Here is a 72089-nt window from a genome sequence, read left to right as displayed (position 1 = left end):
ATAGTTGTCCAATAAGCTCTCAAAAAAATATTGAACTAATTGCCATTTGGGCATGTCATGATGTGGACACTTCCTAAGCAATTCATTGAAGCGTTCCCATGCCTCACGAAACGTTTCTCCATCCCCATGTGAAAATTCTCGAATTGAGGTTCTCATGGCATTGGTCTTAGAAACCGGATAGTACTTCTTCAAAAACTCTTGTTGCATTTCTGCCCAAGAAGTGATTAAAAAAGGCTTAAGATTGTTGAACCAATACCTTGTCTTGTCTTTTAAGGTGAATGTCTTAAAACCTCTTCCGGCATGTCCGTATATTTTACGGTGGAACATACTTCAAGAACTCATCCAAATACTTGTAAGGTTCTTCATTTTGAAGTCCATGATAGTTAAGAAGCATTTGAATGGTTTGTCACTTAATTTCATAATGATATACTCTAAATTGAGGCAATTGGATGCATGTAGGTGCATTATACTCGTTAGGCATATAATGGTCTCTTAAAGCAAGAGGTGGATTAGCTATATGAGGTGCAACATGAACACCTTGGTTTTCAATTCCTTGATTGATGATGGGAGGTTGTGGAGCATACATTGGCCTTGGCATTCCATATGGAACTTGGCCTTGTTGTTGTGGTGGTTGGTGAATGAATGGCCTTGGCATGCCTAATAGTACTTGTATGTTCTCATTGTGCACATTGGGATAAAGGATACCTTATTAGTCTATGTGACCAAGGTCCTCAACATGATTATCATTATGGTCATCCATTGATAGATTGGCTTTATTTGAACTTCCTCTTCCCTCGGATTTCTAACGATAGATTCAAGATGCAAATCAAGAGGGACAAGAGTTGGTCTCAATGAACGGCGTCCATGCATGCACAATGCAAAACACAACAAGCATAACGAATGACAAACACTATGCTTTCACAATAATGTAATTAGACTTCTTCCACAAACACTTAATTCATGCTCCCATGCTTTAACAACAATGATGCAAGAACAATTAAAAGCAAGCCTTCACGCGGGCTGACGATTTAACTAAGGGATTGAGTAAAGAAAGTCTCACAAAGGTCCTTTAGCACTTCAATTCCAAATTTAAAGGTTAGCTTGGCAAATTTTTAGAATTTTTAGCTTTTTACTTTCTTTGCTTGCTTAGCTTGAATGCTCATTTGCTTGCTTCCTCTCCAACAATGCACCTAGTTGAGTAAAAATAACACAATAAGTAACCAAAAAGAAAAATAAAAGTAAAGTAAAGACATGATCAAAAGAGTACTAATCCTAATCAATTCCACAAATCCGACGTTGCCAAATCAAATCAATCAAATCCCCGGCAACGGTGCCAAAAACTAGTGACGAGTGTGCCGCCCCACCACATCAAGCTTGAGAATGTATGGATTTTAAGGCGAGGGCCAAGAGTTTTACATTTATAGAAACCACTACTACCTTTCATTATAAATATAGCTAAGGCGAGTAGGGATCATCCCAAGGGATTGTGAGGATCGAACAAGGTCGTGGAATTGTTATTAGGGCTAGTACGTTGAGTGATCAAACAATTGGTTGGTTGGTTGACTAGAGAACAACTAAATTTAACTAAGTGATAACAAAAGAATGCAATTAAGAGTAAGTAATAGAGAGAGAGGTCTTGGGGTTTAGAGAACACCACCAAGCAATGCACTTCTATACCATTGACAAGTGACTAATGAGGGCAAATGGTGTGTTGCAATATTGGTGTGTGTGTGTGTGGTTTATTCAACAAGCAAGGATGACTAGTTAAGCATGTATTGTCTAAACATCATATGAAAGGCACAATATATATAAGCAATGAAACATATATTGTCTAAACAACATGTGAAAGGCACAATAGATCAAAACAAATCATTAATCATTTCATTAAGCTCACAATCCAAATACAACATAAGGATAGAGATATATATTACTTGTATTCAAAAGCTTGGATCATCAAACAACAAGCATGGATTGTCCTCCCATTTAACACTACACTACAATTACACTACATCTACACTACTAGCATGAAAATAAACTAGGGGAAAGGCACAATCCATTAAAAAATAAGTATGAACCATCAAGAGAATCACAAGAGCATTCCTTTAAGCACTATGTTTTGACAATCTCCAAATCTATAGCATCAATACACATAGACATGCATCAATAACACAAAATCTAGAGACAAGCACATAAACATCTATTCTAGCATACATAGACATATGGATAGAATGAAATGATCAATTGGAAGCATTAAACCACATAAATCATTGAATAAACAAGATCTATATATATCAAAGTGTCAAAACAATGATTACAACAATAATCCCTCAATAACACACAAGATTAAGATATATAAAGCATGCTTGGGGCTAACTCTAGCCCCAAAAGGATGTCTAACCACTCATGGTGAAGTTGCTCTAACCTTCAAGGGCTAACTCCATGGTTGAAATCTGCTCTTTGTTGATGAAGAACTCCAATGGTGTCTCTAGCCTCCTCTTCCTCTAAGCTTGCTCTCCAAGAAATGATATGAAAATGATATTTGCCTCCCTTTAAAAAACAATCCTTATCCTTATATAGGTAGGTCAAAATGACACCCAAAATGAGCTAGGGTCGTGCACACAATATTCCCTAATGATTGGATAAAGGATAACTTTCAATGAGATGGAAATTTAACTTTTTTGCACTGGAGGAAGTCCGATCGATCGAACCTTGGACTTGGATTGATTGAATTGGCTGAGATCCATCGAACTTAGGTTGGATCGATCCAATTGGTTGAGCTTTTTGGGAAAAGACAAATCCGAGATATTTTGGGAGATATTTATGGGAAAAAGACAAAAGTGGTTAGTGGGTGGTACAGCTGTGGATAGGATCAATCATTTGAATAAGAACAAAAGTGTTCGATCGATCGAAGGGTGGTGTTGGATCTATCTTGAAGTGCTGAGAACGATCATTATTCGATTGATCGAACCTTGAACTTGGATCGATCGAACTTTGCTGCTTCCCACCTTTGGCTTCATTTGCTTCTTTCTTTCTCCACTTTGCTCTTTTCTTTATTTAATCCCATAATTGCTGTAATTAAGCTCTTTTTTGGCTGAGTTAGCTTATTTTCGGCATAAGTGCCTGAAAATGGAAATAATACGAAATCAATCTAAAACGGCAAAGTAAGATAGATAAAGGTATTAGAATGCCTAAGCTTAAGGGGTTTAAATACGCACTTTTCAGCGCTCATCAATATGGATAGAATGAAATGATTAATTGGAAGCATTAAACCACACAAACTATTGAATAAAAAAAATCTATGTATATAAATTTGTCAAAACATGTATCATAATACAAATCCCCTCAAAAATACATAAATCAAGATGTAGAAAGCATGCTTAGGGCTAACTCTAGCCCCAAGAGGATGTCTAGCCACTCATGGATGGTGTCCTCTAACCCTCAAGGGCTAACTCCATGGTAGAGATTGCTCTTCTTCTTGGTTGATGGAAGAACTCCAAGCTTGTATCTCTAGCCTCCTTTCTACTTTTCTTCCTCACTAAGAATATGAAAAATTGTGTCTCTAGTGTATCTATCTATCAAGTATATCTCTCAAGAATGGCTCATATTCCTTATATAGGTAGGTTAAAATGTCACCCTAATGAGCTAGGCTGGTACACCAATATTCCTTCCAATGATTGGATATGAGATAACTTTTAATGAGCTGGAAATTGGATTTTCTTGGCTTGAGGAAGTTCGATCGATCGAACTTGTGGTGAGATCGATCGAACATGGCTGAGATCTATCGAATTTAAGTTGGATCGATCCTATATGGCTGCCCCTTTTTGGATAAAGACAAATCTGAGATATTTTGAAGATATTTTTGGGAAAAAGACAAGTGTGGTAGGTAGGGTGGTACAACTGGATAAGATGGAATCTTTTTAATCGATCGGAAAAAAGTTGGATCGATCGAACTTTGTGAGATCTTTGGATAAGGACAAAAGAGCTTGGATCCATCTTGAAATGCTGACATCGATGAACTTTCAATCGATCGAATATTTTCTGAGATGGATCAAACTTGTTGAATTTCCACCACTTGCTTCCTTTTGCTCCCAATTTGCTCCTTTCTTTCATTAATCTCAAGATTGCTTCAATTATGCTCTTATTTAGCTGAGTTAGCTTATTTTGGGGATAAGCACCTGAAAATGGAAATAATACAAAATTAATCTAAAGCGGGAAAATAAGATAGATAAAGGTTCTAGAAAACCTAAGCTTAAGGGGTTTAAATGTGTACTTTCCAGCGCTCATCAATAAGTATAGCATGCATATCATGACTATTGGTTGGGTTTAGTGATGAGCGTTGAATATTGCATATTAAAGCCCCTAAAGGTGCATATTGTAATACCCCTAATTTTAAAAGGATAGTCTCGACATTTTATTTATTTATTTTTATTATTTTTGGGTGATTATTTGGTTTAATTATTTTTTATTTATTAATTTGTTTTAATTGTTTAACTATGTGACATGTGTTTAAATTGAATTAAGTAAGTTATCTTTTATTATTTAATTGGAATTTATTGTTTAAGTGTTTTTAATTGTTTAATTGGGTTATTTAATTGGAATTAATTGGTTAAGTGTATTTAAATTATTTAATTGGATTTTAATTTAATTATGGTTTAAGTTACAGTTAGCTTTGGGTTGCAATTCACGTATAGGTAAGCCACACTATGGTAACAAAGATAGTTTCATGGGCTGACTAGGATTAGAATTAGGGTTCTGTCTCTAATTAAACAAGGATTAGGGTTTATACATAGTTATAATCTGTATTAAGGGTTGGAAAAAAATCCTACTCACGTAACAGAGATACAGAGAGTTGCAGAGTGAGGCTTTGAGAGAGAGCAGAGCAAGTTTGTGAGGTTTCCAACCGAGGCTTCAAGATTAGGCTTAGGAGAAGGGAGGAACAGAAGTCATAGGAGGCTAGATTATATTGTAGTGGTCGTCGAAAAACTTAGAACAACGGCGACAAGGTTTTGTTTACAAAACTGTGCAGGCAAGTTCTTATCTCCCTCCTTCCCTCTGGCTTGTGCTTTGTGCACCTAGATAACCTCTAAGGGATTAATTGGCCATTAATGAAACCATGCATGATTTGTATTTGTTTACTTGAGGGTCTTTTAATTGTAAAAGTTTATCTGTAAAACCATTCTGTCATTTATGTGTTCTAATCTTTATTTTGGCATAACGTCCCACTGTTCTAATTTTTATTTTGAATCTTACTGAAATCAACCAAGGCCTGAATGGATACTAGATGTAATTTAAGACCTTCAAATTTAAATTAGAGGAAGAACAGAGGGGTTGGAATAGAACTGATGTTGTAAATTAGTTTCAATGTTGTTCATCAACAATGCTAGTTTAAATGGGTTTGTTTAAACTCTGTAATTGATTTCAAATTTATTGCAAGCAACCTTGGGGATGCTTCTAGACTCAATTAAGACTCCTAAGATTAGTTTTAGAAACCAACAAAGTGGTAGGAATTGATCAGAGAGGGAGCAGACAAACTGAAACGAAGCAGAACGGGGACAGAGGCTCTCAAAGAAGGTGAGAGCTGGCTCCATGGATGTGGGAGACGGCTCCCACAATAAGTAGAGCCGGCTCCAAGGACTCCTAGAGCTGGCTCTAGGCTGAAAGAGCCTGCTCCCAAAATTTGGAGCAGGCTCCCTTTCTATTTTACATTTTGTTTTAATTTTTTTTTTAGTTTTCTACATACTGTGTTTTACTATTGGAGCATAGGATTTAATCTGTTGGTTCTGGGGTTCCACAGAGAGATTAAAAGGATGAATTTGGGTGTTATTAAGACCTTAAATTGATTAAGGTTTAATTCTAAATTGTCAGGACAAACAGTGTAAAAATTTAAGGCATTCCTATGTTGTTAACAAATGGAAGATAAAATAATTGTTGAATTAAATTTTAGCAATTTGATGGAATGTAATGTATTTATAAAACTTGTTTTAAAATGCATTCAACTGCATGATAAGGTCATTTAATTATTAATTTTGATCTATGCATGCTCAGGAGGCTAGTTGCTGAATTATTAAATCGTTTCCTGCAACTATATGGTTAATGCTTGGATTTAAATTGCTGAAACATAAACAATCTTCTGAAATTGTTTTAGCAATTTATTGGATAATAATAGGATTATTTAACCTATTCACATGCATGATGGAGTCCTTGATATATTAAATTTGGTCTATGCATGCTCTGGATGTTAGTTGTTGATTTATTAAATCGTCTCCTGCAACTATATGGTTAAATGTTTGGATTTAAATTGCTGAAACTTTAAATATTTTTTTGCAATTATTTGGATGGTGGTTTTGGCCTGTAAATTATTGAACTGTTATATATGTTATAATTTACATGGATATGGAGGATTGTATATACCGGTATGGGACAGTGACATACTAGGGACGGTTTAGCTCAAAACGCATAAACCTAACTTAATGGATTAATGGAATGGATTGAAAGATATTGAATCCTAATTGTGACTAAGTCAGATCAGCTGTAACTAAGTTGGATGACTTCCTGGATTAACGGATGGTAGTTAAGTCATATCAACTGAATAAGTTGAGTGACTAACTTGTTAGTTTATTGTAGGTCAGTTTAATAAATAGTTGAACTACATACCCTAGATTTGGACAGACTTTATATATATGTTCATGGTACCATGAGTTGAGCTTGAGTCTCAGACTCATTGGTTAGGGTGCGTATATGCGGTGGATGCGTAGCTGGTTATAATAGGTTAAGGTGTACCATGTTAGGTCTAGGTACTCATGCCCACCTTTGGGTGCGTATTCGCATGTTGCCTTCTATTCAGGTTGAGACCCCTATTATAGACCAGTGAATGTCCCTTAGTGTGGATATATTTATATGTATGGACTAGATAGATATTGTGAGGTGTCTACGGTGTATCTGCGTATTGGGTCACTGTATGGATTGCAGTTAGATTAGAACTTGCTCGTAGGTCTGACCCACTCCTTTATTATTCTTTTCAGGTACAGAAGGGTTCCAGCCTTAGAGCTTGATCGTGCTTGTTGAGGCCAGTCTCACATTCAGCTGATTACGTAGGACTTCTCTCGATGTTTCTAGCATTATCTATTTTCAGTTTTCAGTTTCAGTTGAACTTTTGGTTAGGGGTCCACCAGTGGATTCCCAAGTTGTAACCTTGAAGTTTTGGAGGATTAGAGTTTTATTATTCAGTTATACATGGAGGGTTTTATAATTAGTTTTTCTTTCAGCTTTATTCTATCTTTATTATTTCCTTTTGTCATCTGTGTTCGCTTTAAAATACTTAAATTGTTTGATATTCCCTCGAGTTTGGGCTTGGGCCTGATCAACCCGTGTCTCGGATCCGAGGGGTATCTCACATATGTTGAGACCCTAAGTGATATTTCTATCCAATTTTAGACTAATTTTAGCTTATTTGCTTTTGCAGGTGATTTCCTAAAGAAAATAATTAATTTGTAACGACCTAAACCCGAGGTCGTCTAAGGGCATTAAAGTCCTATACAATGTCAATACAATATATATATATACGTCATCCCAAAGGATATACAAAAAAATGAAATCACAAATACAAGTGATGTCAAAACAGTTCACTAACCCATCCAAAGTTGTGGAGGAACGTCGTCTGCCACTTCCTTTCCTTGACCTAAAAAATGTAATAATATGATGGGGTGAGCCAGCCGCTCAGTAAAAGGTTTCTAAGAGACACCTTTTATGACCCCGTGAATCCACACAAGTAATAGAGTACAAATAAATGAGATCATGCATTGGGAAAACAAGCAAAACAACAATACAACAACAAGAATGTATATAAGTCATCCGACCACCAAGTATACAACATATGCTGATGAAGTGCAATGTTGCTCCCCGTTTCTGAGACAATACCATTTCATCTTTCCAAACCAGTAGTGCAATCCGACCCATGGAGTCACGAGACGAGGATTGGCTAACTATCTCTTCAATAAACGAACCTTAGTTGTGGTTGAATCAATCCATGTTATCTTTGATGAATCTCCTGGACTTCCCACACAGGCTACAAGAGACGATGATGAAGAGATAAATCTTGAGAAAAGTAGTATCAATGAACTCAAAATTAATGAGTCTCCTATTGATGATCCTCAGATAAACACCTCAAGCATATCTCCCAGCTCAAATGACATGACCTTTCCAAAAGAATGGAAGTTTGTTCACAATCATCCAACGGACCAAATCATCGGTGATCCAGTGAAAGGGGTTAGTACAAGATCTCAAACTCAAAATATTTGTGACTATGTAGCATTTGTGTCCTAACTTGAGCCCAAAAACATACTTGAGGCCAAGAATGACGAATCTTGGCTCTTTGCTATGTAAGAGGAATTAAATCAATTTGAACGAAATAAAGTCTAGTCTTTAGTTCCAAGACCAGAACAGAAGACCATCATTGGAACTAAATGGGTTTTCAGAAATAAGAAAGATGAATATGGAACGATTGTCCGAAATAAGGCTAGACTTTTTGCTCAAGGATACAATCAAGAAGAAGGGATTGACTATGATGAGACTTTCGCTCCTGTTGCAAGACTTGAAGCAATTAGGATGTTACTTGCATTTGCCTCGAACAGAAATTTTAAACTATATCAGATGGACGTCAAAAGTACATTCCTAAATGGGTCTATTAATGAAGAGGTATTTGTAAAACATACTCCCAAATTCGAGGACTACGCCAATCCTACACATGTTTACAAGCTATCCAAAACCTTATATGGTCTCAAACAAGCCCCAAGGGCATGGTACGAAAGGCTAAGTGGATTTCTAATCCAAAATGGTTTCTCAATGGGTATGATTGACAACACTCTCTTCACCAAAACCCTTAACCATCAGTTACTAATCGTATAAATATACGTTGGTGACATCATATTTGGTTCAACAAATCAGAATTTGTGCAACAAATTTGCCTCGAGTATTCAAAATGAATTTGAAATGAGCATGATGGGTGAACTAAACTTTTTCTTAGGACTGCAAATCCAACGAACACTTGATGGCATCTTCATATGTCAATCCAAGTATGTCAAAGATTTGCTAAAGAAATTTGGCTTAGAGGAAGCCAAACATACCAACTCTCCTATGAGTCCAGTCTTAAAATTAGATAATGATGAAAAAGGTATAAATGTGGATATCAAGAAATATAGGGGTATGATTAGAAGTCTTCTTTATCTAACAGCAAGTAGACTAGACATCACGTTTAGTGTATGCCTATGTGCTAGATTTTAGTCATGTCCAAAAGAATCGCATCTTAGTGCTGTGAAACGAATATTTAAATATCTTTGTGGTTCAACAAATCTCGAACTATTATACCCTGCACACACCTCCTTTGAACTCACAAGTTATTCAGATGCAGATTTTACAGGTTGTCAAATCGATCGAAAAAGCACAAGTGGAACTTGTCACTTTTTGGGCCACTCCTTTGGTTTCTTGGTCATGTAAGAAACAAAACTCTGTCACCCTATCTACAGCCAAAGCAGAGTATGTTGCTACCGAAAATAGTTGTGCACAAACTCTCTACATCAAGCAACAACTCGAAGATTTTGGGCTAAAATTTGATTACATACCCATCCGGTGTGACAATACAAGTGCTATTAATATTTACAAATATCCCATTTGTATTCTCACACAAAGCATATTGAAATTCGGCATCACTTTTTGCGAGATCATGTCGCTAAAGGGGACATTGAACTACACTTTATTAAAACAGAAAATCAACTAGCTGATATCTTTACCAAACCACTTCCCGAATATCATTTCTGCATAATACGCCAACAACTAGGTATGATTATGCTATAAATATCTATTATTTGTTCATCCTATATGTTCACAATAACTATCTGATCATACATCTCCTGGACGAAATGAAAAATCTGAAAGTTTCTGTCATCTGATCGCACACTTGCACCAACTGTTCGCACAGATCACTTAGAAGTTTATCTGTTCGCAAATTTCCTCTATATATTCGCATAGATCATCTCCAAATCTATCTGTTCGCACATATAATCCCTGACTTTTGATTATCTGATTGCACAGATCATAAATGTGTGCGCACACATGCAGTTTAGATCTTATCCTATCGTTCGGATCATACCATCTGATCGATTAGATGAACTTAATATATAAGCTCTTCTCTCATCTTTTCGATCATTTCCTTCGCTCTATTCTCATTTCTCCCCTCTCATTCTTCATCTCTGGCATCCACTTCCATTCTTAGGCAAGATCTACACTCTCATATCCTTGCTTCACCACCATCAACCTCATCATGGTTCGTACCAACCGTCCTCGCACCAAAAATGGCCTCTCCTCTTCCTCCTTTCAACCATGAACTGTTGAGAACCCTCAATCCCTAAACAATCAGGATCCAAGTTATGATCCTGATTTCGATCTTCCTCCTCGTTAGAGGAGAAAACGCGATGATCCTCCCACTTCACCTCTTATTCTTGAGGTAAATTATCTTTTCCCAGCCATTGAGGAACTGTTCAATACAAAGTTCTGTAACTGTGAAATCGCCTAAGGTAAAGTTTTTGAAAATGTTTTTTGCATTCTTGAAAATCTTTCATCTTTGGATAAATTTAGGACTATGGAATGGGAGTCATTCATCAATATTGATGAATCATATTACCCAACCCTAATTAGGGTGTTCTATACCCAATTGACCTTTGTCAATGGTTACTTAGCTTCACATCTTAAAGGTATTAAAATCAGTTTTGCTTATCATCAACTTAATCAAATTTTGGGTATTAAAGATGAAGGGGAATTCTTTTATGTTCATAAATCCTCTGTTCCAGCCCCTGATTTTGTTGAAACAGAAGCTATTCAGCATCTTTGTGGAAACCCTACTCCATAAATAAAATAAAAAATAAAAAATAAAAAAATTCCAATCACTACATTTAATCTCACTTTTGAAAATAGGCTCATTCACAGTGCATTATATTTTTGCATTATACCTAGGGGCAGTGGTCATACCCATGTCTCTCATCTTAACATCTTTCTAATGTGGTGCATTTCTACTGGTAGGAAACTAAACCTCCAAACCACTAAAAAACAATCCTCCCTCCTTACCTTATGGCATAATGCTTACCCGAATTTCCAAACACTTCAATGTGCCACTTAATTCTGAAATTGACAAATGGGATGTTACTGATGACGATTATCTTAGTGCCACCCTTTTAAAGAAAATGGATGCCAACAAAGATAGTGGGGAATGGGTTCGGAACTCTGCTCACCCTCTTGCATTTTCCTCCACTCAAAATCAACCATCCTCCTCATTTCAGCAGGATGCCAATTTTAGCATGGATAACTATGATGATCTCTTTCCTCCCTCCAACACCTCTCCTCCCATCCCAACAACTGAAACAATTATTGAGCTATTAAAATCTCAATATGCTGAAACAACTGCTTGAATGGACCAAATTCAAACAATTGTTGAGTCTCTATCAAATAGGGTTACTGCTCTTGAGCAAAGAGTTGGTGTAGCACGTACCTCCATCATAGAGAGCAATAATTAACAAGATGTTGACCTCCAAATTGTTAAGGAAAGGGCTAGCAATGTCTATGAACTAATTGATCAGCGTACTGCAGTCAACAACATTCAATTTGAATAAATGAAGGATATGCTCAAAGCAATAGTTGACAAGTTCTAGCTATTCCCTTTAGGAAATCTCTCTAAAATGGGCCAAAAAGGTTGACACTTATATCTTTATCTTATAACTTTTGACATTCTGTAAGGTTCTTAAGTATGCTTCTCCATTACATTGTACTGTATTTCTCTCATACAGTCTATCTTCCTTTTTAATGATGTAAACAAGAGGGAGAAAATACATATATATTTTGTTATAAAGGATATGCGTGAATTAAAAGGGAGCTTTTAAGAAATATTTGTACTCTTAAATCATGCTTATATGCTTAAACTGATTTATCGTTTGTCATCATAAAAAATGGGGAGATTGCTGGCACAAATGGCCTTAAACCACCTCTTACTTTTTTGATGATAACAAACAAAGATAATATGTGCTTTTAACATATCTCCATTTGAGATGCAGTTAAGAAGGAGCACAAGTACAAATAAAGAACAATGGCATGGACTCATCAAAGAAGGGATGACAAGTGGAAAACCTCTCTTCCATCCACAGGGATAGCTTAGAAATGGTGATAGTAGATTAAATGTAAGGCAAATAGATTATAATACTTTGGTTTAAAGCTCAAAATGCATTTCATTCAACATACAAACTATAACTTTTGTCACCTGAACTGACCGAACAAATGCTTAATATGACCAATCAAATAGTCTTATTAAAATCACAAATTTTATATGATGTGACCGATCACTTCAGGCATATAACCAATTAGATGATCTCAAGTGATCGAATAGATCATTTCATATTAACGATAAGATGCATATGACAGTGAGTTTTGAAGGTTTCAAAAATTATCATATAACCGATCACTTTGTTCATATAACCAATCAGATGATCTCAAGTGATCGAACAGATCATTTCATATTAACGATAAGATGGAAAAAACAGTAAGCTTAGAAAAACTGAAAGTCTTCATATGACCGATCAGATCATCTATATAAACGGTCAGATGGGTTCAAATCTGAAAAGTACAGGGAAATAGGATCTCATCCTACCGATCATATTATCAATCTTATCGGTCAGATACTTTAACTGTCTGAACAAATAAAGCATGTGTTTGATCACTTGACTTCAAGTGACCGCACAGATGAACCATATGTTCGATCAGATGGGCAAAAATTCAGGATAATTTTTTGCTGAAATAGAATTTTTGGCAAGCTTTGAAACCTAATCCAATGCTATTAAAACCTCTATATAATATCTTCAAGGTTTTCATATTATATATGCGATACATATCAGAGAGAAAAACCTTGTGATCGGAAAAAGAACTTACATAGATCATTGTTTCATTCATTTCATTTCAGGTTTAACCTTTGTGTTATATTATATATTTGCCATAGGTTTGTGAGCCTTGATCTACGCATCAAATCTGAGAGTTTTCTTTTACCATTATTTCAAACATCTTTGTAAGGGTTGGTGTAACCCTGTAGAAGTCTATGAGAGGATTGTTCTCCTAGCAAGAAGATTTAGAAGCGTTGTGCTTCTTGTACCGGTTTGCTCTCCACCTTTAATGAGAAGCTTTATTAGGTTTTTGGGAAGTCTCAAAAAGGATCTTAAGCCGAGGAGTTGTAGTTTTTGAACTTCGCTAAATCTTGGTGTTCTGAGTTTGTTTTCTCTCTCTGCCCTTTTACTTTGTTATTCAAATATTATTGCATATGCTGCTTATCTATTGACATGCTGTTAATAAATCATTTAGTGTCTATCTTATATAATCTTTGAATCGAATTATTTGGTGTCGTTCTACTTTGACTCTATTCACCCCCCCCTCTAGAGTCATTTACTGGGTAACAAACCTCACTTTTCCAAAACCATGCCCATGCCTAGAATGGAATCATGTATGAACGAAATTGACATACACATGCTTGCATTTTATCAATTTAGCCATACATACTAATCATCATCATCATGTATATACATATAACCTCAAGAAAACATTTCAATGTAAGGCATGTTCTTTAAACACCTCTGCAACAAAGCACACACACATATATATATATATATACATATATACACAATCAATATCATTTAGAGCATGTTTTGCCACATAAACACATAAATAACTTTTAAAATTTCAAATTTATCATTTTAATTATGTTTAACAAGAAATCAAGTAAATGAACTGAACTAAAGTCAAAACTTAATGGTTTAGACATCCCTACCTCAAAAGTAACGAAAATGCATCCCCGGCCGGAAAAGTCAACGTGGTCAATGCCGGTCAATGGAAGTCCATGCCGGTCAACGGCGGTGGAACGGAAAACCGTTCGATGGGAACGTAGTCGACAACGAGGAGATTCTACTGTTCCAAAGGCGTGTCTTTAGAATCCGACTCTAAGCAGCCCAAAACTCCTTCCGAAACCTTAAATCTAAAAACTTCAAAAATTCGTAAAATAATCACTGCTCCTCCGAAAATTAAATTCTTTGACAATGTGATAGAGAACGACGAGAGAATCATTTTTTGTCAGGGAACCAAGACCGGAAATGCGACCGATTGACCGAAAAATAGAGGAGAAATATGAAGCTTAAAAGAAAAAGAAAATGAGAGGAAATTAAAAGAGGAGAGAGAGAGCGCCGCTTAAGGAAGAGAGATTCTGGCTGAAAATGAGCCAAATGACATATATAAAACAAGTTAAAACATGTGGGGCCCACTCTTTAAGAAAATATCTCCCTTTTACCTTTATATATATATATATATACACACACTCACACTAAACACTTCACAACCAAACATTTTCAAACACATAACCACTTAAATATACATCATAAAATAATTTATGAAGAGTAACAACCCCGAAAAATAATTCTCGTACACAACAATACCAGTTAAGAGTCCCGTCAGGGACCTCCCGACCCGAGAAACTGAAAAATGTCAAAATGACCAATAATGCATTTCTAAGAGTCCTAAACTTGAAGAAATATTCAAACTAACTCTCGGGACTCACTCGGCACACCCTACGATGTCTGACACGTAAAACGAGGTACAAAAAATATTAGAAGAAATGAAAAATAGGAAAAATGAGTAACATTACATGTAATTCTTTATATAGAGAATTTTTTTTTTTTTTTTTTTTTTTTTTTTTTTTTTTTTTTAAGGTATGAGTGGTGATGCATGGGTAAGTGAAACTCTTGAGGAAAGCTTTCATCTTTTTATTTTTGTTCTTTGAAAATGTTTTATATATTGATCGAGTTTATGGGCAACAAGATTTATATAAACTTAGACCTAGTCTTCTTACATGTGATCGTGCAAGTAGATGAAACGTAGCTACAAGCTGATTGGATAATATCTTGGAACTGATCGACTAGTTTCTCTAATACCCGCACGAAGAGAAGAACTATATCAATTTAAGGTCAATGTGTTTATACATACCTCTACCATATGGCCAACTTTTTATTACTAATTTTATTATTGTTGTCTTCATTTCTTAATTTCTGTTATTATGTTATTTTTCTATTATTGAGATTATTATATGTTATATTCTATGTCTGCTTTGTTTTTTTTTTCAAATTGATGTATTACGATTCATTGTATAGAAAGAATTGAAAAATGATATTGTTGTTCAATATTACATTATTCATTTTTTTATTTCATCGTGTATGAATAAAATATGATGTACTATTCTTTGTATTTTTAGATTATTTGTGAAATTTCCACAATAGACCATTCTTTCCAAAGTTTTATTTTTATTTTTTTAAGTTAAATTCATACCTTCTAAAGTTTTGTTTGTATCCCTGTATTTTCTTATAACCAAATAGAATTTACAATTGAAAATGATACACTATTGTGGGTATAACAATTGTGGCTAATCCAGTTGCACGGTATGGTATAGGCTGAGCTAGATAATTTTTGTTATTTTTTATATGTTTAAATTTTTTTTTTAACAAATTTTTAAAAACATATTTTATTTAATGAACAATACTTGCCTACTCACCGGTGAGTATGAAGTATATATGCTTACCCCTGATGTGGAGCAAAAGTAACGTGATAAGTGTCCCTAAAAATAAAAAATAAAAAATAAAAATAAAAATAAAAAAATTGAATGCTTACCGGGTCAACCCAAATGGATGCAAATCAAATCTTAATTTAACTCTCCCTCTCTTTCTCTCTCTTTCTCAAACTATTCCGTTCAAACCTTAATATGCTAATAGTGGAAATTTTGACTTTTATCTTTCATGGCTTAATATGTAATCCTTATTATATATACTTCTCAATTATTTTTATCTAAAGTACATCAAATTACATAAGATTTGGTTCACATGGTTTGATAGATGATTTATTGATTGCAGGATAGATTGTTATTGTTTATTTTTTATCTTTTTTTTCTTTTGGCGGAAAAGAAATATTTATGTAACATCACATTTATAGTTATTCTTTCTATTCATCATCCAGAACTTTGTTTGTATCTTGTAGTTTAAAATGTTTTTTGTAATGTTTATCAATATATATATATAGAATTAGCAAACAATTACTTTTTCCACTGTGGGGCCCACCTATGATATAAGGTCATTACAGACCCATTTAGTTTCCAATTTTCTTTCTCTCTCGGCCAGCTTTAGTCTCTCTTTCTCGCTGCTTCTGTGTTTTCTTTTTCTTTTTTTCTTTCACAACTTCAAATCTTGATTTCTCTTTCATCCCTTGGTAATTTTGGGTGCCGTTTACGGCAAAACGGAGAGCACGGTGAGCTCTACATGTGTGTACCAGCAATTTCAGTTTTGAGCAACCTAGGGAGTCCGAAAATCTTGACCCATTTTGAGGGTTTGTGGTGCAAATTGGGGGTTTTGCATGTAATAGAGGTAGGGGTCTCTAATTCACACTATCTTGTGCTTTTGTGAGTCATTCTACCATAATTGTTGTCAAGCATGATCAATTTGATTTATTTGCCTTTTAAATGACTTGATTTTGTATATATAGCATGTGAGTATGTGAAATTGTTGAATTGTATGAAAAATATACTTGATTATGGGATTCTCTATATTATTGCGTTGATAAATTGTTAGAAATTATTCATGAAAGTTTATGGAAATTCCCCTAAAATTATTGTAAAGTATGCTTAATATGTTAATTGTCATGCCTAAGTGTTTATTATATGGATGCATGCTAAATTGTGTAGTAGAAATTTTTCTCTAATTTTTTTTTTGAAATGGTAAAAACATGTGACATACATCCATAGCATTGGGCATGAAAGAAATAGGGTACAATGTTTTGATAAGAATGAAAAAGGAAATTTTTGGGGAGAATTTGATGAAACGGTTTTTCAGAAAAACCCGGTCGACGCGGAGTCACCAAAGGGCCGGTGTGTTAATATAGCCTAGAGGGAACTAGGGAGATTGCCCTAGCGTGGTTGAGCTATCTAGGCCCCAAATGACGCTGCGGAGGTACCAAAGGTCAGGGACAGTAGCCAATCCTTCTCTCGTATCGCTACGGAGTCACCAAAGGGCGGGTTATATTAGCAGTTTGTGAAGTGATGATGTTTTCTAAAAATGGGGAGTGACATGCATAACATTGCATTCATGGCACGAAATTTATTTGTTTTGAACTTAGAATTGATTCCTTGTTTGGATTCACGGGGATACAAGATGTGTGTCTTAGGCACCACCTACTGAGCAATTTTGCTCACCCCTTTTATTTAACATTTTTTTCAGGAAACAGGAAAGAAGTGGCGGATGACATTCTACCACCGACTTAGTATGAATTAGGGAGCTTCTTTTGTTGTTTTTGTACTTGGGTCTCACTATTTTGTAAAACTAAGCATAATGCATTTTGTACGACAACTCATGGACTTTTAATATTTTAATTATGCCTATAGGCTGTAACTTTTGTATGAGCTGTCTAAACGTTATAAAACATGGACATTTGATATAAATCCTGTATTTTGGGACTGTAATTATGATACCTACATGATATAGTGTGTGGTTGTACCACCATGGAATGTATTAGATGTTTATTGTGTTGGGATAGGTTAAAAATGCTTTTAAACAGATTGTTGTAGGATGATTTTTAGCGGAGATCATGCCAAATTTTTTTTAAAATTTTGGCATTAGTTAGGGTCGTTACAAAATTGGTATCAGAGCAGAGGTTCGAAAACCATTAGGACGACGGGTAAAGGCCTACATAGGGGTTGCATGGGAAGTCATTTGTATAGTTTATGTGATTAATTGTTAAAGTGTTTTGCTATGTGCAAAAGCATGCTTAACTGTTTACTTATTTACATGCTTTCGTGCTTATTTGCTTATATACTTATATTAATGTGTTCATTGCCTAGTCTTGTATGTTAAGTGTTAATTTAGCATCCTTTTATGTTGAGTTGTTCACGGTTGGACCTTAGTGTTATCGTTATTGAATCGTTTTATTTGTTTTATAGAACGATGTCACGGCGTGAGAAACCCAGGGAAGTTGGCCCTAGGCTAACAAGGGGTGATGTTGGCGAGAGCTCGAGCTCCAATCCGGCGGAGCTAGTTGATGAGGACACACTTCTTAGAGACTTGATTCCCCCAAGAGTTGTCCCCACAAGGAGGGATAATGTTGAAGCACCCATAGAAGTGGGTGAAGGTTCTGTGGTGCTGGAGTTGAATCGTTTGTTGCAAAGTGCCGTGAGGGCAACGATTGCGGCTCAATCACAGTCGGCGCCACAACCTATAGTTCAAGTTGAGGAGACGCCAGCTCAGAAGTGTCTCAAGATTATTAAAGGGTTTTCTCAGTTGATGCCGGTAATGTTTGAAGGTGGTGCCGATCCTATGGTAGCGGATGACTACATGAAGCAAGTTGAAACTTAATTGACTTCTATGGATGTGACGGAGGATCACTTGAAAATTATCCTAGCCACTTACAAGTTCACAAAAGATGCCAAGTTTTGGTGGAAATCAATCACAAATCAATATAAAATTGAAGAGATAAGTTGGGATAAATTCAAGGAGCTATTCTATGAGAAGTATTTCCCTGCCTCCAATAGGTGGGAGTTAAAGAATTAGTTTATTGGCCTTATCTAAGGCAATATGTCAGTGACAGAATACGAGAACAAGTTCACGTCTCTTTCTCGCTTTGCTCCAGAGATGGTGAGTAATAAAGTTGATAAGGTTCAGAAGTTTATCTCTGGACTTGACTACAAGATGAGACCGTTGTTAATAGCACAGGGCATCAAGGTTTATTCTGAGGTGGTCGAAAGGGCATTAATTGTAACGACCCGGATTTCTTAACCCGGTGCTTTAGTTATGAAACAATGACTTAACATTTTCCAGTATTTTCATAATAAACTTTGAAAACAAAAGTGCATAGAAAATGAGATACATGACATTGGCCTCCGGCCTCATCTCATACATGTTAAATACATTGAAAAGAGTGCACTTACGTACACTTTACATATACGAATTAACGAATACAAGTTTAAACAAATAGGGCTACAAAGAGGCATCTTATGCTAACACTTGCATAAAATAGAAACTTAGAAACTGTAAGCCATCCAAGGAGCAATGGAATCTTCAAATCCTGAGTCCTATACCTGAAATATGCCCCAGTATCGTAGGGGTGAGCAACATAAAGCTACTCGTAGGAGATAAGCATGCATCGACCTAGCATTTTACAATTTTATCACCTTATGGTGAAACCTGTTAAAATGGTTCATGCCACCTAACGTCTATGTTAAGATGAGACCCAGGGAGCATCCTAAGCTACCTAGATCATTTCTATCATAATCACATTATTCATGCAATTCAAACAATATGGAAACATGTTATACAAGGCAACAAGATATAGATTCTCAAAGTCTTTAACTTGAAATCCAAATACGAAAACAAGAAGTGTGGGTCATGCCACCTAACGTCTATGTTCAAAATGAATCTACAAGGTCATTCCTAAACTACATTTGAACATTAAAATACAAATTATGATATCGATGCAATTTAACCAACAATGGAACTTCCAATACAGCGCATGAAGCATGCTTTCATAAAGCTACATCTTAAGCTCAAAATAGGAAATCAAATAAGGAACAACAAGTTACGATATCATCTAGTTATTAACTTGAAATGAAATACGAAATCAAACAAAGTGGATACTCGGACATCACACCGGATCTGACCGACAACATAGTTACTTTAGGGTTACTAGCCCATAGGTAACCTCCCTATATACGCACTAGACTATATAGAGGGACAATCCCCCGTACTAGAACCAAGTCCTAGCCATAGCTAAACAACGACATCCCCAAGTTTCCAAAATCAACAAATTGTGCAACAACGTATATATATCAACATGTATATACAAGATATCAACTATTTACCAAGCACAATCCAAATTTTGGAAACTTATACAATACATGCTCAAAATTCACAACTACTATGGCATGTAAGATGTCAAATACAAAGTGTGCAATTCCTTACACATAGCAACAATATATTCAATAAGGAAAAACATATTCTCATGAATATAAAAGTAACAACTATGTTATCCAATACACAAAAGTAATCAAGTAAACATACATCAAATCCATGGAGTAATAAAGTAAAATTTAATTAAACATAAATAGTTAAATTCTCTAAATTCTAAGTTAATCCAAATAACCTTAATTTAATATATATTGAAAGACATGTCATGGTCATCATATATATAACATCAAATGACAAGTTAAGTGATTAAAACACTTAAAACAAAATTAATCAAGCTAATTAATTAATTTCCTCTAAATTTTTAAACAATTCCAAATGCCCTTAATTTAGTCTATGTTAGAGAACATGCCAAGGCCTATTTAAATGCCACATTACAACTTGATTTAATACTTGATACAACCATGTGAATTAAACTTTCACTAAAGATAATATTAAATAAAAGTTGTAATTCTTAATCAAATGATCCAAATTTAATATATGTTAACCAACATATCTAAGCATAATTTCCTAGCATGTTACAATTCAAATCAAAGTTATACATCATCATAAATTTTAAATCTTATACAAAGAAATAAAAATTACTAACTTTCTAGATTTGATACAAGGCATATATATATGTTGTATAATCATGGCAAACACACAATACAACACACAAATAATCCTAAAACATTCCCTACCTCAATTCAAATGAAAATCCCAATTACCACCGAAATGAAATCGCCCCAAATTTTCGGTCCGCAAAACAGATTTTTCAACTTGCTATCTTCAACTTGTAAAATTCATAAAAAAAATCAATTCTAACCCAAATTGAATGAATCCAAAGCCCAATGAAAGTTTAAATACTGTAATTTGATAATATCAATTTAGTTTAACAAAATATTTTCCCAATTGAAACAGTTTTGACCCACAACTTTGAAACAAATTCTGCCCAGAAAACACATTTTCAGCCTGTAGCTTCCAACTTTGAAAATTCATGAAAAATTCATTTGACATCCAAATTGGGCAAACCTAATTTATTTTGGAATTAAACATATAAGAATGTAAAAATAAAAATTTAAGCCATGATCCAATGTCAAAAGGTTAGTGAAATAAATCATCTAAAAATATATTTTCCAGCTGCAATAAAAACATGGACAGCAGATAGTTTTGGATTTTTAAAAAATTTTAGAAATGCTCTAAAACATTTGAAAAAATTCTGAATAGTGTAAAACCTATGGAGGAAGTTCCAGTAAAAATTTCAAGGCAATTGAAGCATCACAGCTCCATATAAAAATTCATTTCTGAATCAAAAAGGAAAAGCTTCAAATTTTCAGCAACTAGCTTGCAACTTCAAAAATTCATAATTAATTTATTTTAAATCCAAATTACATGAAACCAAAACTAAATGAAAGCTAATTGAGTATATTTTCATATTCTATATTTAATTTGACAAGATTAATTTCAAGTTAAAACAGTTTAAGGGCAAAATACAAGTCCTTCTCTTTCATGCATGTAAAACACTCAATAATGACATAAAAATACTTCAAAATAATAAATCAATATCTCACTAGAGAATTGAATCTCTAGATACCAAAGCAAAACTAGGAGTTAGGCTAAATCCTTCAAGGGTTTTGAAGAGGAGAATGAGGGGAACAAAAAGTATTCCAAGCTTTATGGTTTAAAGTAAGTGGAAGGGCCTCAAAAATTAAGGTCAATGCCTAAGGCTTCAAGCTCCATCCATGGAGGCTAGGGTTTTCTTGTAAGGAAGAGAATGAAATAATGTGGTTAAGTGTGAGTGGAGGAAATAGAAATCCTCCACTCTCTATATGCTCTTATACCATGGTCAACACACACATCTATGGTCAGTTGCACAAAAACCCTCCTTTAAAACCATAATCCCAAAGTAGCCCAAAGATATTTGCAAGACTAAATTGTGAACCTACACTTGTCACCAATCCATGGCTCCTTCCTAGGCTTAATCCCACACCTACACTTGTCAACCATCCAAGTCAACAAGTGCACCAATCCTAGGCCAACAAATGGGTGAATCCTCACCCTCCAAATGTCATCATCCAATGCATTAAAGTGTTTCCACACAAATGTCAACAAGTGGACCAATGAGAGTGGGACACTTGTCACACTTTTTCAAAAATTACAAAAAGGTCCTTTTTGAAAATATCTTCCAAATTTAATTACAAAATAGTCCCCAAGATGAAAAATAATTACTTTATTTAATTACACTAAACCCCACAAGTTAAGAATAATTACACTAAAGTATGCATTAATGCCCCTTTATGAAAGAAGTAAGCAATCAACATGCTTTTCTAGAAAAGTAAAAATGCCACTATTATGGAAATCAAATATCATGAATGCATACAAAACCGGAATCAAATCCGAGCACAAAAAGTGAGGTTTTGCAAAGAAAAAGGATAAACGAGAAAAAGACAAACTGTGAATAGTGTTCGGAAAAATAAAATATGAAAATGACACAATCCCCAAAGGAAGTTGTCAATCCAAGGAAAAGAGTCTCAGAAATCATTCCAGAGCACTCGAGACGACATCAAGTGATGAAAAACCGAACCCAAAAAAGGAAAAGACAACGGAAAAAAAATATCCGTTAAAATCTGAGAAAAAGAAAAGGAAGAAAAATGACCGGGTCATTACATTAATGTTAGAGGTAGAGGCCAAAGATAAAGACGCAACAAGGGAACAGTGGAGACAAAAGAGGAATGTAGAACCATCTGTAGAGGGACCTTCAGGGAAAAGGAATAGGGGTGGTTCATTTCAGTTTCAGGGGCAGCAGTCTACACGACCCGCTCCTACCACTTCTATGCCGGCTGGATCTGATAGGAATGCAGTTATTTGCTTTCAGTGCCAACAGCCTGGACATTACAAGTCCAATTATCCCATGAGATCGTCTTCAGTTTCTTCAGCTCGGAGGGTTTGTTATGGGTGTGGCCAGTAGGGCCACTTGATTCAAGACTGTCCGAGTCAGGGAGTAGGCATCACTAGTGGCAAAGGGTCACAGCAGAGGCCATCATAGTCGGCTACAGTTTAGTCAGGTTTCAGACCACCGCCACCACCACAGCCTACCATGTCTTCTCAGGGTTCACGACCAGCTAGGAGGGATACTCCTACTGTGTCAGCACAGCAGTCTGGTGTTCAAATTAGTAGTCTACAAGCACAGGCACCGCAGGGACGTGTCTTTGCACTTGCACCGACTGATGAATCTCCTGGATCTTCAGTTCTCTGAGGTATATTTCCAGTGTTTGGTTCTTGGGCCCGTGTTTTATTTGATTCTGGTGCATCTCATTCTTTCATTTCATTATCATTTGCACTTGCATCGGGGTTAGAGATCAGTTTCATGGATCGGGCGTTGTGTGTTGATACGCCAGTTGGGGTTTCAGTGTCATTGAGCCGAGTTGTGCGGGATTGTTCTATTGTGATAGCCGGGCAGACTTTTGTGTTTGACCTTATCCTCCTGGAGATGACTAGCTTTGATGTCATTCTCGGGATGGATTGGTTAGCTTCATTTCATGCTATGATTAACTGTTACAGAGGAAGCGTTATAGTTTGCACTGAGGGAGATTGTTTCTTTTTCATGGGAGATCGGAGTGATTCCCGCATTTCATGATTTTATGAAGTTCATGGACGGAGTCATGGTGATTACTTCTTGGCTAGCCTTATAGCCGAAGAAGATGATGTTGGGAAAGAGGATTATCCTATGGTTGTTCGTGATTTTCTAGACGTGTTTCCGGAGGATTTGACAGAGTTGCCTCCACACCGAGAAGTGGAGTTCTCTATTGATTTAATGCCAGGTACCGCGTTGATTTCTATGGCACCGTATCGTATGACACTAGTTAAATTGGAAGAATTAAAGAGGCAGCTTGATGATTTAAGGATGAAAGGTTTCATCCGACCGAATGTGTCACCGTGGGGCACACCAGTCTTGTTTGCTAAGAAGAAAGATGGTTCTTTGAGGTTATGCATCGATTATCAAAAGTTGAATCGTGCCACCATCAAGAATAAGTCTCATTTGCCAAGGATAAATGATTTGTTTGATTAGTTGAGAGGAGCTAGTTGTTTTTCAAAGATTGACTTGTTTGATTTGTTTGATTTGTTTGATCAAAAATGAGGATATCACAAAGACAACGTTCCGTACACGGTATGGACACTATGAGTTCCTTGTTATGAATGCGCCAGCGGCATTCATGGACATGATGAACCTCGTCTTTCATGATTACTTGGACCAGTTTGTGGTACTTTTCATGGATGACATTCTCGTGTTTTCATGATCTCGGGAGGAGTACGAGGTCCATTTGAGTATTGTTTTACAGATTTTACGGGAGCACCGATTGTATGCCAAATATGAGAAATGTGAGTTTTGGCTACAGGAGGTGAAATTTTTGGGGCATGTTGTTTCAGAAGGTGGAGTGTCAGTAGATCCATCAAAGGTTGAAGCAGTTTTGAATTGGGAGCAACCCAAGAATGTTTTTGAGATCCGGAGTTTCCTTGGCCTAGCGGGTTACTATCGGAGATTTGTGAAGGATTTCTCCCGTTTGGCAGCGCCTATGACCCGTTTGACCCGGAAAGGGATCAAGTTTGTCTGGAATGAAGACTGTGAGTCATCTTTTCATGAGTTGAAGACAAGATTGACCACAGCTCCAGTGTTGGTGATACCTAAGCGTTTTTCGGTTGATCAACTATACATCAACCTTCGCAATAGCACGAATCATTGTAAAATAGGGCTATTGGTCGGGTAAGTCAAACCACTGGGACTGCGCTAGTCTAAAGCAACCTAAATGTCTAGAATCATTCTTAGAATGATAATGGGTAATAAGGGTTTGTTTGTTTGTCACTAAACTAGAAATGTAAAGATGCATAAACTAGTAGTTTGCAAGGAATGTAAAGAAGTGAGATACAAGTAGAAAAGACTAGGGAGATGAATCCATTACCTACTCTATTAACATGCTAGTATATGGTTAACTTGGGAAACAAATTAGATATATGGCAATGATATGTAGCAATACAAAATTATTACACTATCTCCAAGAATTTCATAGAATCAAGATTTAAGCATAATCCCTCAAAGTTATACATGCTTGACTACCTAAATGAAATTGTAGCTTCACATATTCATTAAGCTAGGGACTATCAAACCCCTCAATAACTATGGTGATAGCACATGGAGTTAAGAATCAAGAATAAATCCATCAAAGGGGGACCCTAAGCTATGGACTAACAAGATTCTCAAATACATGCCAATAAAAACACTTTCACAATCTTGTTTCCATTGTCACTATGGAAATGAAAGCAATACAACCATGAGAACATACACTCTAAGAGAAGATAATATATTCAACATGATCATTTATAAGAGTTTATGTTCATTACATCAAATACAAGCTCTAGACCATGAAAGTGCCATATATATACATATTTCCTAAGATTAAACCAAAACTAAGACATACTTACAAAGTAGGGCTTCATCACCTCCCTAGATAGGGATTTAGTTACCCATTGCCAAGCTAGAAGAAGGAAGAAGCTCCATCTTCATGGCCATTTTCATGCAACCTTCTTGGAGCTTGAAGAACCCCTTCTTTTCTTGCTTTCTTCCCTTTGCTCTATCTTGCAAAATGTGTCTCCTTGATATGTGTGGCCTTCCTTGCCTTATCTCCTTCAAGAAAGCTCTCTCTCTCCTCCAAAAACATCCCCAACCACCTCATAAAGAAGTAAGTAGAAACCCCAAATTCGAGCACTCTAAGCAAGGCCTCGAGCACTCGAAAATGGAGCAGATTGCTCCATGCTTGCTTTGATTTGCCCGGACCTACTTTGGTAAAACAGCCATAACATTGCGCTCCAATCTCCGAATGACAAAAAGTTTGAAGATTTGGAAAGCTGATTTAGAGCTCTAAAAACTTTATGTTTTGGTGGAGATCCAATTCTTAAGTCTGGTTGGTCGAAATTGAAGAGCAAGGCAGAAATTCATTGCTGCCAGGCAGTTCTGAGCACCTCTAATAAGAAGATCATAACTCTCTACTCCGAACTCCGAATGACAAACCGCTTGAAGATTTGGAAAGCAGATTCAGAGATCTAAATCTTTCATGTTCTGAGGGAAGTCCAGTTCTTGAGTTTTCTAGGTCAAAAATGGCGACAAAAGTCAGGTTCCACTGCTGCCAAGCTTCAGCATTGTGCCTCTCTTATCCAAAATTTCAACAAAACATCATTCTTGCTTCTTTTAAGCCAATGAACCTGAAAATAAAAAAAAATGCACAAATGAAGATAATCTACATAGCAAAATCAAATAATGGACTTAACTAATGCAATTTAGGGCGCTTGAATATATAATATTCGGCGCTTATCACATCCCCAAACTTACATTTTGCTAGTCCCTTAGCAAAACCAAAATAAAAAACTTGATGGAATGAAAAAAATGGGAATGCTAAAACAAAAATATCAACCATGGCAAAAATAAATATATACATAGCTCAAATACAACTTGAAACAGACAAAGAGCTGGAGACGGGGTCATTGGGAAAACTACCATGCATATATGAAACATTGATACAAAAATTGATAAAAACCATTTCAACATGCATGCATCAACATCATCGTCCATATAAATAACTCAATTGTCATCTCTTAAATGGAAATCAACTCTACTTCAGTGAAAGTGAATTGGATTCTCAACATGCGGCTTTTACTTTCTTTTCCAATTCCAAGGCACAAGTTTTCAAATCATTGAATTCCCCTTTAAATGAAGTCCCTAAGGCATGATTTTATTTACAAGACAACTTTTATTGCCTGCTAACAATTTATTAAAGCTCAAAAATGAAACATAGAATGGTTGTGCAGTACTGAAATCCATTAAGCTTTCTAACCAACCTATGTAGCAAGCGTTAGGCCAACAACTCCCAAACCAGATGGCTTTAGGGTGTTAAGTGTAGAGACACTCTATAGGGCTTAATAGCTCAAGTTGGAATGGCTACGAACTCTAATGAACCATGTTTATTACAATTTTTTTTTAAATGACCGTGCAATGTTTAAGTCCTTTAAGCTTTCTAACCAACCCCTGTAGCAAGCGTTAGGCCTACAGCTCCCAAACCAGATGGCTTTAGGGTGTTAAGTGTAGAGACACTCCAAAGGCTTAACAGCTCGAGTTGGAAAGCCTACGGACGTCAACTGGTCATTATTTTCTTTCCTTCTCATTTTTTTTTTTTTTTAGACAACTTAAATCATGCCAAAGATATTCATCTATTAGGTTCATCAAATCAGATTAACTAGGCCAAGGTCAAGGTCGATTAAGTTGCATGCCTCACAGTTAAGTTTCCAATGTGCATCTGTGCATTGTGAAGCTTTAAAGAGTGTAAAGTCCAGCAAGAATCTAATTGAGACATTTATACAGATTACTTTGAATCCACATGATCATTTCAACTTAAATTTTTTTTTTATTTTCAAAAATGTCAATTGCTTCTATACACAAGGTATTAAACATATGCTTCGTCTCCGACAAGTGTCAAGTTATACTATCATTGCTTAGCAAAAATTATGAAACCAAAAATGCATAAATGCACCCCCAAACTTGAATGTCACATTGTCCTCAATGTGAGAAGACAAGTAAATGAAAATAAGAGCAAATAAGGTAAAAGAACAATATTACCAAGTAGAGTGACGAATGCAAAAATATCCATCGATGTGAATGCGCAAACGCATCCCCCAAACTTGGACAGGAAGACCTGTCAAAACATAACTACTATACACAAGTAAAAGCATAGGCTTTTAAGAAAAATCAAAACAGAAATAAAAACAGTCACATGAATGAGATGGCAAGATAAAAATCTAAACAAAACCCAAAAATTTATGTATTTATTTAGTAATATTATTATTAGTATTATATCTATATATATATAAATATATATGTATATATATATATATATATATTTTTTTTTTTAAATTTTAAAATTTAGCTTTTTTTTTTTCTTCTTTTTTTTTTTTTTTTTTTTAGTAGTAGTAGTATCATTGTTAATGGAGGTTGCATGGTGAAGGAAAGTGGGTTGGGGTGAGGGTTGGATGGTGGGTTTGTGGTTGGCCGAGAGGTGGAGTTAAGGAGATGGGTTGAGGATGGATGCCGAGAAGAGAAGAGTGGATGGAGGGGTGTGTGGGATGCCGAGAGAAGGTTGGTTTGAGTTGGTGGGTTGTGGTGAGATGGTGAGTTGATGAGAGAGAGAGAGTTGGTTTGGATGTGGGAGCTTGCATGCATGATGGGTGGTTTGTTTTTGGTTGTGAGTGGGAGAGAGATTGATGAAGGTTACATGGTTGGCATGGTTTGTTGTAGAGGGGTTGAGGGTGGTAGATAGGAGGTTGGAGTTGGCTGCGAGGGCTCGAGATGTTTGGGCTGAAGGTGGAATGCAGTTGCGAGCACTCGAAGCTTGGCTTCGAGTGCTCGAAAAATAAACAGAGAGGTGGGCATGAGTGTGGAATGAGAGAGAGAAAAGGAAGGGTTGTGGTTGCATGGATGTGCATGGGTTTACATGGTTTATGGGTGGATGCCGAGAGTGAGAGGTTTGCATGGGTCGTGGAGTTGGTTGCTGTGAGGATTGGGTTGTGGGTGGAGTGAGGTGGGTTGACGGGTTGTTGAGGCATGCATGGGCATGCATGGTTGTGGGTTTAAGATGAGGTTGGTTTTAAGAAGTGGGAAGCCGAGAGTTGGCATGCATGATGTGTGGATGCATGAGGGTTGCATGGTTGTTTATGGTTGGCATGGTTGGTGGGTTTAGTGTGTATGAGTGTGGTGTGCCGAGAGGGTGTGTGCAGGAGGTTAGAGTTTGGTTGGTTTCAGTGTCGAGCAAGATGGTGATTGGGTTGTGTGTGGGGAGTGAGGATGGTTGGAAGGTGAGGGATAGATGTTGAAGGAGGTGGGGAAGTTGGTTGGTTTGGGCAGAGAGAGAAGCCGAGATGAGGGTGGTGCTTCGAGTGGTGATGGTTTGTGGTTGGTGTGATGGGGTTGATTATTGGAAGTGGAGGTGTTGGGTGGTTATGCATGGGCTGTGTGGTGTATTTGGAAGTGGAGATGCCGAGATGAGATTGAGGTTGGGTTGGTGAGGAGGTGGATTTGCATGGATGGGTTGGTTTATGCTGGGTTTATGGTTGACAAGAGAGTGAGGAAGCAGATTCAAGTGCTCAAACTGAGCCTGTGAGCACTCGAATTGAAAGCAGTGGGCTCGGCATGGTAGTGCAGGAATTTCGAGCACTCTAACAGGAATTGAGAGTGCTCGAAAATGAGGTAGTGGCTGCAAATGAAGGGCTGAAAATTTAGAGCACTCCAAATGGAAGCTAGAGTGCTCTAAATGAAGGCAGTAGGCTCGTGATTTTGGTGTTGAACCTTGATTGCAGCTGCAAGGAATTTCGAGCACTCCACATAGAAATTAGATTGCTCTAAATTGAGGCAGTGAGCTAGGATTGATGCTTTGAAAGCTGCGAGCACTCAAATGGGAAATGGGATTGCTCAAAATGAAGACAATGAGCACAGCAATGAAGTTGCTCATCATGGAAATTGAATGTTGCAATATGAAGGCAATGAGTTTGCATGGATGATTGCAACAAAGAAATGTAACATGGGATGCATGGACTCAAATTGGATGAATGAATGAATGAAGTTATGAGCTCATGGCTGCAATGGAATTCTTATGAATGAATGAAAATTACTTCTCTTTTTTTTTTTTTTTTTTTTTTGAGACAATGTTTCAAGTTCATGAAAATTTATTATTATTATTATTGTTAATAATAATAATAATAATGCAAAATTTTTGCATAAAAATATATATGTTTTTAACTTGAAACATTGCAACAAAATTTAAACTTTGCAACATCATGTCATTCGAATGCAAGGCTGAAAAATTCAACTCTATACCTCATTGCAATGCATGGAAAAATTAGAAAAATTTTCAAACTGTGCAATTTTCCGCCCATGAATATATGAATGAAATTTGGGAAAATTTTGAGACCTTGCAACTACTCTCTACTGCATGAATGAATTTAGGAAACTTTTCAACTTTTTGCAACATCAATATAATGTATGGATGATTTTTAGGAATCATGATCCAACAATGCAGGAAGAGGAGAGGCTATGCATGTGAGGGCCAAGTCGAAAGTCCGAGAAAATTGCCCGATAGAGCCGGAAACTTCCGGGAATGAAAACAAGAGTTGAGAAGGTCTAAGAAGCCGGTCTAAAATTGTGGAACACAACTAAAGAGCATTCCAGAAAAATCAAATTTTTGGCTTTTTGAAACCATTTCCCAGAAAATTTCAAGGCTCAGGCAATGGAAAGGAGGTAGGGAAGCTTGGAACATCGAAAGAATTTATTCCCTTGCTTTGCTAAATTTAATGTCGGTAGCTAGACGAACCAGGATCGGGATCCATTGAAGAGATGGATCCTTAACGCTCCGTATGCAACTTGCCTCCTTCATATGGTCTCAAACTTGGATCAATGAATGGTGAGGGAATTTGATCCTTCTGAAGAGAAACAAGTTTGACCTTAGAGGATTTGAGCATCGCTTTTAATCTTACTTCTTTTATTTTCAGATTTAAGCAAATGTGTTGCTTGTTCGAGATTATGGAGGCTCGTTGAATGTCATTATCTTGACTAACAATGGGAGGATCATGACCTTTCATATTTGCAATCTCCAATTCATATACCTCATTGTACTCAAATGGTTTGTTCATAGGTTGAGTATCATGGACAATGATTCTAGATTGGGCCGGAATGATTGGAAGAATTTCCAGCAACTTGCCAACATTCTCCTTACCCTTGTCCGATGGTTCACCTTCAAAATGTTGAGGTAACTCCGGTGAAGAAATGGAAGGAGATGGACAATCCCAAGATAGAGATGGATTTGGTGCTTCCCATAAAGGAGAGGAAAATGGTGATGGAATATCAAGCAAGGAGTTAACTTCCCGAATGGATTTATCCACACCAAAATCCTCAAAATTAAAAGGGACCAAGCAAGCATGTAGGGGGTCCTCCGTTGAAGGAGGTGGGATTGGATTTTGAATGTGTTCATCAGCAATAGTGATTTCAAAACACTCATTGTCATCTGAAGGAAGTTGCACAGCATTGAAGATATTGAGCTTAACATTCATATTCCCAAAAGAGATATCCATCAATCCGGATCTACAGTTAATGGAAGCATTAGCTGTAGCTAGAAAAGGACGTCCGAGAATTATGGGAATGTGTTTTCTTGGATCATGGGCTGGTTCCGTATCAAGAACCACGAAGTCTACCGGGAAGTAGAATTTGTCCACTTTTATGATCACATCTTCAATAATTCCCCGTGGTTGCTTAATAGATCAATCAGCAAATTGCAACACTATCGGAGTTGGCTTTAGATCTCCCAACCCAAGTTGTAAGTAAACCGAGTATGGGATCAAATTGACACTAGTGCCCAAGTCAAGGAGGGCCCTTTCTATTTTGTTGTTACCAATGACACACGAGATAGTTAGGGCGCCCGGATCCTTATACTTTAGAGGAGCACTGTGTTGAATGATCGCACTCACATTCTCAGTTAGTCTTACTTTCTTTGGTAAATGATTTTTGGAAGTCCGCTTTTGAGTGCACAAATCCTTGAGAAATTTTGCATAGGGAGGGATTTGCTTGATAGCATCCAAGAGGGGCAAGTTTATCTTTACTTGCTTGAAAACTTCCCACATGTCTTGAATTTTGCAATTTTTATTCCCAAAATGTGTCGACTCTTGGAGACGTTGAGGAAACGGAGCTTTTGGCTCATAAGAAGTTTCCACATTTGGGGTGACATGCGTGGGATTTCCATGAATGGTATTTGGACAAGAAGAACTTGGATTTGGATTGGAAGAGCTTGAATTTGGATTTTTCAAAAGAGGATTTTGTTCACTTTTGTCTCCATCGACCTTGTTGTCGACCACTTTACCACTCCGAAGGGTAGTGATAGCTTAAACATGCTCAAGACTTGGCCCACTCGGAGAAAGGGTTTCGTCAATTGCATGAATCCCTCTAGGATTTTCAAATGGTTGAGCGTGAAGCTTACCCTTGTCCTTTTGGAGCAATTGGTTCACCGAATTAGCTATTTGGCCCACTTGATTTTCGAGCTTAGCTATGGATTGAGTATAGGAGTGAACCATTTGGAGAGTAGGCTGCAAAGATGTCAAGAGTTGCTTGTTAGAATCCATGATTTGCTTGTTTAACGATTCCATCATTTGCACATTTAATGATTCCATCATTAATTGTTTGCAGCCACTATCTCATCAATTGGATTCACAGGAGGTTGAGTGGAGACATTTGGATTGTATGAAGGTTGGTAGCTTGAAGAGGCTTGGAAAGGCCCACCTTGATATTGAGAAGAGGGCTGATTTTGAGGCCCTTGATTTTGAAGTTGGGAATTTTGTGGGGCTTGTTGCCTCCACAAAAAATTCGGATGGTCCCTCCAACCTGGATTATATGTATTAGAATACGGGTTATACCCGGGCCTTCAGAACATGGAATTAGCTTGTTCTTGGTTGGGATTGGGAAATTGCTCTGGTATGGGGCAATCTTCCGAGAGATGGAATGGACTAGTACATGAAGCACAAACCGAACTTGCCGGATTTTGAGACAATGAAGGGGGAAGATGTGATGCCATCAATTAGTAGAATTTATGAGCAATGGCATCCACTTGAGATGATTCCTCCCTTATTGATTTTTGTTAACAAGGATTGGTGTTCTTTGGAGTGGTTGAGGTCGGAGCCCTACGAGAATTGTGTTGAAGTGAATTTTCACTCAAATTCTCAAGTAAGGTCCAAGCCTCATCCGCATTCTTGGACATGAACATCCCACCACAAGAAGAGTCAACCATGAATCTATGGGTGTCGGTCAAGCCGGCATAGAAAGCTTGCACTAATTGCCATTTTGGGATCAAATGATGAGGACACTTCCGAAGAAGATCTTGTAAACTTTCCCAAGTCTCGTGGAGTTGTTCTCCATCAACTTGAGAAAAGCTTAGAATGAAATGCCTCATTTGGTTGGTTTTACTCACCGGATAATACTTCTTAAGAAATTTTTGTTGCAGTTGAGCCCAAGAAGTAATAGAGTTAGGAGCGAGGGAGTTCAACTAATATTTTGCCCTATCCTTTAGGGAGAATGGGAAAAAATGTAAGTGGAGTGCATTTTTAGGAAATCCTCTCAACCGGATGGTCGAACAGATTTCAAGGAACTCATCGAGATGCTTATATGGATCTTCATTATCAAAACCATGAAAAGATGGAAGCATTTGGATGGTACTAGATTTGATCTCATATTGAGCTGCATCGATGTTTGGCATCACTATGCAAGATGGAGAAGCATAGGTGGTAGGGTTGAAATGATCTCTAAGAGTCATTGGCTCGATATTAGGAATTTCAGCCCTTTCATTCCCCGGATTTCCTATATTATCCCCCATTGTATTAAATTCAGTTTCAAGATCCCGTGTAAGAGTAGGTTCCCTAGGGTTCCGTCTAAGAGTTCTTTCAAGAGAGTTAATATCAATGGGAGAATCGATTGTGGGTAAGGAAAGTGACCTATGACCGAATATCAACAACAAAGCATATACTCAACAAAGCAATTCATCAACCACAACTCCACATACGATGGTCCCTTTCTCCTCAATTATCAAGACAGAAAATAAATGGCCACGACAAGGACCGATGCTTGAACACGAAATTAAAACAATAATATAGCCTCAACAAGGGCTTGCAAATAAATTAACTACTTCTAAGCTTAACACATGCACAAAATATAACAATGCGAAACTAAACGGTCAAGAAGCTTACCTAGGGTCCTCTAGACTTACACTTTGCTAGCGTTCCCACGGCGAATGTCGAGTCCCTAGAATCTTACAACATAAAAATGGTTAAACCACATGAGAAATATGCACAAAACACAATATTAACAATCACACTAAGTTTAACCCTAAAACTTTGGTTGCTAAACCGTATGCAAGTCCCCGGCAACGGTGCCAAAAATTAATCGGTTGATTAACTATACATCAACCTTCGCAATAGCACGAATCATTGTAAAATAGGGCTATTGGTCGGGTAAGTCAAACCACTGGGACTGCGCTAGTCTAAAGCAACCTAAATGTCTAGAATCATTCTTAGAATGATAAGGGGTAATAAGGGTTTGTTTGTTTGTCACTAAACTAGAAATGTAAAGATGCATAAACTAGTAGATTACAAGGAATGTAAAGAAGTGAGATACAAGTAGAAAAGACTAGGGAGATGAATCCATTACCTACTCTATTAACATGCTAGTATGTGGTTAACTTGGGAAACAAATTAGATATATGGCAATGATATGTAGCAATACAAAATTACTACACTATCTCCAAGAATTTCATAGAATCAAGATTTAAGCATAATCCCTCAAAGTTATACAGGCTTGACTACCTAAATGAAATTGTAGCTTCACATATTCACTAAGCTAGGGACTATCAAACCCTTCAATAACTATGGTGATAGCACATGGAGCTAAAAATCAAGAATAAATCCATCAAAGGGGGACCCTAAGCTATGGACTAACAAGATTCTCAAATACATGCCAATAAAAACACTTTCACAATCTTGTTTCCATTGTCACTATGGAAATGAAAGCAATACAACCATGAGAACATACACTCTAAGAGAAGATAATATATTCAACATGATCATTTATAAGAGTTTATGTTCATTACATCAAATACAAGCTCTAGACCATGAAAGTGCCATATATATACATATTTCCCAAGATTAAACCAAAACTAAGACATGCTTACAAAGTAGGGCTTCATCACCTCCTTAGATAGGGAGTTAGTTACCCATTGCCAAGCTAAAAGAAGGACATCTTCATGGCCATTTTCGTGCAACCTTCTTGGAGCTTGAAGAACCCCTTCTTTCTTGCTTTCTTCCCTTTTCTCTATCTTGCAAAATGTTTCTACTTGATATGTGTGGCCTTCCTTGCCTTATCTCCTTCAACAAAGCTCTCTCTCTCTTCCAAAAACATCCCCAACCACCTCATAAAGAAGTAAGTAGAAAATGAGGAAACCAATGCACAAGTGGCTGCCAAAATGAGAATTCCCGAAGGCAATTCTGCCCCAAATTCGAGCACTCTAAGCAAGGCCTCTAGCACTCGAAAATGGAGCAGATTGCTCCATGCTTGCTTTGATTCGCCCGGACCTACTTTGGTAAAACAGCCATAACTTTGCACTCTGAACTCCGAATGACAAACCGTTTGAAGATTTGGAAATCTGATTTAGATCTCTAAAAACTTTATGTTTTGGTGGAGATCCAATTCTCAAGTATGGTTGGTCGAAATTGAAGAGCAATGCAGAAATTCATTGCTGCCAGGCAGTTCTGAGCACCTCTAATAAGAAGATCATAACTCTCTGCTCCGAACTCCGAATGATAAACCACTTGAAGATTTGGAAACCTGATTCAGAGCTCTAAATCTTTCATGTTATGAGGGAAGTCCAGTTCTTGAGTTTGCTAGGTCAAAAATGGCGACAAAAGTCAGGTTCCACTGCTGCCAAGCTTCAGCATTGTGCCTCTCTTATCCAAAATTTCAACAAAACATCATTTTTGCTTCTTTTAAGCCAATGAACCTAAAAATAAACAAAAATGCACAAATGAAGATAATCTACATAGCAAAATCAAATAATGGACTTAACTAATGCAATTTAGGGCGCTTGAATATATAATATTCGGCGCTTATCAAGCGTGGCTTGGGTTATGTAATTTATTGTGATGTTTCACTTGATGGTTTGGGATGTGTGTTGATGTAGGATGGTAGAGTAGTGGCTTATGGGTCTCGACAGTTGAGGACTCACGAGCTTAACTACCCTACTCATGATTTGGAGTTAGCGGCAGTTGTATTTGCCTTGAAATGTTGGAGACATTACTTGTATGGTGAGAGATTCGAGATGTACTTAGATCATAAAAGTCTCAAGTACCTTTTCTCCCAAAAGGACTTAAACAATAGACAGAAAAGATGGGTTGAGTTCTTAGAGGACTACAATTTTGACTTACAGTATCATCCGGGCAAGGCAAATGTGGTAGCAAATGCCTTAAGCCGGAAATCTCGTGGGACTCTGGCCTGTTTGGCTATTCGGAAGTGGAAGATACTTAAGGATTTGGTAGAGATGGGATTGTATTATTTTGATGACGATGTTGACAGTGAGCCAGCATTCTTGTTTAGTCTTGTGGCTCAGCCTACTCTTGTTATACGAGTGATTGAGTCACAGAGACAAGACCCAGATTTAGATGTCATTCATGCTTTGATCTCCAGTGGTGAGACAGTGAAAGATTGGGCCTTGTATGCAGATGGGGTCTACAGTTCAGGGGTTTATTGGTGGTTCCCACGGTTTTTTCGTGAGGACGTCTTACAGGAGTTTCACACTTCCCGCTTTGTAGTTCATCCAAGTGGTACCAAGATGTATCACAATTTGAGACATCAGTATTGGTGGAACGGGATGAAAAAAGATGTTGCTCAGTTTGTGGCTAAGTGCCTTACCTGTCAGCAGGTGAAGGCCGAGCATCAGAGACCAGCTGGTTTGTTGTAACCATTACATGTAGCGCAGTGGAAATAGAAACATATTGCTATGGATTTTGTGACAGGTCTTCTAAGGTCACGGAGGGGCAATGAAGCCGTATGGGTCATCATTGACAGCTTGACCAAGACGGCTCACTTTTTGCCTATTAAGGCAACAGACGATGCAGAGAAGCTTTGTGTACTTTATGTGAAGGAGATTGTAAGGTTACATGGAGTTCCTGTAACCATTATGTCAAATAGGGATGCCAAGTTCACTTCGAAGTTCTGGGAAGGACTTCAAGTAGTGTTTGGTTCAGCGTTGCATCTTAGTACGGCATTCCATCCACAGACGGACAGCCAGTTAGAGCGTATTATCCAGATCTTGGAGGATATGCTTCGGGCATGTATGCTTGACTTGGGTGGCAGTTAGGAAGATCATCTACCACTTATTGAGTTTGTCTACAACAACAGTTATCAAGTGAGTATCTAGATGGCTCCATTTGAGGCATTGTATGGTAGACCTTGTAGGTCTCCTGTTTATTGGACTGAGGTGGGTGAGACCGCCACCTTAGGACTCGACATAGTACTCGAGACTATAGAGAAGATTAAGCTGATCAGACAGAGGTTACTTACAGCTCAGAGCCGACAGAAGAGCTATGCAGATAAGCGGGACGACAGTTATCCTTTGAGGTGGGAGACCACGTTTTTCTTCGGGTTTCTCCACGGAAGGGGTTGTTGAGGTTCAGAAAGAATGGCAAATTATCGCCACGATTCATAGGACCTTTTGGGATTTTGGACCGTGTAGGAGAGGTTGCCTACAGACTTGTTTTGCCACCACAGTTGGACAGGGTCCATAATGTTTTCCATGTATCGTTGTTACGGAAGTACGAGCCGGATCCATCTCACATTTTGAGTTGGGTTGATGTAGACATTGATGAGGATGTTTCCTATGAGGATGGACCAGTTCAGATCCTTGACACACAGCAGAAGGTGTTGAGGAATAAGACGATACCAATGGTAAAAGTTCTTTGAAGACACCATGGGGTCAAGGAGGCTACTTAGGAACTCGAACAGGAGGTTCGCTCCAACTACCCAGCGTTGTTTTCTTCCTCAGGTATGTCTTGATTTCGGGGACAAATCTTTTTAAGTTTGGGAGAATGTAATGTTTATCAATATATATATATATATATAGAATTAGTAAACAATTACTTTTTCCACTGTACGGCCCACCTGTGATATAAAGGTCATTACAGACCCATTTAGTTTCCAATTTGCTTTCTCTCTCGGCCAGCTTTAGTCTCTCTCTCTCGCTGCCTCTGTGTTTTCTTTTTCTTTTTTCTTTTATAACTTCAAATCTTGATTTCTCTTTCATCCCTTAGTAATTTTGAGTGCCGTTTGCGGCAAAACGGAGAGCGGGGCGAGCTCTACACGTGTGTACCAGCAATTTCAGTTTTGAGCAACCTAGGGAGTCCGAAAATCTTAACCCATTTTGAGGGTTTGTGGTGCAAATTGGGGGTTTTGCATGTAATAGAGGTAGGGGTCTCTAATTCACACTATCTTGTGCTTTTGTGAGTCATTCTACCATAATTGTTGTCAAGCATGATCAATTTGATTAATTTGCCTTTTAAATGACTTGATTTTGTATATATAGCATGTGAGTATGTGAAATTGTTGAATTGTATGAAAAATATACTTGCTTATGGGATTCTCTATATTATTGTGTTGATAAATTGCTAGAAATTATTTATGAAAGTTTATGGAAATTCTCCTAAAATTATTGTAAAGTATGCTTAATATGTTAATTGTCATGCCTAAGTGTTTATTATATGGATGCATTCTAAATTGTGTAGTAAAAAGTTTTCTCTAATTTTTTTTTGAAATGCTAAAAACATGTGACATACATCCATACCATTGGGTATGAAACAAAAAGGGTACAATGTTTTGATAAGAATGAAAAAGGGAATTTCTGGGGAGAATTTAATGAAATGGTTTTTGAGAAAAACCGGTCACCGCGGAGTCACCAAAGAGCCGGTGTGTTAATATAGCCTAGTGGGAATTTGGGCGATTGCCCTAGCATGGTTGAGCTATCTGGGCCCCAAATGATGCTGCGAAGGTACCAAAGGTCAGGGACAGTAGCCAATCATTCTCTCGTGTCGCTGCGGAGTCACCAAAGGGCGGGTTATATTAACAGTTTGTGAAGTGATGATGTTTTCTGAAAATGGGGAGTGACATGCATAACATTGCATTCATGGCATGAAATTTATTTGTTTTGAACTTAGAATTGATTCCTTGTTTGGATTCATGGGGATACAAGAGGTGTGTCTTAGGCACCACCTACTGAGCAATTTTGCTCACCCCTTTTATTTAACATTTTTTTCAGGAAACGGGAAAGAAATGGGGGATGACATTCTGCCACCGACTTAGTATAGATTAGGAGCTTCTTTTGTTGTTTTTGTACTTAGGTCTCACTATTTTGTAAGATTAAGCATAATGTATTTTGTACGACGACTCATAGACTTTTAATATTTTAATTATACCTATAAGCTGTAACTTTTGTATGAGCTGTCTAAACATTTTAAAACATGGCCATTTGATATAAATCCTATATTTTGGGATTGTAATTATGATACATGGATGATATAGTATGTGGTTGTACCACTATGGAATGTATTAGATGTTTATTGTGTTGGGACAAGTTAAAAATGCTTTTAAACAGGTTGTTGTAGGACGATTTTTAGCAAAGGTCATGCCAAAAAATTTTTAAAATTTTGGCATCGGTTAGGGTCGTTACATTTTTTTTTAATTTTTTTTTTTCCGACAAGATCCCCTTCTTATCCACTCCCTGAACACAAAGAGTAATGAGAGAGGGAAAAAGAATTAGATTTGGATCATATTGGGTTTAATCCGGATAACCTCTCAAATCTTTTAATTTTTATTATTTTATATTGTAGGGACAAGTGTTCCACTAATTTTACACCATATCAAGTTAAGTATGAACTTCCTACTCACCAGTGAGTAAGTAAGTATTGTCCTTATTTAATTGTTTGTTTATGTTTGATGCTTATTGGTCTTTGAAGGCATTTTCCTTTACCTCACTTGTTACTTTTCTGCCCTCAAAAAAATAAAGATATCAGAAACATGCAAAAGACGGCGAAACTTAAGGGAAGAGCAACAATTAAATGATGAAAATCAACAACAGCAAATGATATGAACCATAGAAGGAAAGTGGGAAAAAGGTAGACTAGTGAAAGGTTTTATTTGTTTGGTGTAGGGGTACAACTTAGGCAGGTTAACCCAGTTCAACCCAAACTCAGTCAAAAATTTTAAAATTTAGGCTTTTAAATTCACAAATCGGGCTCAAATTGGGTTGAGTTTTGTCAAAACCCAGGCATGGTTGGGTTGGCCTCGGCTCAACCTAACCCAACCTAACCTAACCCAAAACCCAAAATAAAAAAAATAAATTTTTTTTCCTCCCTTCTCTCTCCTCTCTCTTCATTTTTTTTGTTTTTCCTAATAGGTGAAGGAGGGAGAGAGAGCGAAACCGGAGAGAGGAGAGAGAAGGGAAAAGAGAGAGGAGGAGAGAGAATGAGAGAAAAAGAAGAGAGAGAAAAGGGAGAAAAAAAATTGATTCAATGATGATTATATAAAAAATAAAAATAAAAAATAAAAAAATAAAAAATATATATAAAGAGGGCATACCCCAGATTATATTCTAGTTGTTTGTTTATTTTCCCTACCCCAATAATTGTATTCCAGTATAAACAAGCACATTGTGGTTATAAAGTAAATTAAATCCTAGAGGCTATCTAGATGCACAGAACACAGGCAAAGGGAAGAAGAAAGAAAAGAACTTGCCTTTGAGTTTCAGGCTTGAAACTCTGAATTCTCAGCTTCTGTATTGATATGTTTGTGTCCTAAACTGCAAGTCTACTCCTCTAGTGCCTTGGTTCAACCCAGAAACACCTCTCATTGCTCCTTTTTGGTCCAACCTTGGTCTAGAACAAAACCTAGGCCTCCTTTCTTTATCTTCCTTTGTGTCTCTTAATACCTCACTATATCTTTGTTCTACAGAAAACCTACGTTTTCCTTTGTGATGTTTCTACACCCTAATCCACCGTAATATACATATATATAGGTTTAGACATTAAACCCTAATCCATATATAACTCAGCCCATAGGTAAACTTATGATATATACCTACGTCGGCCACCCATGTGAATTGCAAACCTAAATTCACGTATAAACCAAAAAAACTAAATTCCATTAAATTTAAAATTCTATTAAATAAAAATGATTAAACAATTAAATAAACACAATTAAATAAAAATAATTAAATAAACAATTACCTAAAAACAATTAAGCAAATAATTACATAACATGACTAATTAAACAAATAAAACCATTAAGTAAATAATTAAATAAAACAATTACGTAAATAATCAAATACAATGCAAATAAACCATAAACTAAATTCTAGGAATAGCCTTTTTAAAATTAGAGGTATTACACAATTGGAAGTAGAATGCAAGACACTTGAACAAGTCATGCAAGATTCATTAGATGCACGATGATGAATATGAGTAGGGGAGGAAGATACTTGATTTGCCGAATTTTGGTTGATCAAAAATTGATCAAACCTTTGAGACAAAGATTTTATCTCGGCGGCTATGTCATTGGAGTTGTCAACTTGATACAAGCCGACATTCTTCCTTCCACCTAGGTTTCTACCATTTTTAGAAGATAAGGACCTATACATGGAATTTTCACTCATACTTTCATACAATTGCCACACATCATTTTTATACTTATCAGATAAGAACTACCCATGGATGCATCAACCATACCCTTGTGATTATCCAGTAAACTTTCAAAGAAATATTAAACTAGTTGCCACTTAGGTATGTCATGATGAGGGCACTTTCTAAGCAAATCATTAAATCTTTCCCATGCTTCGTGAAACATTTCCCCATCCCCTTGAGAAAATTCTCTAATTGAAGTTCTCATGGCATTGGTCTTAGAAACTGGATAGTACTTTTTCAAGAACCCTTGTTGCATTTCCGCCCAAGAAGTTATCGAAAAAGGCCTAAGATTGTTGAACCAATATTTTGCCTTGTCTTTAAGGGTGAAAGGAAAAAGTTTAAGTCTTAAAACTTCCTCCGGCATGTCCGTGTATTTCACGGTGGAACACACTTCAAGAAACTCATCCAAATGCTTATAATGTTCTTCACTAGGAAGTCTATGATAGTTTGGAAGCATTTGAATAGTTTGTGGTTTAATTTCATAGTGATGTGCTCTATGGAGGCAATTGAATGCAAGTGGGTGCATTATATTCATTTGACACATAATGGTCTCTTAATGCAATGGGAGGATTCACAATTGGTGGTGCTAAACGAACACCTTGATTAGCTTAAACTATGTGGGGTTGTGGAGCAAATATTAGCCGAGGCATTCCCAATGGAACTTGACCTTGTTGTTGTGGGTGAATGAATGGTCTACGCATACCTAATGGTACTTGAACATTTTCGTGATGCACATTAGAGTAGAGGTTGCCTTGTTGGTCTATATGACCAAGGTCCTCCACATGGTCGTCATTCAAATCCTCTATTGGTGAAATGGAGTGATGAGAACTACCTCTCCCCCTAGGATTACGAACAACTGATTCAAGATATAAATTAGGAGGAACAAGAGTAGGATTCAATGACCTACGACCATGCATACACTAGCAAAGCAAATAACAAGTAAGTAACAATCACTTCGCCCCCGCAACAATTCAATCAACAAATCTCCACATTCAATGATCCCCATGCTCCCATGTGTAAACAACATGCAAAGAAAAGTAAATTACCTCCACGCGGGCTCACAATTTATCTAAGAAATGAAAAACAAACCTCCACGCGTGCCGACAATTTAACTAGAGCTTGACTTAGAAAGATCTCACAAAAGGTCCTTAAGCAACATCAATTCATTTTCAACTTCCAAGCTTTACTATGCTTTGTATGTTTTAAATTCTTAGTCCTTTTTGTGCTTAGCTTAGCTCTTTGCTTTGAATTCTCCTTTGCTTAACCTCCTTGCTCAATTTCACCTAGCCAAATAAAAACAAACACAATAAGTAACAAAAAATAAAAATAAAGTAAAGACACGATTAAAAGAGTACTAATCCCGAATTGTTTCCAAAATACGGCGTTGCCAATTAAATCCCCAGCAACGGCACCAAAAACTTGGTGTGTCGCCGCACCAATGCTTAAAGATGTGCAAAAGATAATGAATGTGCAATGCAGCTAAGTTTTACATTTATAAATGCCACTACTACCATTAACTAAAAATATAGCAAGGGTTAGTAGGGATCGTCCCAAAGGATTTGAGGGCTACTAGTAATGGAAACAATACTTAGGGTTAGTAGGCCGAGTGATCAAAGGTTGGTTATTTGGTTGATTAAACTACGATTAAGATTAAACAAGATCAATATAAAACAAGTAATTAAAGGATAGAGAAAACAAGAGAGAGAAATCTTGGGACTTAGAGATCACCACTAAGTATCACCTTTCTATACACTCAATTCACAATTAATGAGGGGGAAAACATATGTTGCAACAATAGTGAGTGTGTATGGTTGTTTTAACAAGCATAGATGACCAATTAAGTATATATTGTCTAAACAACACAATGAATAGCACAATATATCAAACTAAGTCATTAATCCTTCTTTAAGCTCACAATCCAAACACATCACATAATTAGAGAAATATACTACTTGCATTCATAAGTATGGAACATCAAATAACAAGCATGAATTGTCCTCCCATTTAACAACTAAGGTAGCTACACTACATCTAAGCTAATGACATGAAAATTAAACTAATTAGACTAAGGGAGAGGCACAATCCATCAAGAAATGAGTATGAACCATCAAATAAACCACAAGAGTATTATATTAAGCACTATGTCTTAACAATCTCTAGATCTATAGCATCAACACACATAAACATGCATCAACAACACAAGAGATAGAGATAAACATATAAACATCTATCCTAGCATACATAGACATATGGATAGAATGAAATGATCAATTGGAAGAATTAAACCACACAAATCATTTAATAAACAAGATCTATGTATATAAATATGTCAAAACATGTATTACAACACAAATCCCCTCAAAAATACATAAATCAAGGTAAAGAAAGCATGCTTAGGGCTAACTCTAGCCCCAAGAAGAAATCTAGCCACTCATGAATGGTGTCCTCCAACCCTCAAGGGCTATCTCCATGGTAGAAGTGCTCTTCTTCTTGGGGAAAATGGAAAACCTCTTAAGAATGTGTCTCTAGCCTCCTCTTCTCTTTTCTTCCTCTCTAAGAATTATTTCTCTCTACTCCAAAAAGTGTATCAAAAACTATCCAAGACTATCAAAAACTTTCTTTCTATAAAAGTGGTTCATATTCCTTATATAGGTAGCTCAAATGTCACACCCAATGGTCTAGGCTCGTACACAAGGGCTCCTCCAATGATTGCACAATGAGACAACTTTTAATGAGCTGGAGATATATTTTTTTCGGATTTGAGAGGGTTCGATCGATCAAACCTGTGCTGTGATTGATCGAACATGGCTGAGATCTATCAAACTTTGGCTGGATCAATCCTCCCATGGTGGTGCCTTTTTGGATAAGGACAGATCTGAGATATTTTGGGAAAAGCGACAAAAGTGATAGGTAAAGTGGTACAACAGGATAAGATGGAATCTTTTCGATCAATCTAAGAATTGTTGGATCGATCAAACTTTGTGGGATCTTTAGATGAGGACAAAAGAGCTTGGATCCATCTTGGTGAGTCTAGATCGATGAACTTTTGATCGATCGAAGTATTCTTGAGATCGATCGAACCTGCTAAATTTCCACACTTTGCTCTAATCTGCTTCCACTTTGCTCCTTTCTTCCATCCAGCTTGAGTTAGCTTATTTTAAGCTCTTATTTGGCTGAATTAGCTTATTTTGGGGATAAACACCTAAAAAGGGCAATAACATGAAATTAGTCTAAAACGGGAAAGTAAGATAGATAAAGGTCCTAGAATACCTGAGCTTAAGGGGTTTAAATGCGCACTTTTCAGCGCTCATCAGTATACAAGTGCAATCAACATATTTTCATTAATGGTTTTGAAAATACATATATATCAATTACGTCAAGAACCATCATTCATAAGAAAATCACTAAAGCCTTTCAAAATGAGCTTTAAGAGCTTGTATTAAAAGTGCACAAGGCAATTGATAATTTTCAACATGTTGTTCAAAAATTTTGCAGTTCAAGTCCGGGTGATTTTTCTTCAAAAGACTTTTTAGATATGAAGTCAATAAGTCATGCATTTGATAAAAACCATTTCATGCAAAAACATGTAGCATTCTTATTACTTTAATTCAAAGTCATATGTGCACAAAGACATATATATTGAAGGCATTTTTCTTGATTGAACTCTTAGGAACATATTCTAGCTTAATTACCAATAGTGGCCCACAATGCATATCATGATGTAGATTTGAAAGCCCTATAAGTACTGGTGCTGCACACATATTGGTCGACTGATATGACCCTATTGGTCGGCCGGTTTACATCCTTAAAGTAATTTTGATTTACTTATTTCGGTCTGCCGGATCAATTTTTGAACAGCCGAAATAGCTACTTCGGTCGTCCGAATCAAGTATCGGTCAACCGGTTTATGCAGGAATGCAAAACCAGCAAATTTTCCTAATTGAGATAGAACTTTGACTTTCCAGATTTGATCCAATTATTTTCAAGTTCAAATAATTTCATTTAATGTGCTAGTGATGTCAAGAAAATGTAAATAAAACATTTAAGAACACAAAGGCACATAAATGACATTCTAGATATATCTATTTAAAGTAAATCCAAATGAAGTAGCTTTAAGGATCACCAATGTGTCTTAATGAACTACTTTCATATAGATTATCAAAATCTATGCCTTAGACATTTTTAGCAACAAGTAGCATTCATGTCAAGATCACCATCCACATTAATTATGCATGACTAGATATAGAAATGATAATATATTCCTTATCACATAGCACAATTAAGTCACATTTAAGCTTATCAACTAAAAGCACATTTGCGATGAGGAATGGATATTTACCAAAGCAATCAATACCGTTAGCTTTGACCAAGGTTCTCATTGTAGTGCATCCCTCATCTTATTCATGGCGTGATTTCTCTTTATATGATTTAGCCCTCCATATTTCTGAATGTACTTGTTCTTGAGTGAAATAGATTTTGAATCTACAAAGCATACTCAAGTGGCGGTCTTTGGTACCCCATTCTTTTAGGGTCCTTGTGAATTAGCACACAATAATAAGGTTTCATTTGGAAACCAATTCAATACAAAGCACAAACGTGGTACTCACCTTAATTAACATGCTTCAAATTAAATCATTAATTTAAATGTCTCTAGCATGCTAATTCATTTGTTTTCAAATAAGTGGATATGCTTATAATTACATTTAAATCGATGAAACCATATGAAATGAATAATAATTGAGTGGAAAGCATAATTTCATATATGGATTACAAAGTGATTCTATGTGGATTATCCATGATGAAATTCAAGAATTGACAAAGAGGAACATGATTCTTCCTAAGTAGACAAACATGAATAAAGTTCCCATTTAATCCTTAAGGATTCAATAATTAGAAGGAAGATGCATTTCTTTCCAAATCAAATTTTCATTTTCAAAGAGTGTTAGCTCATTAGAAAGTTAGTTCCTTCTCAAAACTTTCACTTTTTAGGGAAATTTTCTCTACTTCTAAGTGTAGTCTTTAAATGCAATTCCAAGTAATCCATTTAAATATAATGCATGTAAAAGATAATATTTCAATCAATGAAAAGCATGCATTAAAACAGTTTTCATATTTGAGTACTTGAATCAAACTAAAAGAAAATTTCCACAATATATGAATAATTCTAACAAACCATGAAATAAACAACCAATTCATAGTATAGAAAGATTGTGTAGAGTTTTACCAATAACCTTGCCCTTGGGGTTATTCCCAAGTAATGTTTCCTTTACAATCCTTAAAGAATATGCCATTAAGCAAGCCTACAAGACGAGCTTAAGAAATGTTCATTTGGTACCCAAATTTTGTTGGGTCCATAAGAGTTAAGTAATGGCATAAAAGTTCCTTTTGGAACCTAAATCTTCTTGATCCTTTTCTTCTTTCTAAATGGACAATTGTAAATTTTGTGTCCTAACCTTTTACAATAATTGCATTTAGGATATTGAAAAGAACTTGTGTCAAATGAATCATTTATGAACTTTCTCTTTTTCAATAAGCATGCATCTTTATTGTAAGGATCATATCGTATCCCATTTTTGAAAGAGACCTTTCTTTGATTTCCAAGCATAGTATTCAAGTTCTCTTTTCCTTTGGTTAACTTTGCTAAGATGTCATTTTGATCATCAATGGCTTCATTTGAAGAATTATATTCGAAAGCACAATCAATTAATGGTGACTCTTTAGATAGTACATTATCATTTTCCTTTTTCAAAGACTCATTTTCAATTTGAATCTTTTCTAATTCTTGCTTAAGATAATGATTTTTCATTTCTAAAGAATTATTTTCACCTTTGAACTTTTTCATGTCTTTGAGAGAGATCATGGTTTTCCTTTTTAAGAGATTCACATTTTATAAACATTTTTTCTAATACACCATGCAACTCTTTAAACGCATCATGTAACTCATTATGCTCATCAACTAACTCATTATAGGAAGCATTTAAATCAAAAGAATCATGGTTCGAGTTTACCTCATCTTTGTCGGCCATGAGACAAAGAGCAATATCTTTATGATGATCAACCATATCTTTGATGTCATTTTCTTCTTTGCTAGAAGCTTGGAGAATTTCACTCTTCCTTTGAATTGCTTCATTTTCTTCACCATAAGAAGATGAGTAAATTCTAATAAGATCATTCACATGATTAGTAATGTTAGTAGAACTAAAATTCATCTCATTATTTAAACCATTGTCATTCATGCTTCAAGATTCATTTTCATTGATAAGCATACATAAATTTGATTCCTCAACATTACAAGTACTACCATGGAATATCTCAAGTGAGTCCCAAATTTTTTTTGCCGTTTTACAATTTGCAATTCTATTGAACTCATTTTTATTTAATGCACAATAAAGATTATTTATGGCTTTAGCATTCCATTAAATTAATCTATGGTCATTTGTATCCCATTTTTTCTCTTCTTTAGGAACCATTGTCTTTTTTACTTCTTTCACGAGAATGAATGGTCCATTAACTATGGCAAGCCAAATTCTATAGTCTATGGATTGAAGAAAGTCTATCATTATACTTTTCCAATAGTTATAGTTGGTTCCATAAAAAATTGGAGGTCTATCAATACATTGTCCTTCTAGGTGTGTGAATATGCCATTGTTGGTCATGATCATACTCTAAGACGGTTAAGTCTTTTTTATTAGAGTTAGACTCTGATACCAATTATTGCCCAAGTATAGACTCTAGAGGAGGGTGAATAGAGTCTTTGGCAAATAATGACCAATTTTTAGTTTTGCAAATTCTACTAAACCCTTCTAACATTTATGTAATAATCAAGATATAAACATAAACAATTAATAGAATAAATGTAAAGGACATAAGGGAAGAGAGATTGCAAACATTCACACGGCGATTTTAGCGAGATTCGGAAACTCCTACTCCTCGACTCAAGACTCCTCTTGAGACTTCCCAATCCACTAGTGCACCTCTTTACGGGTGGAGAGCAACCATTTACATGAAGCAACTCCTTGCTTCACTTTGCTAAGAAACAATCTCTCTTAGTCTTCCTTTAGGTTACACCAACGCTTCTAAATTGAAACTAGTTTGTTTCTTCTTCCTTGGGCCAAACCAGCCCTTACAAATGAAGATCAGATTTGTTGTAGACAAATATATCTCTTAAAGATTGATATGCAAATATTAGCTCACAACTAGAGTATAGATGCATAGATTGAAGCTCAATCCTCTATGAATGATATGGGATGAGAGAGTATGATCTGAATGAAGAATAAAATCTCTTATGATGCTAGAAGATGTCTCTCAAGTATAGCAACATTAAATCCCGAAGTCCCCTTACTCTATTTATAGAGTGACTGCAGCAAATTCAAAAATAGAGCTATTGTGTACGCGGTTCAAGGCAAAATAGCCGTTCAGATCTGAATCTGTGCAGGTTCGGTCAACCGATATGAAACATCATTTTGTTTTGGTCGTCCGAAATGACTTGAGGCTACCTTTCACCTTTTTATTTCGGTAGGCCGAAATGGGTTATTCATTTGTTTCGATCGATCAAAATAGCTTGAGTCCTTGTTGCATAGCCACTGTCAAGACCGGTTGTCCGATTCAATTTGCCTATGCATTTCGGTTTGCCAAAATGAAACTGCAGCTCCAGGAATTTTTTTCTAAGTTAACAAATGAAACAGTTTTTTTTACAGGCCATCTGCACATACCTTTAAGTAAGTGTCTTTACAGTATTTATATGTCTATTTACCTTAAGTTTACAATCTAAATAAAGAAGTACCCCCCATTTGGATTCAATAAAAAATACTAGAAAATTGAAATCCAACTAAATCAAAATGTAGAAATTCAGTTTTAGTACAAATTTAGATTTTCGACAGTTTTGGTAAAAATGAATCTTTATGTAGACAAATGTAGACTTGGTCAAAAATTCTGATAAAATCAGTTTAAGCTAGTTGAAGTATAAAGAGTTATTACCGGAAAAAATTATTTTGAAATAATCATTATTTCAAAATTTCATTTTTCACACTTAGCCAAAAATACAGTTTTTCATGACGCGCATTCTGGGGTCCTAATGTCCGTTACCAACTCATGGTAATGAAGGCTTCTCATGCCTTAATTGTTGATCAATATGAATTATATGATTGATGTGTTTGGTATTAGCATTTCTAGTACAAGTGATGAGTTCTTTCAAAACTTATGCAAGCTTGAACTAACTCACTCTTTAGCAATGATTTCATGTGCAATTATATATGAATGGAGTGCATAGTCTATTGCTCATATACATAGGAACATATGAATGATGATATGATATGCATGGTCCTATAGAGATGAGCTTCAAATTGATTCATAAATACTTTGACATTGAATCCTAAACACTCACCATCCTATCTATCACTTTCTTCACGCTTTGTCCTTGATCATGTAGGCTTTTAGGTAGACTTACTTTTTTCCTTTCTTTGAGTTACTTTCTTACTCGTTTTAGTCCAAGCTATCTTTAGATGGACTTTGCATTTACTTCTTTGCAACTTCATGTCTTCTTTGTATCCATTATTTTTTAATGTGATCTTGAATAATGAAATACTTGGAATGTTCTTTCATGTTTAATTGAGGTCATCCTTTAAATGTGAATAATATATAACACTCAATGTAAAAATTAGTTCTTAAACATCATTAATGGTTTGTTATCATCAAAACCTCTAAATTGTCCTTGGATGAAATCCTTAAGGTCAACATCTACCCCAAATTACCTTTTATTATGAGTTTTTTAATAAAATAAAATCTAATTAGACAAGGATATTTATATTTAGAGAAAATAAATAATTTATATAAAATTCTAGCACAAATTACCAATTTAATTTTCAATGAAACTCTATCATATTAGACAAGGATATATTTAAAGTTTTTCTATAAAACTCTAACACAAATTACCTAAACTTTTCCCCAAATTAACTATTTTATTTTCTTTAAAACTCTATGACATATAACCTGTATTTATCTATTTTTTATAAGTTTATTAATAAAAGAAAATCTAATTAGACAAGGATATATTTAAAGAAAATAAAATAATTTCTATAAAACTCTACCACAAATTACCTATTTATTTTCTTTAAAACTCTTTCACATTAGACAAGGATATATTTAAAGAAAATATATAATAATATAATAATACATATAAATAAAATATAAAAGTGTAAAGAATTTCAGCATTTCAGTATTTATTTTTTAAGATAAAAAATATTTATTAATTAATATTAAAAGAGAACTCTATCACATATAACTCCTGTATTTATGTATTTATTATAAGTTTTTTATCAAAAGAAATTCTAATTGTACAAGGATATATTTAAATAAAATAAAATAATTTCTATAAAACTCTACCACAAATTACCTATTTTATTTTATATAAAACTCTATCACATTAGACAAGGATATATTTAAAGAAAATAAAATATAACCTAGGATCTTCCAAAAAATCACCAACTCCATGTAATAAATTTTTATATCAATTTCAATCTAATGTATGATTAGTATAATTGAATTTCTATTTTAAAATTTAATTAAAAATTAATATAATTGAAATTCTATTGTAAATTTAAAATTATACTAAGTTTTAAATTACCTAATAAAATTCAAATTACAAATTACCTAATTAAATTCAAATTACCTAAAAGAATTTATTAGTTTGCAAAACTAAAATATTTCAGTATTAAAATAAAAAAAATTATTAATTAATAAAAAAAAGAAAATATAAATATTTCAGTATTAATATAAGAACCTAAAAGAATTTATTACTTTACAAAACTCAAACTCTAACACCACTAACACCAATTTCAAAATATTTTAGTTATATAAAAAGAGTTACAAAAAATGACAATTTTTTGTAAGGTTTATTTGTTGTTTCAAGCTTCAAATCAATAATTTAAAAAAAAAGATATGAAAACAAAAATTTTAAAAATTACAAAACATTCATCACGTGCATCGTACGTGCCTTCTCCTAATATATATATATATATACTTGTGTGAATATATATGATTGTATAGGTGATGCAAAAGCTATATTAGGTTAGCGCATTGAAAATAAGAATATTTAAAATTTGGGAACTTGGTTTCTTCCATTTTTGAGATAGAAAACAATAATCAAACTATTGGGTCAGTCAAAATTTGCATTCCATCCCTAACAAAGTATCTGATAAGGCTAGTGCCGTAGGAGAGTCCATTAATTATATAAACCCCTACCATGTGTGTGCTATCCTTAATAACTATATAACCTTTATCCATATCTTAAGTACAACATATATTAACCTAAATCCTTTATTTTCACATCTAATAATTCGTCTCAGTCATCCAACCATTTTTTTTTTTTTTAACATTTAACACAAAATATATAATAATCAATGGATACTCAAAATTCTTATATATATATATAATTCTTACATATACATATACATATATATATATATATATATATATATATATATATGATTAAGCTCTCTAATTCATTTTAAAAATTCATCACTATCTTAATTGAAAGCAATTTATCAAGGTCCATGGCCAAATTGTATCTACAGAGTTTGAGTTTTGCAGGAGTATTGTGGGAATTATTTGACTGGACAATAGAAATAAAAAGAAACTAATTTAAAAGAAATTTGGTATTTAGGTTGCCTATTAGGACTGAACAGGCCAAAATGAGCTTCCATCTCTGCCCCAATCTTTTGGTTCTCGTCAAACATGGCGAACAAATAAGTTTGTATAGCCTTCCCTGGCCTCTTTGGAGTCCCTCCCTTGACATGATTCATCAAATTTCTATAGTAAGTGTTTGCATTCTCCACAGTCGCTGCAGTACCACCCGCAGACGGCCAGCCACTCTCCGAAACCACAATCTCCAAACTCTGTCCACCTACCTTCTTAACAGCACAGTACATGGCATCCAACAATACATCAAAAAGGTTTGTGTAGTCTAACGAACCGTCTCGTACAATTACTCCTGATGCAGTAAATAAGGCATAAGGAAGCTGAATGTTTTGTGTGTCACCAATATAGCTATAGTAAGGGTGTATGCTGGCGAGTAATGGGGCACTATTGTTAATTAGGAAGCCGATGATTGGCTCCATGAACGACTGCGCGCTCTCTCCAAATACGCTTTGTGACGGAGGGTACCAATTGCCCAAAAGTCCCACGTGTGTTGCTGTTGAAATCTGTTAGAAAATAAACTTAATTTTATTATTTTGTCGTTCAAAAATTTTAAAATGCATTATGCATGCGTGCATTTTAAGTTATTTAATTATCTTAGTAGGAGTAATAAGTGCAAGTTCCAAATGACTAATAATAAATTGTCCTAATTTAAATTCTCTATTAATTTATGTGCGTACTTAGCGTTTTTTTTTATTTTCAATAAAATGATATCAAGCAGAGCAAAGCAACAAAACCTTGATTTGGTCTTGTAATCCAGATGCTACAATGGCGTTGTGGATGTTTCGCATTGCGGGGAGAACAAACTGAACAAAACGAGTTGTAGGATTGTTGGGATCAACTTTACTTCCCACAGAAATGTATCGGAGCTTGACATCGGGTGAGTAGGCTATTACATTCTTCTGGACCCATTGAGTTGCGGCTGAAGCATCGGATGCAAGCGGTTGAAGATCTGAGTTCGGAACGCCGAGGATGAGTTCTATATTGGATCCTCTGAGGGCCTGCTGCGTTGCTTGGTCTGGATAATAGATTCGCATCCTCCCAATGCCTTTGGATTTGTATAAGTCTACAGTTTCCTGCGCCGATGGTAAATTGTTGCCGAATTGTCCATTGCACACACCTATGGATTGTGCTCCTGTATGTAATAGGAGAAAACTAGACTAATGTAAGCAACAATGTATAAAGTAAAGTCATGTTAATGGTGACTTTAACTGTTGAAAGTGGTGAAACTTTACAGGACAGGACTCTATGTATAAGAAGTAATGATGAGCAAACAATGGCACATACAATATGAAATCACTTCTATGGGGAGAGAGAGAGAGGAGGAGGAGGAGACCTGCTTTGTTTATGATAGGCAACAATAGCTCAAGTATTAGCAATATAGCAACCAGATAAAATTTTGGTACCAAATTCGTATAAATATCCATTAAGAAGAGAGGAAGAATTAATAACGAACTCCGCTAATTTATCTTTTAATGCAAGATAGATATATATATATATATAGATAGATAGATGGAATGCCACAATCAAGATATTTATTCATTCTGATAGATATTTATTCATTAAGAACGAAATGGGCAAGTGAGAAATTGATCGAGAGCCATTGACATAAAGTGGAGCTTGATAGATATTTATTTATTAAGAATGAAATGGGCAAGTGAGAAATTGATCGAGAGCCATTGACATAAAGTGGAGCTTGATAGATATTTATTTATTTAGAATGAAATGGGTAAGTGAGAAATTAATCAAGAGCCATTGACATAATGTGGATCCTGATAAATATTTATTCATTCTGGATTCTCTATATTCGCTATTATTTTTATTATCATAGTAAAATTTCTACAACCCTTGAACCTAACTCTGAATTTTAGATGAACCAAATAAAATCTATTTGTGTATGATCTCTTTTTTGTGTTTTTTATTTAATTTCGTAACAGTTAATAGGTCGATACGAACTAAACATGTCATGCAAGCAAGTAAATATTGGGTGTGTGATAAGTGCACCATGTCATTAGTGTAACGTTAAATAACAATGTACTATTTTAAAAACAAGTTGGCTCATTTACTTATAAATTTGTTGATAACGAAATAATATATTAAGTAATATATTTTATCGAATAGGTACACTAACAACATGAGGCGTCTTGTGAGACCAATATCTATTCTAGGTATGCAATGTGTTGAAATCAGTCAAAATGTATCAATTACTTACTGGGTGTTGTGTTTGGCTAAAATTAATTGGTTAAATGAGGCAAAAATGTAAAAAAAACCCCCTGAACAATCACAAATTCGCATTTTACTCCCTTGAACTACAAAAATGAACAAGTTAATGCCATAACTATTACAAATTGTGCAAATTAACCCGTAAAACTCAATTCCGACCACTTTTCGGCCCACATGATCAGCACGTGACTGTTTTTTTCTTTTAATTCCGAAATTACCCTCGAATACTAATGAATATTATTATTTATTTATTCATTTTAACTTTTCTGCCACGTAATGAGGTAAAAACCACCAAGAAGCTCAAAGCCGAGTTCTCCTTCCCGCCAGTGCTGCGCCGCAAGGTCACAACTGACCTCTCCACAACTCATCACCGGCCCATGCCACCATCGCCATCGCTGCGCCAGTAGGCCGAACCAGTCCTCTCCGGCCTATGCCGCCATCGCCATCGCCATCGCTGCACCAGCAGGCCGAACCGGTCTTCTCTGCAGCCCATCGCCGCTATGCCGCCATCACCATCGCTGCACCAGCCACCTCTGATATAATTGGATCAAAACCGGTAGTTTTTTTCATCAATATAAAAAATAAAAAAATAAATAAAATAATGAATCTGCCTTCGTATTCTCCAATATGATTGGGGATCTCACAAATTATGAAGAGTTTGTTCCCTCCATTCTCTGTAATCTACCGGACCACCACCGATTCTCTGATTTTTTGGTTAGAGAAAACGCCATGAACGGCCAACGAACTTGAACGGATGACCCGTTCCTCCTGAACTACAACGCCACCGACCTGCGAATCGCGTCGGAATTTCTCTCCAATTGGCTTCCTTTCCTCTCTAGAGGTCTCTGTGGCCGCTGCACTTAAACCCTCTCAGATCACATTCGATCCCTTAATCCAGGTACAAAAACTCCTCTGTGGTTGTGCGTTGTTGGGATAATTGTAGAAGTTGCCGACGATGTTAGACTATGTAACCTGAAATTAGACTAAGTGTTAAAGTATGAATCTCAACGGCAAACAAGCAGAATCAACAAATCCAAACATACATCTTGCACAGGTTTATGAAATTCACAAAAACCGTCTTCTTTGTGCCTTTTCGAAGAACTTGAGGTGGCCGCATAACAGTTCTACGTCTATCTCCGGCAAGCTCTGGATTATTCTCCCGGAGGCAAATCTATTAACTTAAATGACGGGGAAGAATATAGAATCACGAGATATGGAACATACCTCCTCATACTCGTAATCTCGGTCACTTCCTTCCCACGGGTACCGTGTTGGCAAGACAATTGCTTCCCCTTTTTCATCCTCGCCTATACCATCTAGATGATGATGAAAAGTGAAGAATAATGTTTGACACATTCAGATAATCATTTGGCATTAAACCGTCTCGGCAAGGTGCCCGGCTATGGCTGGGAACATTTGACGACTTGAGAACAGAGGGGCATTGACGGTATTTCATGTTGATTATTTATTTTTGTATTTTTTTTTTAATTACAATGGATAGTTTTATAAATTTACAATCAAGTTGGCCGGAAAGTGGCCGAAATTGCATTTTAAGGGTTAATTTGTACAATTTTAATAATTGTGGTACTGAATTATTCATTTTTGTAATTTAAAGAGGTAAATTATTGATTTGTAATAGTTCAGGAGGGTTGTTTGTACTTTTGTCTGTTATTTAACGTGGTTTGGTAAAGTGGCTCAAATCAATTGGTTCAAGTGATGTGATTTTGTAATTTGGTAGTCAATGGTGAGTCAGTTTTTTGGTCAATTGGACTATGTTTGCATAGCATGGATGAACAGTACAATTAATGAATGAGAACCGCAAAGAAACGGTGTGCTGTGATTGGTTTGGGGGGTGTGTTGTCCACCATAAAAAGTACAATGGACGGATTGCTTTTTGTGTCATCAGATGTCTATGAGCTGGAGTTTCATAGTCCAATGAGGCGACAGGAATGATGAAGTAATGGATAGCTTTTGCAGCAGCTAAGTCGGCAGCCACAAGTGGCAGACAAAAGTTAGTGGGATGAGAAAGGATTGAGAGAAACGATTGAGGGCCGGGAGAGGTGGTCCTTTTTTATTGGTTCAAGTATGGACTATGGATTAACTATTGGTAGTTCGTTGAGTGTTTTAATTTTTTTTGTTTTTTTATAATAAAAGTAAATAGTTTTTCACCCGTGTGTAAATCTTGTTCACCGGTGAGCCACGTTATTTTTACACTTTTTTTATTTTTTTGTTACCTTGCTTGTGTGTTCTATTTAGGGGTTAATTTTAGAGGTTCGTTAATGACCAACCCGTCCATATTCATCTATTTTAAAATAAATTTGGGTAAATTATTTTAAACTATGAGTGATTTATATTTAATTTATTTTTATAAAAAGTTATATAAATTAAAGTAATTCATCTATGCTCTTATTTAAGTAAGAAAAAACATTATTACATTTATAGATTTATTAAATTATCTCCAATATCAGTTATACAAATGTCTAGATAGACACCTAATCATTACATTACATAATATCAATAGTAAGATGAATACAGGGCCTAACTTAAATATACATGAGCACACAAATATACTAATAACAATTTTATAAAAATAAATAATAGCATAATTAATTAACCATTTGTATTAAACTATCCAAATGAATTTACATGTACACAATTTAAACAATAATTATTCAATCCTACCACATAAGTCATAGCCACTATGACCTCATCATAATCCATAAAGTGGGAAATAATATTATGTGATTACGTGAGTAGAGATAAGAGATGTAGGGCCGGCTCCAGCGTTAGGCGACTTAGGCGGTTGCCTAAGACCCCAGCCAATAAGAAGGCTCCAAAATTTTAAAATTTCCTTATATTAAGTTATATTATAATTATTTCCTAATATTATTAAACTCAAATAAATACAAAATTTTTATATTAGGCCCAAAGATTTATGTCCTAAAATAACTTATTTTTTCCCAAATATCATATCATAAAATAACTTATTTTTTTCCAAATATCATATCATAAAATAACTTGTTTGGGATTTTATATTAGGTTTCAAATATTTATATTCTAAAATAACTTCTTTTTTTTTTTCTCTTTTCTCTCTCCTCCCTCGAACTTTAACTTATGCATAAATTTAATATTAGGCCCCCAAAGATTTACATCTTATATGACTTTTTTTTTCTCTTCTTCTTCAACTCCTTATTCATGTTTTTCAATACATCTTAACCAATATAGAAATTTAATATTGACCCTAAAAATTTGTTGTTGGGATTTATATGCCCTGGCATAACAATTCCTATTTGGATTAAAGTGACATATGTTCCTAACGTATCTGAAATATTTATGCTTTATACAATTGGTGAATTCAATATATTATGTTTCGATTCATTATGGAATTGATAGTGTCCATTTGATTACAAGAGATATTTATATATAAGTATGTGATGGCGATCAATGCATGATATATAAATAGTAATCATAAATAGTTCATAATCGGTAATTATGGATGGACTCATTATTAACTAAGACTTGAAATGGATCTGCGTTAGGTTGAGATATATTGCGAGAGCCGTCGTATGCAATTGCTCCCTATCACCGTCATGGCATTTGACTCTTAAGCATGAGAGAAGTATAGACTCTTTTATTTATTGGTAATTACTTTGATTTGTTCGGCAAAACCTTCAGAATCTTTAGACCGGCACTTTGGGTAATTATGTAATTAATAGTTAGACGGTTATATTTTTAATATTTGCATCATTGTTATTTATATTTATTTTGTATTGATTATGGTTGATCACAAAGTAAATTCGAAGGCCTTCGTGTGTTTTTAGACAAAATGATTTATTATATAATCTTTCCTCTAAAGTGAATGTTCTCACTTATTGTAGATCCCTTAACAAGATGCCTTCTCCTTGGATCTCCATCTTCTTGGTAATTGTTTTGCCTTTAGGAATCACTCATAAGCCTTCATGAATGACCTTGGAAAACTAAGCTTATGGGAGCCTCCATTAGATGAGAACATTAACCCTAATTTTCTAGAGAGAGAAAATATATATTCCTTTTTCCTTCTTCCAAAAATCACCACCTAAAATATACATAGACCATGTATATATATAGGCAACATAAAGATAAAGAAAATGAAACAATAAATCATTCTCAATCTCTAATTCACATGTCTCAAATCTAATATGATTTCAATATCAAGTTGGGTTATGAGTGAGAATCATTTGGGCTTATTATTTTATTGGCTACAGTGAATTAATAATTGGCCCGATCCATGGATCCAATTCAATTAATTCATAAATTAATTTCTACTCCACTAAAAGAAATTAATTAAACTCCAATTAAATAATAAATAACCTCTAAGTCAATATTGCACTTTGACCCCTTTATGCATAATTAGTTATTGAATAAATAAAGCCATCAATCCGACTATTTAATTAATATATTTATTTTGGTACTATTAATTATTTCTGGCTCGATCACAATAAAACATTTGTTTGACAAAAATAATAATTTAAATAAATAAATGCAAGATGAGATCTGATGTATGATATGTGGTTCCCCTCACCTTCTTGTAGACATTATCCTATCAAACCCTCACCAAACAAGGCTCAACTCCCCACCAAAAGACATCTCCAACCAACCCATAAAGATGGAAATCAGAAATGAGTGAATCAAGGAGCAAGTGGGCTGAAGTGATGGATCCTGGAGAGCATTCTGCCTAAAGTTCGAGCACTCAAAGTAAGCCCTTCGAGCGCTCGAAGTTCCATCAGCTTGCTCTCTTCTTTTGACCTGCTTTGCACTACTTTTGTAAAATAGCCATAACTTTCTGCTCCGAACTCCAAATGACGAACCGTTTGAAGATTTGGATAGCTAATTCAAAGCTCTAAATGCGCCATGCTTTAATGGAAGTCCAGTTCTCGAGTTTGTTAGGTCAAAAATGAAGAGCAAAGTCAAACTCCACTACTGCCAGAACTTCAGCCTTGAGCACATTATTATTCAAAGAATCAACAAAACATCATTTTTGCTCCTTTTTGGCCAATAAACCTGAAAATATATAAAAACATGTAAATGAAGATAATGTACATAAAATAATCAAATAATGGACTTAACTAATGCAACTAAGGGCGTTTGAATATAGAATATTCGGCGCTTATCATAAGCTTCATCCATGGCCCAAACATACATCAATATCATCCAATCACAAATATACATACATCATGATCATATAATAATATATACATATGCATATATAAATTTGGATCCATGAATGATGCTTTTCATAAAATCATGATCTCTAGTAATGAATCAAACCATGCTCTGATACCACTGTTGGAAAACGTGCTAGTTTTAAAAACTTTCTGAGGGATTTTCATACATAAATCTTGATTCATCACATAGAGACAAGTTTTATGCAAAAATAAAATATGATGTATCATTTAATTGACAGATTGAATACTTAAGATTTCTAGAGAGAGAAGGAGGAGGAAAAGATTGAGTTCTTAAAGCTACAACAAAGGAGCTCGAAAATGGAGGGATCTTCCAAGCTTCTTCCTTCTTCTAAAGCTCCCATGGGTAACTAAACCTCCATCTAGGGAGGTGATGAGGCCCCTCCCTTGTAAGCATGTTCTAATTTAGGCTATATTTTGGGGATTACAATGTACATTCTATTGTCTTTTCATAACCAAGAGCACTTCATTTGTTATAATGAATGTTGATATATGTATGGATGATTTCTGTAAGTTGATTATCTTGTTTTAGATGATGTCTTATATTAATCATATTGCTTGAGTTTTCATGGTGAGAATGGAGACAAGGTTATGAAATGGTTTAATGGCATGTTGATAAGTACTTTGATAGATCATTGCTTAGGTGAAGCCTTTGATGGTTTATGCTTATTGCTTACCTTCATGTGCTTCATCATTTTATATAGGACTTGATAATCTTTCATTCAAGTAAATGTGGTTAAGTTACACCTTAGTTAGGTAGTCTAAACATGTTAACCTTTAATGGATCATGCTTGCTTGACATTTAATGTGCATTTTGTTGATTATATGACAACTATGTGTTGCTATATATTTCTTGACCATCATATATTGTTTTTTCCCCAATTTAGCTCTAATCTAGCATGTGTATAGGGATGGAGGCGGATTCACTTCCCTAGTCCTCTTTATTTATATTTCATCTCCTTTAAACTCTTCCAAACTTTTATTTTATGCACCTTAATTTCATAGCTTAAGTGACAACCAACAAATCCTCTATGAACACCCCGTATCATTCTAAAAAGACTCTAGACACTTAGGTTGCCATAGATTAGTGCAGTCCCAGTGGTTCGACTTACCCGACCAATAGCCCTATTTTACAATGATTCGTGCTATTGCGAAGGTTGATTTATTATAGATCGAATTCTCAACCGATTAATTTTTGGCGCCGTTGCCGGGGACTGCAAACGGTTTAGCAACCGAAGTTTTAGAGTTAATTTTAGTGTGATTGTTAATATCATGAATTGTGAATATTTATTGTGTAGTTTGACCATCTTGTGTTGTAAGTGAGATTCTAGGGACTCGAAGCTCACCGAGGGAATGCTAGCTAATTTGTAAGTTTAGAGGACCCCAAGTAAGTCTCTTGACCTTCTAGTTTCGACATTGTGAATATTGTGCATGTGTTAAATTTAGTGATAATTTAGTTTTGAAGCCCTTGTTGAGGCTATTATCTTGTTTAAATTTTGTGTACAAGCATCGGTCCTTGTCGTGGCCATTTAAATTCTGTCTTGATAATTGAGGAGAATGGGAACATCGTATGTGGAGTTGTGAATGATGAATAATTGCGTTGATAACATTATGTATTGTTGATGTTTGGCCGTAGATCACTCTCCCTAGCAACTCTTGACTCACCAGTTGACATAAATTCACTTGAAAGAACTCTTAGACGAAACCTTAGGGAATCTTCTAGTGTAAGAGAACTTGAAACTGAGTTTAACACAATGGCTGAAAATGTAGGAGATGTCATAAATGAGGGAATTAATAATGATAGGGCCGAAATTCCAAATGTAGAGCCAATGACTCTCAGGGACCAATTCATCCCTACTACCTATGCTTCACCTTCATGCATAGTGATGCCAAACATCGATGCGGCTCAATATGAGATCAAATCAAGTACCATTCAAATGCTTCCATCTTTCCTTGGCCTTGATAATGAAGATCCATATAAGCATCTTGATGAATTCCTTGAAATCTGTTCGACCATCTGGTTAAGAGGTTTCCCTGAGAATGCACTCCATCTGCACCTTTTCCCATTTTCTTTAAAGGATGGGGCAAAGTATTGGTTGAACTCACTCACTCCAAATTCCATCACTTCTTGGGCTCAATTACAGCAAGAATTCCTTAAGAAGTTTTATCCGGTGAGTAAAACCAACCAAATGAGGCGTTCCATTCTTAGCTTTTCTCAAACGGATGGAGAACAACTCTACGAAACTTGGGAAAGGCTACAAGACCTTCTTAGAAAATGTCCGCATCATTTGATTCCAAAATGGCAATTAGTGCAAGCTTTCTTTGCTGGCTTGACCGAACCCCATAGATTCATGGTTGACTCTTCTTGTGGTGGGATGTTCATGTCCAAGAATGCGGATGAGGCTTGGACCCTACTAGAGAATTTAAGCGAAAATTCACTTCAACATAATTCTCGTAGGGCTCCAACCTCAACCAATGCAAAGAACACCAACCCTTGTCAACCAAAGTCAATAAGGGAGGAATCATCCCAAGTGGATGCCATAGCTCATAAATTCTATTAATTGATGGCACCACATCTCTCTCCTTCATTATCTCAAAATTCGGCAAGTTCAGTATGTTCATCATGTACTAGTTCATTCCATCTCACGGAAGATTGCCCTACGCCGGAGCAAGTTTCCAATCCAAATCAAGCGCAAGCTAATGCCATGTTCTCAAGATTCGGGAATAATCCCTATTCCAATACCTACAATCCGGGATGGCGAGATCACCCGAATTTCTCGTAAAGGCAACAAACCCCACATAATTCTCAATTCCAAAATCCGGGGCATCAAAATCAGCCCCCTCCTTAATTTCCAAATAGGCAATTTCCAGCCTCTTCAAGCTACCGTCCTCCTTACAATCCAAATGTCTCAATCAACCTCCAGTGTACCCAACTGATGAAATTGTGGCTGCAAACAAGCGAATGATGGAATTATTAAACAAGCAAATTATGGATTCCAATAAGCAACTCTTGACATCTTTATAGCCTACTCTTCAAATGGTTCACTCTCATACTCAATCCATAGCTAAGCTTGAAAATCAAGTGGGCCAAATAGCTAACTCTGTGAACCAATTGCTTCAAAAGGACAAAGGTAAGCTTCCCACTCAACCATTTGAAAATCTTAGAGTGATGCATGAGATTGGTGAAACCCCTCCATCGAGTGGGCCGAGTCATGAGCATGTTCAAGCAATCACCACCCTTAAGAGTGGTAGAGTGGTTGACAACAAGGTTGATGGAGACAAAAATGAAAAAGAACCTCCCTTGTAAAATCCAGATTCAAGCTCTTCCAATCAAATTCTAAGCTCTTCTCGTCCAAATACCATTCACGAAACTCCCAAGCTTGTACCCCAAATGTGAAAACTACTTATAAGCCAAAAGCTCCATTTCCTCAACATCTTCAAGAGTCAACACATATTGGGAACAAGAATTGTAAAATTCAAGACATGTGGGAAGTTTTCAAGCAAGTGAAGATCAACTTGCCCCTCTTGGATGCTATCAAGCAAATCCCTCCCTATGCAAAATTTCTAAAAGACTTGTGCACTCAAAAGCGCACTTCTAAAAATCATTTGCCAAAGAAAGTGAGGTTAACTGAAAATGTTAGTGCTATCATTTAGCACAGCACTCCTCCAAAGTATAAGGATCCGGGTGCCCCCACAATCTCTTGTGTCATTGGTGACAACAAAATCGAGAGGGCCCTCCTTGACTTAGGAGCTAGTGTGAATTTAATTCCATACTCAGTTTACTTACAGCTTGGCTTGGGAGATTTAAAGCCGACTTCCGTGGTTTTGCAACTTGCCGATAGATCGGTCAAGCATCCACGAGGCATTCTTAAGGATGTTATCATCCAAGTGGACAAATTCTACTTCCCAGTAGACTTTGTGGCTCTTAACACGAAATCGGTCCACTATCCAAAAAAGCATATTCCCGTGATCCTTTGTAGGCCATTCTTAGCTACAGCTAATGCATCAATTAATTGCCAAACCGGGATGATGGACATTGCTTTTGGAAACATGCAAGTCAAACTCCATATCTTTCATGCGACTCAACATCCTTCCAATGAGGATGATTGTTTCCTTGTTGATGTCATTGATAAAATGGTCGAAGAATCTCTCCCCTTCATTTTAAGCAAGGACTCTCTTGAAACTTGCATGTCTCATTTCGACTTCTCAAACTTTGATATTGATCAATCTATCCAAGAAGTTAATTCTCTGCTTGATGTTGCTGCTATCATGGACATTCCCCCTTGGAAAGTTCCAAAAGAGCCGCTTCCTCAGCTCTCCACCACTCCTCCGGTTCCATCTCTAAAATCTCCACCACAACTTAAGCTTAAGCCACTCCCGGCCCATCTCAAGTATGTATTCCTTGGTTCAAATCAAACTCTCCCGGTCATCATTGCATCGGACCTTCTAAAGGACCAGGAAACCAACCTTTTAGCGGTGCTACAAGAGCACAAAGAAGCTATTGGTTGGGTAGTGGCTGACTTGAAAGAAATTGACCCCTCCATTTGTATGCACTGCATTCATATGGAGGAGGACGCAAAGCCTACTAGAGAGGTTCAGCGCCGATTTAATCCTAACATGAAGGAAGTGGTAATGAAGGAAGTGATAAAATTGCTAGATGTGAGAATCATCTACCCAATTTCTGATATCAAGTGGGTAAGCCCCACACAAGTTGTTCCCAAGAAATCTGGTCTCACCGTTATTGAAAATTCAGCGGGTGAGCTCATGTTGCAACGAACCACCACAAGGTGGCGTGTTTGCATAGACTACCGGAAGCTCAATTCGTCAACTAGGAAAGATCATTTTCCACTCCCATTTATTGATCAAATCCTAGAAAGACTAGCCGGCCAAAGCTACTATTGTTTTCTCGACGGTTATTCCGGCTATAACCAAGTGGCAATTGCCCCCCAAGATCAAGAGAAAACAACATTCACATGTCCCTTTGGAACCTTTGCATATCGTTGCATGTCTTTTAGGCTATGCAATGCTCCGGCAACGTTTCAAAGGTGCATGATGTCCATATTTTTCGATATGGTTGAAAAATTCTTGGAAGTTTTCATGGACGATTTTTCTGTCTTTGGCTCCTCCTTTGATTCTTGTCTCAATAATTTATCTCTTGTGCTCTAAAGGTATAAGGAGACAAATCTCATTCTAAGTTGGGAGAAAAGCCACTTCATGGTCCAAGAAGGCATTGTTCTAGGACATGTAATTTCGAAACGGGTAATTGAGGTGGACAAGTCAAAAGTTGAGTTAATCTTTAATCTTCCTCCTCCGAATTCCATCCGTCAAATCCGTTCCTTTCTTGGCCATACCGGATTTTATCTTCGCTTCATCAAGGACTTTAGTAAAATTTCTCGGCCCTTGTGTAATCTCTTAGCCAAGGATGTTCCATTTAATTTTGATGAAGTGTGCATAGAAGGTTTCATTAAACTTTGCACCCTCCTCTTACCTGCCCCAATAATGAAACCGCCCAATTGATCTCTTCCTTTTGAGATCATGTGTGATGCATCCGACTATGCATTAGGCGTGATTTTGTGCCAACGTGTGGACAAGCTCCCATACGTCATTTATTATGCTAGTCGAACTTTTTCTGATGCTCAATTAAATTACACCACTACTGAAAAAGAGTTGCTGGCCGTAGTTTATGCCTTGGATAAATTCCGCTCCTATCTTCTAGGTTCCAAGGTCATAGTTTTCTCAGATCATGCCGCCCTTCGGCACTTGTTAGCAAAGAAAGAGACCAAACCCCGCTTGATCCAATGGATACTCTTACTTCAAGAGTTTGACATTGAAATCCAGGATAAAAAAGGGGCAGACAATGTTGTCGCTGATCATCTCTCTTGCTTACTCATTGAAAAATCTTCCGATTTCGCCGCTGTCCATGATTCCTTTCCGGATGAACAAATCTTCCAGATTTCTCATGCAAATCTTCCATAGTTTGCGGATATTATCAACTACCTTGCGGTAGGTAAAATTCCAACTCATTGGTCCAAACAAGAGAAGGACCGTTTCTTCTCCCAAGTCAAGCATTTCTTTTGGGAAGATCCAGAACTATTCAAATATTGCCCGGACCAAATCATCCGGTGATGTATTCCTAAAACTGAGACCACAAGCATCCTTAATTTCTGTCATACTCTTGCTTGTGGAGGCCATTTCAGTGCCAAAAAGACCTCTCACAAAGTTCTTCAAAGCGGATTCTATTGGCCCTCCTTGTTTCGAGATGCATACAATTTCTGTAAATCATGTGGAAGATGCCAAAGGCTCGGATCCAAGTCCTAAAGAGACATGATGCCCTTCACTTCCATCTTAATAATTGAAATTTTTGATGTATGGGGAATCGACTTCATGGGACCATTTCTACCTTCTTATGGCTATGAGTACATCTTTGTAGCGGTGGACTACGTTTCCAAATGGGTGGAAGCCGCGACCACTAGAACCAGTGATCATAAAGTAGTGATCGAGTTCATTCAATCTAACATCTTTAGTCGTTTTGGTACACCCCGAGCAATCATCAGCGATGGCGGATCACATTTTAGAAATCGTTATCTTAAATCCGTCCTTTCTAAGTATTCCGTCATTCATAAGGTTGCTACACCTTACCATCCTCAAATGAGTGGTCAAGTAGAGGTTTCTAACCGGGAAATTAAGCACATTTTGGAAAAAACGGTTCGACCGGACCGCAAACATTGGTCGCTAAGACTAGACGATGCACTTTGGACTTACCGGACGGCTTATAAGACACCCATTAGCATGTCACCATATCGACTTATCTTTGGCAAAGTGTGTCATCTCCCGGTAGAATTAGAGCACCGTGCTTTTTGGGCCATAAAAAGGCTAAATTTTGATCTCAAACAGGCCAGCTCTAATCGTGCTTTGCAACTAAATGAACTTGAGGAACTCTGAAATGATACATATGAAAGTGCAAAAATCTATAAGGCAAAGACTAAAGCTTTTCATGACAAGCACATTGTTAGCAAGTCTTTTGCCCCGGGACAAAAGGTTTGGCTTTTCAATTCCCGCTTGAAACTCTTTCCCGGTAAACTCCGGTCAAGATGGGATGGTCCATACATCGTCACTATTGTCTTCCCTCATGGAGCAATCGAACTCCATGATCCTGCAAAAGGATCACTCTTCAAGGTTAATGGCCAATGGCTTAAGCCTTGTATTGACGGCATATTCCCAACCCAAAAAATTAAGAAAGTCCTCTTGACGGACCCAATTTACGAGGATTAATGCCTACTCTAGCTTCGTCTAGCTATCGACTTTAAATTTAGCAAAGCAAGGGAAGCAGTTCTTTCTATTTCCAGGCTTCTCTACTTTTCAAATTACTCGTGCCTTGAAATGTTCTGGAAAACGGTTTAGAAAAGCCAAAAGTTTAATTTTTCTGGAAATCTTCTCGGTTGTATTCCACAATTTTTAACGGGGTTTTTAGACTTTCTCAACTCTCATTTTCTTTACCGGATGTTCCCATCTCTTTCCAGCAATTTTATCGGATCTTTGGAATGTTTCACATATGTGTAACCTCTCATTTTTAATGCATTGGTGGATCATAATTCCTCAATTTCCATCCATGCATTGGAGTGTTGAAAAGTTTGAAAAAAATTTTTTTTGCACTTTCAGTCATTTTCACCCAGGCTTTTTCTCACTGGTCCAATTTTGAGCGCTCAAAGTCCAAGCTTCGAGCGCTCGAACCTTTCATTTTTCGTTCAACCAGCTACTGCCTCAAGTTCAAGCGCTCGAAGATAACCTTCGAGCGCTCAAAATCCCATCCGTGCCCACTGTCCAAACTTCGAGCGCTCGAAGTGTCACTTTTGAGCGCTCGAAACCTACTACCCAAAGTTTGAGCTCTCGAAGGGCTTATTTCGAGCGCTCGAACTCCCTACTCCTTTTTAATATCGATTCCCTCTCTCTAGCCTCTTTCAGTTCTACCCCCCCCCCCCTCACGACCTCACTCCTCCATTTCCTTCTTCCTCGCCTCCATTACTTCCCTCCCACCCCCACACTCCTTCTATCACCCCACGACCTCAACCCTACCCACTTCCTCTCTTTCTCCTTTACCTCCTAAACATCCCACTACTCTCATTCATGCACCAACCACCCATCTCCTCCTACCTCTTCCCCTCCCTTCCATAATTCCTCTACCCATTTCAATCATCTCATTCATGCACATCCATCCCTATAAATACCCATCACCCCCACTATTCCTCCTCATTCCATCCTTACTTCTCTTCCTTCTTCTTTCAAGGTATGTCTCTTCACTCTTTCTCTTCATTCTTTTTGTTCCATTTGAGGTGTATGGGCATCAAATCCTTGGAGTTTTGGTTGTGATTGTTGCTATGCTCTAAGATAGAGAGCATTGTGTCTAAAATTTTTTTGGGTTTCATCATCAATTCCTTTCATTCTCACATTCTCTCTTTCTTGGTGCATGCCAGGTGCTCGCTGAAATTCCCAAGCCACATCCGCCTCTCCTAATGTCTCGTGCCTGCCCTTCTCGTCGTCCTAGACCCTCTGAGGATGTCCCCGTTGTTCCTCATGAGCAGCCCCGAGCCCCTTGGCTCGACAAACAGCTCAATTATGAGCTTCTCTTCTCGGTCACGGGTGTCTTTGACACTCTTCCCACCACTTCATGGGCTGCCGCGGAATTAGTCAACCAGCGCCTTCAGCATATTTGCCAACCCGTTGCCAAGGTCACCTACCCCAGTGTGGTGCGACTCTTCTACCAGAATCTCAATTGCCCTGAAGAGCCGTCTGTCTCTCTCACCACATCTATTGATGGCGTCCCTTTTTCCTTCACTCTTGCCAACATGGTGGCAGTCTCCGGCTGTCCTTTGGAGTGCCCCGATGACATTGTCAATCGTGAGAATCTCCCTTTATATGAGGAGCCGGATACTTTAACTGTAGAGCAGGTTGTCGCTGCCATTTGCAACGTAGATGACCCTCATCGACCTCGGAGCTTTACCCTTAAATCCACTCTTTCGGAGTGAGTTTGGTTCCTTGACTCTGTTCTCAAGCACAATGTTTACCCCTTGGCACACAGCACTGAGCGCCGAGGCTTGATGTTACAAGCCTTGTATGCCATGGACCAAGGTAAATGGTTCTCTGTCCCGGAGCTCATTTGGGACACATTTATGCTGTTCTGGGACGAGTGTATCAATGCACGGTAGCAGCGTCTTAAAAATCGGCCTTTGCCATTGCCATTCTTCGTTATCAAGCTCTTGAAGCACAAAGGCTTCATTGTTCCTCCTCATGAACCAAGAGGCAAAAAGATTTAGACTTTTACTCTTCGTCGGTGGACCAATGTTCTTAGCCATTCTCGGCACCCTCAACTCGCTGCCCCTCCATTTCCCTGCTCTCCATCTCCTCCTTTTTCTGAGGATGATCCCATGGCGGAAGACGCTGAATGGGACGAGCCTCCTGTTGATCTTCCGTAGGACCAAGCCTTCATCCAGGCTAGCCTTGCCGGTATTCATGAGCGAATGGATCGTTTTGAGCTTTCTTTGGCCGACTACTTCCATGTAGAAAAAGACCGTCGTCTTGCTGCAGACGACCGACGTGTTGCGGCGGAGGACCATCACGTGGCACAGGAGGAATGGCGTGTGACTCAATCTCTCCTCAATGCCATCTTCACCCATTTTCCCCCAGCCCCGTAGATAGTTGCCAGTGTTGGACTTTATCTTTTTGTTTCACATGTGTATATTTTTTCTTTCTGTTTTTGTTTTATTTCTAAAATTTAGGACTGTGCTATGCACGAGTTTCTCTGGTTAGACATGATTGACTTTCTGTTCCTTTTGTAATCATGTCCACTTCATTTTGAATGCAAATTCTCTAGCTTTTCTGTTATCTTCTGTTCAGCATTTTTCCTTCCATGTTTTACTGTTTATTACTATTTTTGTAGTTGTTTCTGCCTTTTCTTCGTGTCCCATTTCAGGTGGCACATTTCAGGTTTTGGGACCTCTCTTTGTTAGATTTTGCTTGGGAGTTTTCCTCACCTCACCATGCACTTTCCTCTTACTGGGTATTTTTGTTCCTCTTTTTCTCTGTCATTTCTTTTTTTTTTTTTTTTTTTTTTTTTGGTCATCGCTATTAGTTGTTGTCCCACATTGAGGACAATGTGTACTTCAAGTTTGGGGGTGCAATATTGCATTTTTGGTTCCACATTTTTGCTAAGCAATGATAGTATAATTTGAAACTTGTCGGAGATGAATCATATGTTTAATACCTTGTATATAGAAGCAATTGTGAATTTTTGAAAATAAAGAAAAATGTGAATTTGAAATGATCATGTGGATGCAATTTAGTCTTTATAAATGCTTTAATTAAATTCTCGCTGGATCTTATACTCTTTTATGCTTCACAATACACAGATGCACATTGGAAACTTAACCGTGAGGCATGTAACTTGATTAACCTTGATCTTGACCTAGTTAATCTGAATTGATGAATCTAATAGATGGATACCTTTGGCATGATTTAAAAAAAAAAAAAAAATTAAAAAGTAAATAATGACCAGTTTGAGTTTATAACCTTTCCAACTCGAGTTTTAAGCCCTAGGAGTATCTCTACACTCAACACCCTAATGCCATCTGGTTTGGGAGTTGTTGGCCTAACGCTTGCTACATGGGTTGGTTAGAAAGCTTAAAAGACTTAGACATTGCACGGTCATTCAAATATATATATATATATATATATATATTGTAATAAACATGGTTCGTTGGAGTTCATAACCTTGCCAATTTGAGCTATTAAGCCCTAGGAGTGTCTCTACACTCAGTACCCTAAAGCCATCTGGTTTGAGAGTTGTTGGCCTAACGCTTGCTACATGGGTTGGTTAGAAAGCTTAAAGGATTTCAGCATTGCACAACCATTTTATGTATCATTTTTGAGTTATAATAAATTGTCAGCAAGCAGCAAAAGTTGTCTTGTAAATAAATTCATGCCTTAAGGATTTCATTTAAAAGGGAATCCAATGATTTGAAGACTTGTGTCTTGGAATTGGAAAAGAAAGTAAAAGCCGCATGTTGAGAATCCAATCCACTTTCACTGAAGTTAGAGTTGATTTCCATTCAAGAGATGACAATTGAGTTATTTATATAGACTAGGATGTTGATGCATGTATGTTGAAATGTGTTTAGCAAATTTTTGTATCAATGCTTCATATATGCATAGTAGTCTATTTAATGACCCCGTCTCCAGTCCTTTATTTGTTTCGAGTTGTATTTGAGCTATGTATATATTTCATTTTGCCATGGTTGATATTTTTGTGTGGCAGCATTCCCATTGTTGTCATTTCATTAAGTTTTTCATTTTGGTTTTGCTAAGGGACTAGCAAAATGTAAGTTTGGGGGTGTGATAAGCGCCGAATATTGCATATTCAAGCGCCCTTAGATGCATTAGTTAAGTCCATTATTTGATTATTTTATGTAGATTATCTTTATTTGCATGTTTTTATATATTTTCAGGTTTATTGGCCAAAAAGGAGCAAAAATGATGTTTTGTTGATTCTTTGAATAGCATGTGCTCAAGGCTGAAGTTCTGGCAGCAGTGGAGTTTGACTTTGGTCTCCATTTTTGACCTAACAAACTCGAGAACTGGACTTCCATTAAAGCATGGCGTATTTAGAACTTTGAATTAACTATCCAAATCTTTAAACAGTTCGTAATTTGGAGTTCGGAGCAGAAAGTTATGGCTATTTTACCAAAGCAGTGCAAAGTAGGTCAAGAGAAGAGAGCAAGCTGATGGAACTTCGAGCGCTCGAAGGGCTTACTTCGAGCGCTCGAACTTTGGGCAGAATGCTCTCCGGGATCCATCACTTCAGCCCACTTGCTCCTTGATTCACTCATTTATGATTTCCATCTTTATGGGTTGATTGGAGATGTCTTTTGGTGGGGAGTTGAGCCTTGTTTGGTGAGGGTTTGGTAGGATAATGTCTACAAGAAGGTGAGGGGAACCACATATCATACATCAGATCTCATCTTGCAAGATTTCTAAAGAGAGAAGGAGGAGGAAAAGATTGAGTTCTTGAAGCTACAACAAATGAGCTCGAAAATGGAAGGATCTTCCAAGCTTCTTCCTTCTTCTAAGGCTCCCATGGGTAACTAAACCTCCATCTAGGGAGGTGATGAGGCCCCTCCCTTGTAAGAATGTTCTAATTTAGGCTATATTTTGGGGATTATAATGTACATTCTATGGTTTTTTTATAACCAAGAGCACTTCATTTGTTATAATGAGTGTTGATATATGTATGGATGATTTCTGTAAGTTGATTATTTTTTTTAGATGATGTCTTATATTAATCATATTGTTTGAGTTTTCATGGTGAGAATGGAGACAAGGTTATGAAATGGTTTAATGGCATGTTGATAAGTACTTTGATAGATCATTGCTTAGGTGAAGCCTTTGATGGTTTATGCTTATTTCTTACCTTCATGTGCTTCATCATTTTATCTAGGGCTTGATAATCTTTCATTCAAGTAAATGTGGTTAAGCACATGTTAACCTTTGATGGGTCATGCTTGCTTGAGAT

At 36.5% G+C, this 72089-nt stretch overlaps 1 protein-coding gene, 1 long non-coding RNA gene and 2 pseudogenes across 2 annotated transcripts; 2 read left to right on the top strand and 2 right to left on the bottom strand.

Moving 5' to 3' along the window:
- The first annotated feature begins 52 nt into the window (after positions 1 to 52).
- Positions 53 to 151, top strand: LOC132301887 (small nucleolar RNA R71; annotated as a pseudogene).
- Positions 152 to 41491: 41340 nt separating this feature from the next.
- On the top strand, positions 41492 to 41590 carry LOC132301845 (small nucleolar RNA R71; annotated as a pseudogene).
- Positions 41591 to 51888: 10298 nt separating this feature from the next.
- Positions 51889 to 53697, bottom strand: LOC132300204 (glucan endo-1,3-beta-glucosidase-like). Its single transcript, XM_059797190.1, has 3 exons — positions 53419 to 53697; positions 52820 to 53217; positions 51889 to 52588 (listed from the first exon to the last, which is right to left on the bottom strand). The coding sequence occupies exons 1-3, from the start codon at positions 53507 to 53509 to the stop codon at positions 51992 to 51994; spliced, it is 1086 nt and encodes a 361-aa protein (XP_059653173.1). The 5' UTR covers positions 53510 to 53697; the 3' UTR covers positions 51889 to 51991.
- Positions 53698 to 54361: 664 nt separating this feature from the next.
- LOC132300203 (uncharacterized) lies at positions 54362 to 55729 on the bottom strand. The gene is made up of 2 exons (XR_009480318.1): positions 55530 to 55729; positions 54362 to 55277 (listed from the first exon to the last, which is right to left on the bottom strand). It is a non-coding gene; the product is annotated as an uncharacterized LOC132300203 (long non-coding RNA).
- Between the last annotated feature and the right edge of the window lie 16360 nt (positions 55730 to 72089).

This window comes from Cornus florida, unplaced genomic scaffold (genome assembly GCF_030987335.1).
Source record: "Cornus florida cultivar Cherokee Brave unplaced genomic scaffold, ASM3098733v1 CherokeeBrave_3.0.0_Hap2_Chr03, whole genome shotgun sequence".
In the NCBI taxonomy this organism is placed as follows: Eukaryota; Viridiplantae; Streptophyta; class Magnoliopsida; order Cornales; family Cornaceae; genus Cornus; species Cornus florida.
This window is presented reverse-complemented; position numbering and strand designations above follow the sequence as displayed.

Coding starts and splice junctions, on each gene's coding strand:
- LOC132300204 (XM_059797190.1), bottom strand. CDS start 53,509: ATGGATATTTATACGAATTTGGTACCAAAATTTTATCTGGTTGCTATA. Junction 53,218..53,418: donor GCCTATCATAAACAAAGCAG/GTCTCCTCCTCC, acceptor TATTACATACAG/GAGCACAATCCATAGGTGTG. Junction 52,589..52,819: donor GATTACAAGACCAAATCAAG/GTTTTGTTGCTT, acceptor ATTTTCTAACAG/ATTTCAACAGCAACACACGT.